This window comes from Thermobia domestica, chromosome 16, assembly GCF_964235325.1.
Source record: "Thermobia domestica chromosome 16, izTheDome1.hap1.1, whole genome shotgun sequence".
NCBI lineage: Eukaryota > Metazoa > Arthropoda > Insecta > Zygentoma > Lepismatidae > Thermobia > Thermobia domestica.
Genome location: NC_137469.1, coordinates 2,741,977 through 2,814,065, shown reverse-complemented (window position 1 = coordinate 2,814,065; position 72,089 = coordinate 2,741,977). Strand labels below are relative to the sequence as shown.

Here is a 72,089-nt window from a genome sequence, read left to right as displayed (position 1 = left end):
TTTGATTCAAAATAAAGGAGTTTTGTATTTTGTTTTTATGATATCTGTAATGTTGATAATTTAGTGAATACAATAATATAATGCCCTCCGAGTCCTCAATTACATATTCCTGTGTTTTGCCAATTTATCTGACTATTAACAAGCTACTGTTTTGAGCGAACAGAAAAGGCCTTTTATTTAGCCGAGCTGGAAGAAGTAACGCTTTAGATGAGTGGTTAGCGTTGTAGTTTGCTCATCCTACAACCCGTGTTCGATTCCCGTCTTTAGCGTTTACACTTTTTAAAATGTTTCATTTACAAGGCTGAGCTCCAGTTGGATGCTGCTAAATGAAAGATAATCTCCAGAGAAATTCAGTGATGATGTAATCCTGAAAATAAAGGAAAGAAAATGAATGGAGAAAACGAGTTACAGAGTTAATTCTATCAATGGTTCTATATTTGATATTAACCGTTAATTTCGTGCATTTTTAAATTGTTATTTATTGACACTATATTCTCCTCTTTTCTCCTTGTGTCTCAATGTGTAAATTTGCACAAATATTAAACAAATCACGAACCCTCAGTTATATTTGCAACCTAAGTGGAAATACGCTTCGTACGCGTAAGTTCTCCAACTCGTTTAAGTGTTATCGAATTTTGCGTTTTTAATATTTACAAACAAATGATTGCATAACAATATTTAGCGTTTGAAAAGTCATTTAACGAATAATGGAATCAAACAAGTTCTTCTTTCGAAGTAGTATTACGTATCAATCAGTAGTGCCGGTACATAGGAGCTCACGCCCTGTTAGACATCCAAAATTTTCATTGGGTTCTTCCCCCCAAATGATCCATCCATACTTTTAATTGATTTGCATATAGGACTACTGTTAATAGTTTCAAAACTCAGCGCAAAGCTTTGAGTTAGAAAAAAATAACCTGCCATATATACTGCATAATCTATCCGTATATTATTTGATACGCGGATATGTATAGTTATTTGAACTAAGTCAACTTGTTTATATAATCCTCATTTGAGTTAATTATATGATTAACTAAGTCCCCCGACTGTTATCTTCTCATCAGCGCCTCTGAGATCCGCATATTTTTCAAGTGGCTGTGTATAGTTTAACGTGTGTATCATACAAACAAGAAGTACTGTGAGTACAAGTATCGAAAGACTCCCTTTTGTCATTTCGTCAGCCAGCGTTTTGCTCCACTTCTGCACGAAAAAACTCTTTACGATATGTGCTTTTAACAGTTGAGGGCAACTTCTTGCTGTTGTACTTGCTACTACCAGGGGTAATTAATCTTGGAGCTGGAGTTAGTTTGATTGCCTAACTCACGGATTTTGTACATCAAGAATTTCTGTGGCCCGCTGTACACTGTATATGGATCATTAGAAAGGTATTCGGAAAGTAGTAAAAATATGTTTGAGAGATGGCAGCACAATCGAAGTTCCAAATATGAAGGAAAAGTTTGCATCTTATACGTCAGAAGATTAGCTATTACACCATAAGAGTACTTCTCTTAAAGTTTTACGTGCAATTATTAGAAGCTTTTCTGTAAATTATTTCATATTTTACACACAAAATATTTAGAATGTCAAGAAACGATCTTGTACAGTACGTATACACAAATATAAGTGACACCATTACCCAAGTAAAGAGAGTTTATATTTTAATAATAATAAAAGTAATTTTTAGAGAAGCATTAATGGATAATTTATGTCCTTGCTTCAAAGTATGAATTCAATTTAAGTAAGGAATTATTTTCAATAACAATAATAGTGAGGTGAAGTACATTTTTACTCGATACAAAATTCGGTTTACTTTTTGGGAAGAAAATGAAATCTTTAAGTTTAACGTCCCACGGTTATGCCGGTTAGGCTAAAGGAGACTGTGATTATGAGAAATAAATTAAATGAAGAAAGTGGGAGGAAACGGGAGAACCCCGAGAAAACCCACGAGCACGGTGTTTGTACACCACAAAGTCCACACGGCGCGAGCTGGGATCGAACCAGGAACCCCAAGCACCGGCGGTGAACGCTCTACCACTGAGCCACCGCGCCCCCCTTTTTTGCGAAGAGGATTAGTTGTACCTGTTATGGTAACTCCTAATGTTTCTTCATAAAATAAGTAATAAAATAAATTACTGTTTTATTGAAATTCGTGTATCACACGATATAGGCCTATATACTTTTACTAGTGAAATGTCAATTTCCTAACTATGCTAAATCAGTTACCATATTTCAATGCTTCGATCTACGTCACACTATACAATTCTTTAATTACTATTGCACAGCGCTCTGAATCTTGTATAAATCGAATTGTATTAAGTGATAAAACAAATACTTATTCAACAAACAATTTGAACACTTCACTTTCTGATCATAATGCAGTTCAAATAAATATAGCTCTTTCATCAGAAACAAACAAATATAATAATAATTAGAGAGAGGATTTTAAGGTGCAGCACCTTTTCTAAAAATCTAATTGTTATAACAACCAAAGTTCAAAATATGTATTTCCGGGCATAAAATGAACTGAAATGAACGCACTTTGTTGCATCTTTTTAGTGAATGATGCACCTTTTTGCTAGATTCATAAAATTTCCTTTTTTTTTTTTTTTTTTTACTTCTTTTAGCTTTCAGCACCTTTGTTGTCCTTTCTCTCTCTCTCTTTTTTTTTTTTAATTTGGACAGAACAATATGTTTTTATTTTCAATCTAGTTTGCACATAACATTCCATAAATTTAGAAGTAATCTAGGATTTGCTAGGGATAAATTTGAACTGAATTTGCGAAACAATTCTGACATAGAAACCTTTGCAATGTCAACTGAACTTCCTGTCCATGTGCTTACAAGATACGTGCCACTGGTTTCCATTGATGTCGAGCGAAGTTTCTCCACATACAAGTATCTCCTGAGCCCAAAGCGACAGAAACTAACATTCGAAAACATAGGAATATTGTGTATAATTAAATAAACCAGTTTCCGAAGACCCAGTAGTATGTTAATGAACTTTAGCTCCAATATTATGGGACCTACCGTAGTCGGGTCAAGACTTCACTTAGAAACTAATATGTGCGCTATCCAAAAATACGTGTTGCAGAATTCTAAGATGCTCACGAAGCAATCTTTATAGAGGGAGTTTGCCCACAGGCATATAATTTGAAGTACTCTCTAACTAGGCCTACCTCTATAAAAATTGTAGCAGAAGTACCACAGGATTCTGAAACATGGATATTTGGATAGGGTACATACTAGTTTCTAAGTGAAGTGTTGACCTGACTACGGTAGGTCCCATAGTTTTGGAGCTATGGACATTTCAAGTTCATTCTTTCATGTTTTCGGAAGCCTATACCGTATCTGGAAAATCGGCAGCAAGTAGTAGAAATTACATACAGTAACAAAGATACAAACCAAACTACATATTACACATCGGGAAAACAAGAAATATCATGTGGAGTGCCACAGGGATCCGTATTAGGGCCATTATTATTTTTGATATACATTAACGATCTACCATGTAATATTGCTCCAGCAGAACTATCCCTTTATGCAGATGATGGTAATATCATAGTAAAAGGGAACATAAATGAGGATGTTGAAGGTAATGCAAATGAAATCCTTCATAAACTATCTCAGTGGATTAGAGAAAATAAGCTTAAATTAAACATTGAAAAGACACAAGCAATCAATTTTCATCATATGCGCAACAAACATACAAACATACAGCCTGTTAATATTTTAATTGAAAATAACGGAATAGACTATGTGAACTCAACTAAGTTCTTAGGAATCTGGATAGATAAAAATCTCTCCTGGGATGTACAAATAACTAAGCTTGGTAAAAAATTAAATCAAATTTATTTCGCAATTAAAGTACTTAAAAATGTTTTAAAAGAGTCTACTTTAAAAACGATTTACTTTGGATTATTCCAGTCAAATTTAACATACGGCATTATATTTTGGGGAAATACACACAAAGCGAAGGTAATTTTTACAATACAGAAAAGAATAATAAGAATGATGGCGGCCGCTAAACCAAAAGATCACTGCAATCCAATATTTAAAAAATTTCGTATACTCCCAGTACCTTGTTTGTACATTTTAAATCTCATGATATTTGTAAAGAGACACCTACAAGGTGTCCTTACGCGAGTAGGACAGCAACATGATCATGATACAAGAAACAAACAAAACTTTTCCATTGTAGAACACAGAACCGTATTATATGAAAAAGGGTGTAAATACGCGGGTATCATGCTATATAATAAACTTCCCAAAGATATAAAGACTCAGGAATCTGTTGCTAAATTTAAAAAAGAACTACAGAAATATTTATTAAAACACTGCTTTTACTCGATAGAGGAATACATGAATTGCTAACAGAAACAACAACAACAACAAAAAGAAAAAAAACGACATTATCTACAGTAACCAGTATCGTTGCTTGTTTTTAACATTTGATACAGTATATGTTCAAGGATTTCTACATACACTGCAAGTAATAATTACTCTTACTTTATTTTTAATAATATCATGCAAAATGTAATGGATAAGATGTAAGGCGTAATGTTTAATTATTAACCTAGTGTGTGTAATTTTCATTATTATTGTTCTTTTTACTTTTGTGTTTATATATATAAATGACGTGTCCACTTCATATGCATTGCAATACAGTGCTAAATGTATGAAAAAAGGACGAAATACAATACAATACAATACAATATAACTTCGAGAGGAGGCATTTGTGCACCCAGGATGGTATATATATATATATATATATATATATATATATTTTGGCTTATTTTGGTGTCAGGAATCACTTCACAAACGTTGTCGGTGTTGTTTTGAAACACCCTGCATATATGAGCAAAGCAACATAGTATGTAACATTAGATAGATGGGAAAGATATCGTATGTGCGCAATCCGCTGAAGAAAGTTCAGGATCTCTCACTGGTTCTAGGTTGCTTATTCTTTCTAAATGTCAAGCTCCTTCGTGGTTAAACGGTTAGTGTACTCGCCTTGCGCGTGGGAGACCAGGGTTCGGAGTATGTTTAGTACAAGGGGTCCAGAAGCACGTACAAAACACAAAACTTACAGGAGAAATGAATGATGCAAGTACTGAGACGTAACGTAACGTAACCAAATCTAACTTAACCTAACATAAACTAACCTAAGGTAACCTGAACTAACCTAAACTAACGTAATAGTAGAAATAAGCGAAATTCTATCATTTTTTGGAAAATTATGCGGGACCCCTACACTAATATAACATAAACTAAACTAAACTAACTTAACTTAACCTAAACTAACCTAACCCACCCTAAACTAACCGAATGTGAACAGAAATTACCAAAATTGTAACCATTTTTAGAGGAAAGAGCTGGACCCTTTCTGCTAAACATAGGCCCAGGGTTCGATTCCCGGCGGGAGCTCATGTGGTTCGGATTCCACGTTAATCAGTAGGTATCGTCTCATATAGCCTCGTTGCTGAAAAGGACGTTAAACCCAAAATCAACCCAACTCTTTCTGAATGTCCTTTTATGATATCTTCATTTTCACCTTTGTGTACTGAACAAAGTATATGTATAGTGTATACATTACAGTCTGTCCGTAAACCTCTATCACCTGTCGATGAATATCAACTGCGGTTACATTTTTCATCCACTGAAATCGAATGACTCGCGAGCCAAGACCACTTTTCCAAACGAGTCGCTTTTTTGTGTTTATTTACAACTAGCGCCATAAGTGGCAGATGACTGAAATTTTGCACAGTTGCCAATTCCATGTAATAAAATTACCGTACTCTCTTCATTCATCTATAACAGACGAAACTCCAGAAATATCAGCCTTGTAAGCTTAGTTTCTGATCTTCCTTCGTAGTTGGATTTCCCATTACTAAATTAAAATAATAATAATAATAATAATAATAATAATAATAATAATAATAATAATAATAATAATAATAATAATAATAATCCATCACTATTCGTAAGGATGGAAGAAACACATTGTTTAAAATATCTTTTGACTGTCATCCCTATTTAAAATCACAATGAGATTTAAAATTTACGCAAGTATAGTTAGGAGACTAATAACAAAATAACCAATAGTTAAATATTACCAATATATTTTATTGCAGCAGAGATTGAAAATCTGATAGCTGGTAGCAATTTTAAAAAGTGAAATATCGTGTTTTGAATAACAGTACAACGATAATAAATATATGTTACTATGCACAATGGTCCGTAGTGTATGATATTACTTTCTTTTATGGCCAGATCTGCCTATTTATGTTATTTAGTTTCGACCAGACATAAATATCTAGGCTTTATATAGCTAGAACAGAACATAAAAGGTACGCCATTGTGAATGAGTGAATATTCGTTTAAGAAGAATGTGGCCCGACTAAAATTTTTGGAACCCCTTAAACCACAACGCATCATTATGTGTTCCTTAAACACAAAAAGCAAAATTTAAATATTTCTATGAGATCCTTTATAATAAATTCAGTTTAATTCTCATTCATTTCGCTAGCCCTATTGCGTTGACGCAACGCGAGATTTGTGTATTTATTTGCGGTTATCAGCATAGGAATTGTAATTGTAATTGAGTATTGCTTTCTTTTGCGTTGCGTTGCGTTCCTGTACGCAGAGTTTGAGGAGACTAATAAATATATGGATCGAAGAAGTTAGAACGATATTGGGCATCTGTAGAATGAAGGTGTAGGATGAGAATTACGGATATCAGATATGGGTAATTATTGATAGGCTATAGAGAGGTTTACAATTATTAGGGGCACCATAGACGCATACATTTGCATGACCAACTTACATGAAAGATTTGTTTCATCATGCATTTTTTAAAGAATTTTTTGCTCACATAGTAACACCTTGCTGTCCAACTTACCAGAAGAATGACCTTGCAATTACGGAGGAAAGAGTCACGTCATTTCTTAAGCTGTAGTAATTAGCAGACCTAAATATAAAACAACCAACTTGTATGAACGACCACATACACGGTAAACATGCATGAACAACGGTAAATCCATAATGCATGTTTACAAAAGATTTTGATATCTTTCAACATGCATGAACGAGGCCATATATGATCAACTTGCCTGTGGTTTTATCATTTTCCATGCAGGTTGAAATGTCTCATCATGCATGTCTCTGTGTGTATGGGTATGGGGGCCCTTTACGACTTTGGCCCCCCTAGCATATTTATGTCCCCTTCCAAACCTTTGTAACTGGTTGCAGCTTGACGGTGGCTATAAGTAGCCCATATGCAGTGCATGCAAGTAAATGTTTGAATTTTTTTTTTTTTTTTTTTGTAATTGAGAGGGATGATCTTAACCGAGTTCATTAGTGGAGTCAATCCATTAATATCTTAACGGCTAATACTTACAAATGGTGGCTATTTATATGCCATACATGGAAATATTTCTCATGATTTTCTCTCCTCTCTTTACTGGAGTTTATTATTGTTATTTAATTTATTGATAATAGTAGCCCCCTAATAGTAACTAGGATTGAAGCGTATAGCATCTCTATAATCGACATTTTGATATTGATTGTCAAAAATAATACAAAAGAACAGGGACATTATTTAGGGGCGCAGAAAGGGGCAATTGCGCCCTCTGAGTTTGAGATTTATATAGATGTTATCAATAGAATAGTAGTAAACCAGAGATAAACGCGAAATTTTACTTTATTAACGCGTCTTGCCCCTCGAAGCAAAATCTGAAATGACGCTCCTGCCAGAGAATTAATGATTTTTTCCCCCTAAGTACTGTATCTAGAGATGAAAAGGCAATTTTGACAACCAATTTGGCCGAAACACCTGAATGACACTCTGAATATATTTCATCTTTCGAGTTTTGTTTTTTTGTTTAACGTTAGTAATTTTGTAAAATTCAATATATTCATGCTGGGTAAAAAAAAAAAAAATAGGACGAGGAGTTAAAGAAGGTTGTAGAAATATTAAGCAGGCGACAAGACAGTAGCAGTATGAAAAACTCGGTTGATTTAAGAAGGTTGGAGGAAGTAGGACAGAGCAAAGCTAAAACAATCATGTTCAGTGTTGATGTGAAGGGTATGTTTCCAAGTCTAAGAAGGAACAGTATTGTTAAAGTCATTACTGAATTGATGAATGATAGGAAGATCAATGGTTGGAGTGGAGAAGGACTGAAGGAAGCCCTGAAGACTATCTGGGATAACAGTTACTGTGTTATAGTTGATAAGTTAGTGAAGATCAAGGAAGGACTAAGCATAGGTTCCAGGTTGAGTCCGATGCTAGCAGAAATTGTTATGAACGACTGCGAGAAGAAAGTAAGGATGAAAGAAAAGGAAGTGACAAATAAGTGTTTTTTCTAGATATGTTGACGATTGCTTGGGGAGTTGGAAAGGAGCTGTAAGGCAATTGGAAAAGTTTGTAAAAGAAATTGAGGATATAGAGAAGGGTATACAACTGGAGCTAGAGGTAGAAAAGGAAGAGGTTATAGTTTTCCTGGATATGAGAATAAGGAGAAAACAGGGAGTGATACACGCAGAATGGTATCAAAAAAGTTGCGCGTAGGGAAACTATTGCCACGCCAGAAGTGATGTAGATTACTCGACCAAGAGGAATTTCATCATTAACAGAGAGAATAGAAATACGCAAATAAGCAATGAAAGAGACAAGGCGGAACAGAGTATACAGTCATTCCATAAGCAGCTGGAGAATAATGGATACGATAGAAAGAGGCTGAAAAAAAGAAGAAGATGGGAGAACAAAAACGAAGAAAGAGAAAAAAGAAGCCGAGAAGTAGAGCAAAGTGAAGGAGGAATAGAAGAAAGAAGAAAAATGTGGTGAGGGATAGAAAGCTTGGGAGAAGAAACAGAAATCATTAAAAGAATGCTTAAGAAGATAGGGGGCGTCTCAGCTTACAGAAAAGGGAGCAAGAGGCTTCTGGAAGTAATAAGGGAAAAAAGAAGGAAGAAGAGAGAAGAGCAAGGGGTAATGATAGAGAAAAAAAAGGAGTGATTTATAAAATTCAGTGCGGCGAGTGTGATATGTGTTATATTGGGGAAACTGGAAAGAGACTAAGAGAGCGTATAAAACAACATAAGGATGACGTTAGGCTAGAGAGGAACAAAAATGCGGTCTACAAACATGTAAGGGACACGGAAAATTCAGTTAATTGGAATGAAGTAAAAATTCTAGGCCAAGAAGAAAGAAGCATAGTTAGGAAATGGAAGGAGGCACGGTTTATAGAAATGGAGGGTAATAAAGCAATGAACTGGAACTCAGGACTGATCATCGACCAACAGTGGAATAGGTTGTTAGACAAGCTTAAAGTATAAGATTTGAAAACACATATCTATTATGGTTGTTGTACATATATCGATTATCTTGGACGTGTTTATGTATTTATTAGTCAATATTAATTCTCTCTCTCTCTCTCTCTCTCTCTCTCTCTCTCTATATATATATATATATATATATATATATATATATATATATATATATATATATATATATATATATATATATATATATATATATATATATATATATATGTGTGTGTGTGTGTGTGTGTGTGTGTGTGTGTGTGTGTGTGTGTGTGTGTATTTATATAATTATTTTATGTTAATTGTTAGTTTAGATTAGTTGTGCTAAGATCGTCACTCTTATTTTGTTTGTGTGTAATTTACAACAGATAGAAAGAATCAGTATAGGAATATACAAATCAGAATACTTGAAGGGGATTGACTGCTGACAGGAACCAATCAGAAGTAAGATGTCTCAGCTGTTGTTTGTATATAAGACTGTAAATTTCTCCTGTATCTCACAGTGTCTGATAAGGCCAAGGTGTTAGTTGGCGAAACTGTAACATGCAGGGATGTAATGGAGGGTATACGCGGGTATACGGCGTATACTCACCTCTAATTTTTTGAAACTATCGTATAGCCACCTAAAATTTAAGAAGTACGCGGATATATATGCTACATTCGATCAATAGTATACTCAATTCATTGGAACAGGCAACTGCTTTTCATGTACTTTATTTTAAAAAAATCTCACTAAACAGCTGGTCGTCAGGCTGTTACCGCGAATCATGTCTAAATTCTTTTTAAAATATTTGCGTTTCGGTGCGTGAGAATCAAATTTTCTGAAAATCTCTTCTATAATGAAAAAGAGTGCTCTGAACATGCAGTGCTTTTTCCTCAAGATGTCTCATGCGTTGTCCCTACCTTCCAAATTCCAATTCAACTCAAAGTCTGTTGATTGATAAAATTTGAGCAAGGCAATATGGATGGAACAAGTTCCTTTTTTAATCGCGGAAGGAGGTTCCGAAAAAATGTGGTCTTTACTTTAGAGTTAACAGGAAATTAAATTAATATATTTCCGCCAAGTAATCGTTGGCCTCCACAAAAATAACAAATGACCTATCGTTGGTCCAGTTTGAAGCATTATTATTATTATTATTATTATTATTATTATTATTATTATTATTATTATTATTATTATTATTATTATTATTATTATTATTATTATTATTATTATCCATAAATTATATTGAAGATAGTTTTTATTATGCTTAATCAAGAACTACTGCCCGGGACCAAACGCTATACTTTTGTGCATAACTATAAAGGTAACCAAGAAAGTTCTGTCCCTTTTCGTGGAGGTCTGTGTTCAATTGGACCTCACATCGTGAGTTGAATGCGAATGGAGATAAGGCGAACGTCAGTTGTTGGTGTGGGTATATCCAACATACTACCTGGTTGTGGCAATTCAGATACACCGTGAACTTGCGTAAAGACAGAGGGAACATAGGACATCCACAGAGCGTCATAAAAGCATGTATGCTGAACGACTTCATATGGAGGTCAAACGCCGCTGTAGCGGGACAGAAGATATGCCAGGACTTTGGTGAGGGTGTCGTGATGACGCGGACAGTGCAGCGATGGTTTAAGAAGTTTAAGGACGATGACGAAACACCCGAAAACACCACGTGCCGGAAGACCAACACATGTACAAAGAGGAACTGGGACTACAATTCAGTGTGTGGAGAAACCATTCGGCAGCACATCCATCAACTTGGGAAGCACTACAAGTTGGGTCGATGGGTCTCACATGTTTTTGACTCCGGGCCAGAAGGCAACGCGGCAGTCGCCTGTGTTTATTTACTGTTTCGGAGCCATTTCTGGACAGGGTGTTGACATGTGATAAAAAGTGGGTCCTATACGAAGCTCCACGGCGCCGTCATCATAAGTTAGCATCCCATGAACCGATTTCAAAACAGCCGAAACCAGCACTGTACCAGAAGGTCCTTCTGTGTGTTTGGTGCATCGTGCATCGGGAACTGCTACCAGCTGGTCAGAGTATCAATGCAACTGTGTAGTGTCAGCAGTTGAGCTGTGCTCAACAAAAACTCAAAACTCTGAAGCCATTACTTCTGAATTGCAAATGGGTCCTCATTTACGAGACAACGCTATATCCCACGTGGCTAGGATGACTCAGGCCACCATTCTCCGCCTTGGATGGGAAACAATATTGCAACCACTATATTTTCCGGGTATTGCATTGTCCGATTATCACCTGTCCCATTCTTTTTACAATCACCTTAGAGGACGCCAGTTCAAATCCTAGTAAAAGTCCAAAATGCACCTGATACCTTCTTCGTTTCACGGCCCACCAAGTTTTACCGCGATGGATTCCATGGCCTTCCAGAACGTTCGATGCCGATGGGGACTATTTTTGACCTTCTACGTTAGGTGACAGGTGGTGGGTGAAAAAGCAACAAAACTTTTGTTGGTTACCTTTATATTTAAATTTAAGACCTTGTATACAGAACCTATCTACACAAGATTGATTTTCTTTGAAATTTCACTTAATTTCTTTACGGCTTCCTGACAAAAATATTTATTTATTATTCATGACTAAAAAAAAAAACAAAATTATATTATTACACTGAGTAGGAATAAAAGAGAGAGCGAATGAAATCCAAATTGAATAAAAACATTGTTTCTCACCCAATTTTCCATCCTCTATGTCTTTTAAAACACTTGTTAAAGCATATAAAAATATACTGTACTTACAAATCAGTTTAATACATTTGTTTTATGGCTGTAATTGTAGTGCCTTGTTAAAACGTTTGTCTTCAAACTGTCAAATATAAGTCTCAGTAAATTGTGTAATCTGCTGTCACAAAAAAGTATCCTATTTTTCGATTGGTATAATACAAGGAAGAGATACTATACTATTTTTCGATCGGTATAGAAAAACAATATTTCTCCATACTATTTTATCGTAAATTATTAATTGTCAATAAACTTTGTTACTTTTAAATGAATAAAGCGAAATAATTTTACTATGATGTTCTAAAAGCTGGTTATTTGGGGGGGGGCAGCCCCGACGGGCCTCCCTTGGCTACACCCCTGCAGCTAGTACTAGTTTTTCCTCAACCTACTGAACAAAAGAAAGTTAGGGTAAAAATAAACATTTTTCTTCGTAATTTCCTTTTCTTTCAGATCATAAAGAAAATTGAAGAAAATTTGTTAACAGGAAGGAGTAGAAAACAAAAGTGAGGAAAGACTTGTAGCGTGTGAGCATGTCACAGCAACTTTAATTATATCGATACAGCCGTCACTTCGAAAATATTTGCTTAGTAGTATTTAACCCTTTGGGGATTTATGGTACGAATCGGTACCATGGAATAGTGTTGTGTTGAAACGCTTTTTAAGCTCATATAACTCGTATTAAACCGTTTTATTATTATTATTATTATTATTATTATTATTATTATTATTATTATTATTATTATTATTATTATTATTATTATTATTATTGGTCAAGTCAAGCATGCAAAAAAGAGCACCCCAAATGCGTTTTGGAATCGGATGGTAAACTTGGAGGTGCCAAGTGGGGGCGGAAGGGTGTGACTTTTTTCTTAAGAGTCTTCATCCCGGCGAAATTAAAATACCGCTAATTTTACAGTAATTATGTGATATCTTCAAATAGATAAAAGATAATCGAAATGTGGAACAAGAGTGCCCTAGACAATATTATTTTACATGAGAAACCGTTATCACGACTCACTTATCTGCTTTTGATTTCGAGCCATTTTGAAAATCGGCATTTATTTTCGCGTCTCTAAACGGCTGAAAACGGAAAACCACTAGGCGACTTGTGATAACGGTACATCACGCAAAAAAATATTGTCTGGGGCGCTCTTGTTCCATATTTCAATTATCTTTTATCTATTTGAAGACATCACATAATTACTGTAAAATTAGCGGTATTTTAATTTCGCCGGGATGAAGACTCTTAAGCGAAATTAAAAAAAAAAAACCGTTTTCAAGATATCAAGATTAAAATTTTGCATACGGATTGTGTGCATCTTTGAGTATTTCTCTCTCTCTCTCTTTCTTTTTCTTTTTCTTTTCTTTTTTTTTCTTTTTGGATACCTACCTGAACTCAGTTCTTTTAAGAAATACTTTTAGGAGGAGAGCATTTTTTGTCTTTATCTATTTTTCCTTTTTCTACAGAGTGCATATTTGTCTTGTTCTACTTTATTTACTTAACAATCACCAGATACAGCTCAGAGGCCATTTTATACTGCATATCTAACAACAACAACAATAATACAAAGGATTTGGGAAGGTATCAGCCAGGACCTGTTTAGTAGGTACTATCCCGACATTTGCCCGGTAGGACTGAGGAAAACCACAGTCAGGATGCTTGGCAGCGTGAATCGAATCCACGACCTACCGAATGCAAAGCCACGCTCTACCACTTGAGCTACTTCTCTCGGAGAGATTGTCATTTGTGATTTTTAAAAATTGCTCCTGATGGGACACCTAAACCTAGAATCGAAAGAAATTATTGCACTAAAGTTTTAGATGGGTATACCGCAACTACCCGACTCTAACTTCGGCGCTGGTATCAGCGCTTAATTCAACCATAAACTGGCCTCAAAAATGTTCTCAAAGGTGTCTATTTGCTGCTTCGCCGAAGCGGCTCTTTTGAATCGCTTCTGATTTAAAAAATAAACGTTTAATTGAAAAAAAACTTATTGGACCAAGTTGCAAACACGAAAAATATTCGATCATAACGCTGCCACAGGCGTCATATGCTTAATTCGGTTTAAATTTGTTTTGAAATTTTCATAGACCCGATGTGACTTACCTCAAGACCCGCCCCTTTATCCGAATTTGTTGAAGTTTTGCGTCAGTTGTCAACACCACCGTGACTGTATGAAATATTGTCGTACATTTTAAGGTGGAATCCCGGAACCATCGTAATGCATTAAAAACAGCAAAAGAAAGCTTCGTGTCTGAAGATCGCAGCAAAGATTAGATTTGAACTTATGACAGTGGTATAACCTGAGTTTATTTCTGCTTTTCCGAGACATCAAAAATTGTAAGTTCTAGGTGTGGTAGTTCATGAAAACAGCTTGTCTTAGTATTATTCTATTGTTTATTTGTCTATTCTTTATACTTAGCTATTAACGCTTCAAGTCGTTAATTATTTGCTCATTGGGACGTAGCTGTCATTGTTTTAATTGAATAGTTGAGTGACACGGTAACCTAAGTATCAACAGCAATAAGGCCGATATTAGTATTAATACGGATACTAATATCGACATTATTGCTGTTGGTACTTAGGCTACTGGGTCACCCAATCTATCAATTCTAAAAGCGTCATGCGCGAACGAAACCAAAATTAAACTTTTTTTTCTATTTTAATGCAATTATGATTCAACAGAAGAAAGCTAAATTCATTCTCTGAGTAAAAGAACAACAACTAAACACAATTTGGGAGAGAGAGAAAGAGAGAGATTGTAAGCTGCAGGACGGACAAACTACAGATTGAGGGCGATTAATCTCTTCTTGGTTATGGCCCTGTACAGCAGCCACTAGGCTGTGATTCGCGACGATTTACAATGTTAAAATTCAAAATGTTAATCTTAAATACTCCAAATGTACCCAACATTTTACCTCAAACGAGAAATGTGTATTTCTGTGTACATTAAATACGTCCTTTGAAAGTGTCATAGTAACAGATAGGATCAAAGGAATGAGCAAGTTGACAGAAACAACATTGGTCCAAGTCATTTTTTTCCTTCTTATAGTTATCAGTCATACAGGTACAACCACTTCTACAGCCTGACCTACTTAACGCAGAGAGCTATTAGTCTATAACATTATAGGTAATCTTTTTCTTAGTCTCTTGTTGATAGGTTAAGTGGTTCGGTAACTGTTCTTCAAAACATAGCTCTCCATGCAGACTTCCCTTGTTACTGCATATACATATCCTGCTTGTTATGCAACCTATACGCGCAGAGAGCCAGTGTGAGTTGCCTATAAGCAAGGATATTTAATAACTTTCTTATGAACTTTGAACTTTAAATCTTAATAGTTAAAAGATTAATAGTATTGAAACACCCGATAGATAGGCTATATATATAATGCGTGTGTGTGTGTGACAAGGGATGGAGCTATACCCACCTAAAGCGTTTTTCACAGTCCTTTGCACCCTTCAAAAACAAACCGCGTAACTTGATGTTGTACTGTGCACGACTATTTGCTGATTGGTGAAGAGGAAATTGTTTCGTCTGTTTCCCGCAATATTTCTGCTGCAGCACGTGCGTGTATTTCTGCCACTGCGATGTGCATTACTCGCCTTACTCTCACACTATTGCCGTGATATAGGGCAAAATACCCAATACTACATAATCCCCCCTCCTTTAAGAGCAACTGAACATTGTTATTTTTCTCCAAACTGTAATTATAGATGAAATTACAATGAGTTATGTCAAATTATCAACTGAACGATAAAGAGATGGTGCTGATATGTAACAGCAAGCATATTTATCATTATGGGAGATTATTTCTTTTTCATCTATTACCTAAATCATTACGCATATCCATGAAAAACAGATGGTACTTTCCCCCCCTTAAGTTCAATTTATTGATGTGCTTTCTTACATTGTATAGCATACGAATGTACAAATACTAACTTCAGTACTACAAAGTAAGTAAATAAATATTCTATGAGAACATGAAAATTAGCTATTATAGGTCTTAATTTTCTTCAAGTGAATTGAACAACGTTGATATCGTTTGATAAAATATTTGCTTTTCTTCTGCACGTGCGGGTTTGCCTTGTTTATGTTTAGCGGAATAACAAGGAGCAGCAGGTAACCTGCTGGCTTCCTTGGGTGACATCTTTAAATTGTTGCGCGCACTTTGTGTGTTTTGGTTTTGGGTACAAAACCGCGCGGCGACAACCTCGCGGACCAAAACCTCGCCTCCGAAAACCTCGCGGCCCAAAATCTCGCCGGGCCAAAACCTCGCCTGGCCAAAACCTCGCCGCCCAAAACCTCGCCTGGCCAAAACCTCGCCACCCAAAACCTCGCCTTGCCAAAACCTCGTCTTCCAAAACCTCGCGCCCCAAAATATAGCCATACCCAAAATCTCGCCTGACCAAAATGTAAATGTTCCAACAGATGATAAGGATGACGGTATAAAAGACGCTGTTTCAGAAGAAGTATCACGGGTATTTGACCAAGTCCCGCGATACCATATGAAAATTATATTTCTATATTAGAGGATTTCAATGTGAAGGTAGGGCCACAGGATGTTTTTAAACTGGTTATAGGGAATGAAAGTCTGCATAAGGAATGTAATGACAACTAACGGGGTTAGTTTCATGAACTTTGGAACATCCAAAAACTTAAAATTTTAACAAAAATCTAATAATAATTATGAAAGTATGAAATAATATATGAGTTTTTACGACGTCCCTTGATTATGTTCTGTAGGTTAAAGGTGACGTATATGACCAGGATGAAGGAAATGATCGAATAAAGAAAGTGGGAGGAAACGGGAATAACCCGAGAAAGCCCACGCACACAATGTTTTGTATCTTCTTTCTTCTTCTTCTTCTTCTTCTTCTTCTTCTTCTTATTATTATTATTATTATTATTATTATTATTATTATTATTATTATTATTATTATTATTATTATTTGTAATGTGGAATTGCATATTAAGAAACTCATTCGGTAAATTTTAGAGAAAAGTTTGATTCGCGGCGAGGTTTTGGCCACGCGATGTTTTGGGTGGCGAGATTTTGTCCCGCGAGGTTTTGGGCGGCGAAGTTTTGGCCCGGTGAGATTTTGTCCCGCGAGGTTTTGGGCGGCGAGGTTTTGGCCCGGCGAGATTTTGTCGCGCGAGGTTTTGGCCGGCGAGATTTTGGGCGGCGATGTTTCGGCCGCGAGATTTTGTCCGTATCCCGTGTTTTGTCATTTGTTGTAACAGTTTTCTCTTACAAATTCGATTTTGGTTCAAGATTCCGATCCCATATAGATACATGCTTTGAGTCGGATCCTAAAATGTTCTTACTGTGCCTTAAGAATACATTAATTACCATAATACATTGCATTTGTTGTGTACTATTTGCTCATGGAAGAATAAACTGTTATTAGTCTCATTTTCAATGTTGCTAACTCATGGTTATTTTTCAGTTTTTCATAAAGAATGGTTGTCAAACAGTTGTGTCATTTCATGAAAATGAGCTAAGAAAATGAAAAAGAGAAATCAAGTGAACTTGCTGTTCTTATTGAAGATAATAAGTTCCTTATAGTACTTCAGATCTTTGTTTGGCCTTTCATTAGAGATAAGTAAATAGTCAATAAAAAAAAAAGAAAAAGAAAAAAAGAAAGAGAGAGAGAGAGAGAGAGGGGATAGAGAGAAGTTAAAGAGGATAAAACCTGTTTTAGTGATTCATTACGAAGTAATATAATGCTAATTTTTTCAGTTATAATTTGCATATCGCTTTTTTAAAATACGATCAGAATAAATGATCATTTAAAAGATGCAGAAACCGAATATTCGGTGCCAGAAATGAAATAATGTACAAAGGAATCTTCAACATTTAAGAATTTTTATAATATTGGATAGGAATGTTCATAACTTTTGAGTCTTTATTTTCTTCTGGCTGCAGTGAAATTAAGAGGAGGTACTATGTGCATGTTAAACAATGTGTCTTTATTCCTATGTAGAATCTAAAAAGTTTCTTGGAATTTGTTGAATAAGATGTCGACAGAGTCTTCATACTCTCATGACTGATATTAGTTTATGGCGTCTTTTCTGTTAGATATCAAATGAAAGGATGTCACGAGGATTAGCATTACATCACTGGTAACATGTATGTAGTTTATTATGTGAATATATTGATTTGCTCAGCAAATTGTTTATGTTTGGGTAAAAAATTTAAAACGCTAACTTTGAAATTCGCAGCGTAAATATAAATTAAAAACATTCTTTCACTGTTACGCAGGACATGTATATAACATTCACTATACGCTGAATTCATTCACTAACATTCACTGTACACTCACTATGTATATAACATTGGAAAGATATTTAAAAAAGTACTGAAAATATGCTTAGGAGAGGGCAGCACCATCAATGTGCTAACTTACAACATGTACGTTAGGAAACCAGCTATTATAGCACAGAAATATTTCTCTTAAAATTCTCTTTACAATTCTTAAAATCTTTTTTGCTAATTAGTGCATATTATACATACTTAATATTTAGAATATCTAGAAACAATGTAGAAAATTTGTATTTATACAAATATAATGGAGACCCTCACCGCATTAAATGATGATTTGTAGATTAATCGGATTTTACTTTTTGGGAAGTGTGTTAGTAGTAGTTAGTTTGGTAACTCCTAATACTTTTTCATAATACAAATATGAAATTCTGGGTAAAATTGTAGTAGGCAGTGATGCTAGTTTGAGGGAAATTTCCCGCGGCGTAGGGAGATTTAGCAAAGAATTTCTTAAAGAAGGAAAAATGGACATTTCAGGAATATGAAAGAAAATGTAGGGAAACTTAGCTTTTCAACAAATGTTATGTTACTAAGTACTGTGGTAGTATGACGAAAGACGGTGCTATTCTTTCCAGAATCCCATACACAAAGTGATAAACTTTTTCTTCCCCCATAACCCTTCCGTGGCCTGGCTTCAGGATGCCATTATACAACATAATATTGCAGTAATAACAGATCAAAAACACAAACGCATGTTGTAGAGATATGGACACAGCATAATAATTCATAGATATGCAATAATGCTCTCTTTAAACAATGATTATATAGGCCTATATATATAAAGCGAACGAAAAGGGATTTTTTCTTTAAAAGGGAATTTTTGAGCATTCTTGAGGGAAATTTTAGCAGGAGGACCTAGCATCACTGGTACTGGTATGTTTTTATGTATTAATTTCCTAACTATACCAAATCAGAAAACACTTTACAACTCTTCGCTCTACACAGGGGCGGCCCAAGGACCTTGTGACTGCCCGGGGCGCAAAAATAAGCCTCAAAAGGTAAATTTTATAACGTGTAGAAAACTAATTTTCTTGGTTTATAATCTTGTAAAGGGGCGTCAATTATATAATCTTTTTCCATTCCACTACGGAAGAAGAGAGTTCCATAGTAGGGTAAGGGAACCTAACAAGGGACATCACCCAATTGTCCGGCTCCGATTTCAATGAAATTTTTCTAGCTGATAAAGAAGATATATGTATTATTTATGATGACAGAAATTTTTTGCCATGGTGCAAGTTTTCTATTTTTTGTATAATTTTTGAGAGTTGTGATGTGGTTATTAGAGATTACTGCAGAAGTCCCTTACTAACCTTTGTAAACGGAGCGTTAATGAAAGAATAACAATGTAGATACATATAAGGCCTAAGGAGAAGTTGTATGGTAGGTATGACCTTGACGGCAGCCATCTTGAAATCCGCCATTTTGAATTAAAATCAAGTTTTTTAAATGGGAATAGGGTAATATGATACATAATTTCCGGCTAGAATTTAATCAGGAAGACAATGGTGAAGCTAGTTTTGAGATACACACATTTGGGGAAAAGTTACAGGCATTTAATTGTTCACTTAATACGTGCGAAAGTCCCTTACCTCCGCTTCTAACCCGCGTATTAATGATAATACGTGGATGAAAGCTTCGGCAATGCATATTATGCCTAGATGGAAGTGATACGGTAAGGGTATCCTTGACGGCAGCCATCTTAAAATCCGCCATTTTGAATTAAAGTGAAGTTTTACAAATGAAAACCATAGCATATGGCACCTCATTTTAATAGCGAATTTTCCCAAAAAGCCAATGGTATGCTTATTTCTGTTCTATAGTTAACCACTATGAATTTAGGACAGCTTCTAATGTGTACCAAACGTCCATTATTCGACCTTTCAAATTGACAACACTCCTAATTTACACCGCATGTTTTAAGATTTCAACCGGCACTTTGCAATTGTTGCCATGGCTCATGTTTTCTAAATTTATTAGATTTTTTCAAGAGTTGCGATTTGTCAGTTCATGAATAGTGTTAGGATAAACATCCAGGAATCTTATGTATAAGCACGAGGTTGATAGCCTTTATTAAATTCGTTGATCCCCTTATGCATGTCCCGAATGTTTTTATTTTTACTATTATATTCGAGTTCCTTAATTTTAGCTTTCAAAAGCTCGCGTTTCTTTGTTCTAAAAGTTTTGGAAGTTTCCCGCCTGATGTCCACGAAATTTTGTGTAGTTATTTCATTCGGATTTTGTAGCCAATGTAATTTGGCCTGTTTTGTTTTCTCTGCTAGTTTAATGGATTCCTGGTCGAACCATGATTTGTTCCTACGTATTTCCGCGTGTCCCATTTTTCTTTTGCTGAAATTTTAATGCTATCTCTAATTTCAATCCAAGTATCTTGAACACTAGTGCACTCCGAATCTCTAAACTCGAGAATCTATTCGAAACTTCAATCTGGTATTCCTCTCTTACCTGACTCTCTTAATTTCTTTAAATTAAACCTCTCCGTTTTCGGACATTGAATATTATCTTTTCTCAACGATCATCTCTCTGTTATTATCGCTGCCACCAGGTAGTGATCAGTGTTACAGTCAGCCCCCTAAACGACCGGACATCAATTATGCTAGATTGTGTTCTTCTAACTACTAAAACGTGTTCAATTGTACTATGTAAGAAGGAGACGATAGAAAGAGGAGGAGAAAGACTGCTTCTTCTTTGCCGTTATGTGGACGACTGTTTAGGAATATGGAAGAGAACGAAAAGGCAGCTGGAGAAATTCATAAGGGACGTGGAAGATGAAAAGTAAGGGATTAGACTAGAAAATGAAATAGAAGTAGACAAGGAAATAACTTATTTAGATATGAAAATTAAGAAGTCGGAAGAAGGAGAATTTATTACATCCTGGTACCAAAAAGAGTGTGCAGCGAAAGTGTATTGCCACAAACGAAGTGATGTGGATGAGGGGACAAAGAAGAATTTCATAAAAAGCATGGAAGAAAGAATAGGAGACCTAAACACAAATGAAGAACAGAGGAAAACCGATTTAAAGAATTTCTGGGCACAGCTAAGGAGAAATGGATACAACGAAGAGGATAAGATCACAAGAGACATAGCGAGAGAGAGAAAGAAAGAGGAAGAAGACAAGAACAAAAAATGGTTTGGAATAGAAAGCCTAGGCAAAGAAACAGAGAAGATGAAGAGAATGCTTCGGAAAGCACATGAATTAGGACGTACAGGAAAGGAGGAAGCAGAATAATTGAATTAGTAAGAACAACCAAGAGAAAAGCAGTAGCGGACAAAGGTCAAATGGGAGTAGTATATAGAGTAGGATGCGCGGAGTGTAACAAAATTTACCTAGGAGAAACAAAAAAGAAAATGCAAGAAAGGATTAAACAGCACTAGGATGGTGTAAGATTGAAAAGAGACAACAATGCGATATACAAGCATCACAAAGAGACAAACCACAGGATAAGGTGGGAAGGAGCAGAGGTAATAGAAGTAGAGAACAGAACTTTGGTGAGAAAATGGAAGGAAGCTAGGGAGGTTATGAGGGCAGGAGACAAGGTGATGAATTGGAATGCAGGATTCTCGATAAATAAAGAGTGGGAGAAGATTCTGCTTAAAGAAGAAATGAAAAGAAAGAAAGAAATAGGAAAAATTAATAAGCATAATTAGAGGACAGAATGTATCCAACGAAAAAAGTAAACTTTTAATTGGATACGTGTGCAGCTAAAAAGTGAAAGCCACACAAGTGTTACTTTTTAACGAAGGGGCGGAGTCTAATTAAAAGTTGATCTCCGGAGACTATATAAGTGATGACCAACTCACAAGCGGCCAGAAGGAGTGGAAGTCTGATGAAGAGACAGTTATTGTATTGAAACTGTTACGTGATACTGTTTTTTTTTTTTTTTTTTTTTTTTTTTACATATTATCACATAGCCTTCCTCAGTGTGTTATTGTGTATTAGTACAAAATGGAAACAAGGCCTGATAGAATAGTTATAGGACATTTTCCAAAACAACTTGCTTTAATAGTTTTTGGTGATACTGAACACACACACAAGAATGTACCAAATTTACAACGAAATGACGGCCTCTCGAAAATTAAAATACCTCTCATTGTTTGTTTTAACCAAAATTAGAAATCACGTTATTTTTTTTATCTTATGACCCAAAATTATGGAAGTGATGAAGTTTGAAAATTTTCAAGCGGTCTCCATTTTGAAACAGTATGACGCATCTTACTAGATATTTGTTGTTGTTGAGTTGAATTTAATGTCTCGTTGAGCAGCGAGACTGTATGAGACGTGAACCTACTGATGGACGTGAAATCCGAACCACATGAGCTCCCTCCGGGAATCGAACCCGACAAGCTTATTACAAACCCGAAATTATAAAGAGTCGCTGGCAAGAGGATTTGATAAAATGGAGGTCGTGATAGAAATTAGGTTGAGAACCACTACCCTACGCTAATTGATACTTTGCAGCAGTTAACATCTTTTCTGTCCATAGAGTTTTAATATAAATATTTCGAAACGTTTAAAAACGTCGATTTCCCCCCCCCTTGCATTCAGGGCCGGATTTCCCAATAGGCCTGGTAGGCCCGGGCCTATGGGCGCAAGCTCCCAGGGGGCGCACGGCCGAAAGAAAAAAATTTAAAAATATCTAGAACTAAAAATAAATAGCCATAACTTAACATATTTTTTGAATTGATTTTTAAAAAATCAGGCTAATAAAGCATTCTGATTTTGAAGTTCATTGGAACAAATAATTGTTGGTAAAGTTAAACTATTTTTCAACATTATGCATCAACTTCGTTACAACATTGATCTCAAAAATGTCATTTTTTATACTAGTACAATTTACTATTTGTAACATACAAAATATCTAAAACACAGTTTTTACTTTAAAACACAGTTTTTGTGTCTCGTTATGAAAATACTTCATGTAAGCTGTTTTTCTGAGAATAAAACCATTTTTAATGTATTACAGAGTTTTTTTTTTATTTGTTTGCCCAAATGGCTAAATTGAACAAAACCAAAGTTATTCACCAATCTTTTGTTAATACATTAACGGTATTTTGTTAAGCCCAGAACCAAGTAAATTCCTCAAAAAACTTGCAATGATAAAATTGCATCGTGGAGTGGTGTTTAAGCAATTAACATATAGGCCTGATATAATTTTTTAATAAAGGTTTTTTAGGAAAGTAACTTTAACCAGACTAAGGGGCAGAAAAAATTATTGGGCCTAGGGCGCCAAAATGCTAAATCCGGCCCTGCTTGCATTTAATGCATTACAGTATTATGTGGAAATGAAAATTGATGTATAATCATACAAATTTCATACAAAAAGTTCGAAACAATGGTACTATTTGAACAGTTAATTCCTAGCAATATCATTAAAATCAATCTGCATGGAAATTCGAAATAATTTAAAGCTTTCTCTCCACTAACGCTGTATGCCAAATTTCAGTAAGGTACAAAAACGAAGAAAGCCGTAGTATGCTTGCGTATACAAGAATGCTCCACTGAGAATTGTTCCGTCTACTACTGTCATTACTACTTTACGGTTCACTTTACTTGTGAACTGTAAAGACAAAGTTTCAACTGTCACCGGAAGATAGAACATCTAGCTTTATTTGGCTATAATGTTGACAGTTAACATGAGTTCTAATTATCCAGAGGTTTTGTTGTTGTAGAGGTGTGGAAAGCAGTCACAGTAAAGGCCGAGAAAAGTTGCAAGACATTACCTACAAGAATTTCCGTCAAAGTTAAGTCAGTTTCGTAGAATACTAGCGTGTATAATGAGACTTCGAAGCATTAGTTAGAATTGAACTGTCAAAAGTTCTAAAGTCATAAAAAAAATAAAACTGGGGGAGTCGGTTTCAGCCTCTAATCGGGGTTACTTTGCACAGGTACAAAGTAACCCCTTAGATAGGAAATTATTATTATTGGTAGCTTCTGCCTTCTAATTTTAGGTAAATTTAATATTTAGGTAGATGGTGAAATAGATTTCTTGGAAAATAAATTACGAACAGTGGCGGACCCAGAAAAATAGTTTGAGAGGGCTTGAGAAGCTTATACGCATAGGAATGACTAACATTAGATTTTTTAAAAAATCATACAATTTGGGTGGGCTTCAGCCTGAGAGCCCCAAACCCGTAAATATTCCACTGATTACGTTTGGGATGATAGTCTTGGACATAAAGAGCAACCATGGCAAATCAGTTCACGGGGATTTTTTCTGTTCCTCAGTTAGAAATTTCGTGGGGCATACGGTAAACTATCAGAATGTGGTTCCTGTGCCGGTACCAGAAAATACATAATTTTCTTTACAAATATCGATAATTCATACTAAGTACTGATACCGGTATCATCATTCTAATATCAATATTTGTAGACTGCATGCAGTTTTGTATAGAAAGTGAAATATACAAATATTGAAGGAAAAATATTGCACAGAAACGTTATGTTCGTATGTTGAACATACGTTTTTGTATGTTGTGCAAAGTATCCCCACCTATGGGGTTACTTTGCACCAAAGTTTATATTTCAATAACTATGGCCATACTGCATGTTTACTAACGCACTTGCACGAATGTTTTCCTTATATACCTAGCTATTATATGTTTAAAATACAATGTTCTAAATCATTACGTTTGTAAGTTACAGGCGATTTAAAAATCCTTAAATATGGCGCAATGTAACCCCGTCTAACGATACGTCATTATTATGAGGGACTTGTATTTTGAGCTATAAAAGGTCCATCCCAGACACCTCCTTATAGGGGTATGTTTGGTTAACTTGAAAATTTCAAATTACAAATGGGGTCGAGTAGTTCGACTTAAGAACTTTTGCTGTATATTCTGAAAAACGTAGAAGGACCACACTCTCAAGCCATAGATATCTAAAAGTGATCAAAGAAAGGCCTTCAATCCAAAATTTGATTTTATCGCCAATTTAGATTTCGGCAACCTAGCAAATTCAGAACTTACAGCAAAAGTTCTTTTGGCAAGCCCGTTCAAACTACTCGACACCCTTTGCCATGTGAAATGTTCAAGTTTACCCCCTGTATCGCTATTTAGGGGGTGTGGAGTGGAACTTTTCGCAGTCGTTACGCAGATACACGGGGTGGCAACGGACATTATGGACACGAAATGTGAACCCCCGCCATTTTGGATGGGTCAACATGACCTGAAACTTTCTGCAAAATATTTCTCTTGTCGAGACCTTTCCAACGATATATTACTCGGCCCCATTTGCCATTTGAGATTTTCGAGTTAACCTCACGCACCCTTATAAAGAGGGTGTCTGGGATGGACCTTTTATAGCTCAAAATTCAATCCCCTCACAGTAATGACGTACGTGTTTAGTCATATTTTCAGTTATTTCGAAGATACACGATATGGCAACGTACTTTATGACTGCCCTGTACGTATATCAAAAAGCCACGTTCTGTGCAGAATGATTCCACTTATAAGTAAATAAATTCCAAAATGTGCCAAACATTGTTATTCGGGGAAGGTTTCAATTGACTGAACTGTTTGACCATGGCACAACATTAGATATAAACAACTTAAATAATAAAACAAATTATTTCATATCGATAGAATCTACTACTATCCTTCCTCATGAAAGTCAGCAAGGTATTAAATTTTATTCCAATTTATTGTAATAGCATTTTTTTTTTATTCTTAAAAGTTGAATCTTTAAATACAGTAACAATATTTTGCTATAAACACTATTAACATTTTCTATAAACCTTAACCTATAAAAGTACCGACTAGATATTTTGAGTCAATGATTATAATTACATGAGGTATGAGATTTATAAAAATCAATGAAATATGAAAAATATTACAAAATGTTTAAAAATCAAGCACAGACATTACTGTAAAATTGTTTAGATCCATTATATCAATATCCTTGTAACAAGTCACAAGTTTCAACATTTAGGTCCATTGTATCAATATCCTTGTAACAAGTCACAAATGTCTAGTTTCAACATTGTAAAAACAACGTCTGTAAGTATTTCCTTTAAAATAATATATAACAAGCTAATCATGTAGGACTATTTGATGTAGTACAGAGCACAAAGAATTTTAATGATGGAGTATCACGTCACCACCTGGCTCCAATTCGATATTAAACATGGAAGAACATTAACACCAATATTAAGTCTTTTTTTTTCTTTTCTTTAAATGTGTTTGCAAAATATTATATGAATGGTCTCACTTACAAGAATACCTTAAAATTATTTCATTCGTATTGCGGGATGTTATTTTTGGAGCTGTATAACATAATATGGCAACCGAGTATAATAAGCGTAGCTGCTACAACTCCCATCACTATAGATGGACATCTTTTAAACATCACAAGAAGGAACACTAGCGCCGCCAGTAGCAATGTGGCTCCCAATGACAACAGCAGCGCTGCTTCCCATTTGGGAACGCTATGTCTTATGTCCAAAGTCGTCGTATTATGGATGGTTAATCTTGCACCTAGTGCCACAGAACCTGCGAAAATAATAATAATAATAAAAAGCGTAAGTAAACTCTACAATTATTATTAGCATTTAACGAAAATAAAACAGATCCAAAGAAGATACATATACCAACAAAAAGATCTTAGGAGAACAAAACGACAGAGGTAAATTTTAAATTCATATGCATAATGACGTTTATTCCAAATTTGGTCGTTCACCTGGTTTTCGACCACAAGCGCATTAAAAGCTACGAAAATTCAAATATCATTATTTTTTGTCTTTAAGTTTACTTTCGGGGCCGTCATCTGTGGGAGTTGATCAGGGCTGACGTATGAAATAAAAAGTACAGTACATAGAACACGAACCAACTAGTGTTAGGTGGCCGCTAAAATCATGAATACTATCTAACCGAGTAAGGGCATGTGCGTTCGTGGGGAGCAGGGGCGTCAGTGATGTGGACATACCTATACACGAGAATAGTGGGAAAACACTTTATATGGCACAAAATATATGTCTTGTGTGTTGTACAGGTTTACGACACTTGTATGTTAACTTTATATACTGTCTTGTCATGGCACTCCACTTCACCGTGTCTTTCTTATGCAGTACTATGTAGTGAAGAGCACATGTTCAGAATACAATTGTTCGTTACTTTGCCACAATCTAACCACGTGGTAACCTTGCGCCAAGTGGTTCCTTTCGCTTGCCAAATAGTTCTATGTTTATAACCGCTTTTATATATATATATATATATATATATATATATATATATATATATATATATATATATATATATACATATATATATAACTTGCATTCTCCTTATATATTAGCCAGCACACACACGAACAAGGTAAATTTTCATAATTTTGCTAGAAACGGACGACCAACTTTGCAATTCAACCCTGCATACTTTTTGAGAAAATAGACAAAAATGAATATTTTTGTAAATCTAAGACTTAACGCTGTGCAATAATCACGCCATCTATTAAGATAAAACTGATCTTCAAATATACATTTATTAACCTTAACTTTACAACACTATCGAAGCTACAATCTATACTCATGGGTAATGAGATGTAGTCTAAGATTGGGATTCACTCTGCAACTTTGATTTTTATTTAATATAAACTATAAATTTTTGTACACAAGGATGCACACAGTGTTGGGAAGTAACGTAACGCAAGTAACGCGTTACTTTTTAAGTAACGTTTCTAGTAACGCGTTACTTTTTAAGTAACGTTTCTAGTAACGCGTTACATTTTTTCAAAAGTAACTGTAACGGTAACGCGTTACAAATTTTTAAGTAACGTACCTAGTTTGCGTTACTATTTTCGCGTTACATTTCGGATGAGTAACTACAATATATGTATATATTTTTTTCGGAAACAAATGTTTCTTTCCTGTAAGTGAATTTCTCAGAATGAAACAATCGAGCATGAACTACGTATGTCAGTGATCGACAGTCACAGACACACAGAGAAACAGATAAGTTCGTAGTGCCACTTGCTGTTTTTTTAAGATTAGGACAGCCTTAGGTAAATCACGTGTACTGATTGCAAACACCTGGAAGATTTTGTCGTAGATTTTGACAGCTCCAAATCAATACATTCAGTGAGTGAACTAGGATTGCAACTATTTTACTTTGATTGGTGTTGTTTTGATAAAGATGGAGAACAAAAATATTATACCGTTCGAACATTTGAAAGAATACTTTTTTCTTAAGAGCTGAGGATGATGGTAGACAGAATTTAAAAGTAAAGTGTCTGAAGTGCCCCGGCGGAAAATATTTATCAACAACTAGGGTGGCATAATTAACGATTTACAGTAAGGTGTTAATATGAATAAACTGTGTTCTGATGAGCAGGCCTAATTTATTACTAGAAAATAGTTTGCTGATGGTATGCAATATTCGAGTTCTTTCAGATCACTTTGCTTATCCTAGAGTCCCATTGATTATAGAGTAGTGTAATGTTTCTCTATATTCTTTATTTTTAATTTTACATAAGAACATTGTTATTATTATATAATTAGTTTAACAGAATAATAATAAGCAACTATTTCTTCCAACGCTAAGGGATGAGCACGAGTCAAGCTAAAACTCCACTCGACTCGAATTCAAGTCGAGTTTCGAGTCAAGTCAAGAGTAATATCCTCGAGTTGAGTTCCGAGCCGATTCAGTTTTTCGCGTCGAGTTTCGAGTCCAGTCGAGTTTGATAAATGGCTCGTTCGTTTTAAGTCGTCTTGAAATCATGGCCTGATTACACTGGAAAACGAAAGCCATGAAAAATGTAAGCTAAACAGTAATATGGAATACTTTTAGTGTTGCTCACGAGAGGGAACACGGCTCGCATCTCGTCTCATCTCGATAGCGAGACCACAAGAGATTTTTTATAACAAGCTCAGCTCGGCTCGGCTCAACTGAGAAGATGGCTCGAGCCGGCTCACTTGGGGTAAACCATCGGCTCGAGCTGGCTTGGTGGGGATGAGTCATTTGCTCGGTTCGGCTCAACTGAGCCGAGGGCTCTAGCCGAGTCGGTTAGGTGAGCTGTTGGCTCGGCTCACTTCTCGGTTCGGGTCGACAGTGAATGTGCTGTGAGCCGAGCTGCTCGAGTCCTTGACAATTCTAAACCCGGGCAGATCAGTTTTGAAGATATTTGGCCAGTGACCTATAACTTTTAACATTGTTTGGCTGGAGCCCGAATACTCAACCTAGACCCTCAACCCAAATTCAGAAGCTCGTGAACAATGTCCTTAACTCCTAGACTTCACGACTATTGAGGATGGCAATTAATTAGTTTTTTAGTATTCAAATACAAACCGCCTATCTTTCATTTTTATATACAGTGTTGTTATAATAATAATAATAATAATAATAATAATAATAATAATAATAATAATAATAATAATAATAATAATAATAATAATATAATTTGTAGTAGTAGTAGTGTCATTGATAACACTGGCTTACAGTGGTTTTGGTGCCGGGTGTTTCTTAGCTGATTTGAAGTAGAATTGGGACGCTGAATCCAAATATGGCGTTAGTTTTCCCCTAACAGCTTTAGTTTTTGAGATATAGGAATTGCAAGACTGACCTGCTACAACGTTGAAAATTGCATAGGTGCTGTTTTACTGTAAGTGAAAAGAAAACTATGACATTTAAATCTGTTATTTGGAACACTTTGAAAATAATGAAAACCATATAAACACAAACATCAAGTACATAATAACTCTGTAACTACATTTTATAATAGTTTTTATGAATAAAAAATCAAATAATTTGTTCAAAACGATCTATTCAACACTTCGGAAGCTTCGTTTTCGTGACATCCTTGAATGTTTCTTTGCACAGTCTCTTTTTAGGTTCCAGCAGTAATCTGCCATCATATGGGCATCCCATCTTCCTTGGTAGCGGTCCTCCATTGTTTTAATATCTTGGTGAAATCTTTCACCTTGTTCTTCACTCAGACTGCCTACGTTGTCTGGGAAACGGTCCAAATGGCTGTGCAGGTAATGAATTTTGATACTCATATTACATCCAAGTTTTTGGAATGCATTAAGCATCTGGTTCACTAGCTCAACATAGTTATCAGCTTTATTATTGCCAAGGAAATTCTTGATAACTTCTACAAATGAGGTCCAAGCTCTACGTTCAGTCTCATTCATGGACTCCACGAAAGCCGGATCTTTCATGAGTTGTCTTATTTGGGGACCATCAAATATTCCAGCTTTTAATTTTTCTGTGCTGATCTGAGGTAGCTTGTTTCCCATGTAAGCAAAGCACGGCCCGTCCTTATTTAGCGCCTTTACAAACTGCTTCATCAAACCGAGCTTGAGATGTAGAGGTGGCAAAATGATTTTGTCACACTCAACAATAGGCATGTTAATAATATTTTTCTTACCAACAACCATGTCGTCTCTCTGCGGCCACTCTTTTTTTGACCAATGGTTTGCTTTGTCTCTGCTATCCCACAGACATAGAAAACAAGGATATTTTGTGTAGCCACTTTGCTGTCCAAGAAGAAAGTTCATCTTTAAATCCACACAAATCACCCACTGATGGTCCTGATATTTAATTTTTTCCATAACCAAAGCAATTGCTTCATATTCTTCTTTCAGTCGTGTTGAATGAGCGATTGGAATTGAGCCATATTTATTGCCATTGTGTAGAAGGACGCATTTTAAACTTCGCTTGGAGCTATCAATAAACAGGCGCCAATCATCTGGATTGTATTCTGGAAGACCCATGTGTTCTAGGAGACCTCTAACATCGTGACAGAATACGAGATTTGTGTCTTCAGTGAAAAATGGTAAAAACTCCTTTTCCCTTGTTCGGTAGAATGTGATTTTAGTTCCTTGTTCTAGTACGTTTTTCTCCTTCAATCTGGAAGCAAGTAATTCAGACGATTCTTTTGAAAGATTAAGGTCCCTAACTAGATCATTTAGCTCATCTTGATTAAACTGTTGAGGAATTGTTGACATTCCCTCATAATCACTGTCACTTCCATCATCCATGTCACAAGAATGTTCACTACGTTCGTTTTCAGTCTCACAAAGCTCTGGCAAGTGGTGAAACGTTGGGATTGGTATTTCATCGGAATGAACAACTGGACGTCTTGCTGAAGGCAGATCAGGATATGTCCACTTGTTCCGGTTATTTCTATTCATACCCATAACATTTACCAGGCAGAAATAACAGTCATCAACATGGTTTGTGGGTTCCCTCCAAACCATTGGAACACCAAACTTAAGACTTTTTCTTTTTCCAGTTGTCCACTGTCGCAAGTGTTCAGTACACATTTTACACACAATATGTGGAGCCCACGTTTTATCTTGGTCCCCTAGGCGTACACCAAAATATGCATGATATGCTTTTTTTTTTACAAAGTCACTGATATGTTTTCTATTGTCTTTAAATGTGTACTCACCACATATGTAGCAAGACACATCAGGATGGTTAACACAACTTCTTCGACTTGAACTCATTTTATGTTCAGGCCACTAACACGGATGTTAAATATAAAGCCTTAGTATACGCGATACAAGTTATGATTTCAGAACAAAACTCACATGTTCCAACATGTCACTCCACCTGCAAGACAACAACTACGATCCACTAGCCAAGTAGAATACCAATGCAATCTAGTGGACGTTCCTGGAACTACTATATGACTAGTTTCCGTTTAGTACCGACAGATAGCAGCACTAATGAGAAAAGAGCGCCGTTCTTCCAAATAGAAATCTCTATAGAGCACAGTAGGATTTATTTGAGTTGCAGAGTTTATAAGATCATATTCAAACTTGTTATTACGAGAATTTTGTATTTCTTTTGCTTATTTTGTATACTATTGCAAGAAGCATGCAGAAATAGTGGTTACATCATTTATAATTTACATATTTATTTTGGATTGTAATATTTCTTCCACATACATTGTAACGTAAATAACACTACTGGTACAGTAGCCTGTATCTACCAAAGTAGAGCTGATAGAAAAAAAACTGCTTACATTATTGGATTCAGCGCCCCACACATAGTTAAAATCAGCTCTAAAATTTTAGGCACCAAGAAAAAAATTTTTTCTGTAGGTCTGTGTAATAATTATACTGTCTATGTAATATACTTGAAGAATGTACTCGAAACTACACTGCGGACTTGGCTCGAGTGGGCTCGAAATTCGACCCCAATTCGAGTCGAGTTGGAGGAAATTTTTCTAGTCAAGTTCTCGGGTCGAGCTCAAATATGTTTGTTACTAGTCGAATCGAGTGTCAAAGAAAACTCGCTCGTGTCCATCCCTACGAGTAACGTAGTATGGCATTTTATCAATGTTACATTATATTAAAATGTTCATATATCAAGTAAAAATTTGTCCTTGCATTTACATAAAGCGATCCAGAATGTGCAATAATAATAATAATAATAATAATAATAATAATAATAATAATAATAATAATAATAATAATAAAAGCGGTAGTAATAGTAGTACGGAAAATTGAAGTCATAATTTTTTCACATTTTTAAAATTTCGGACCTAAAAGTAACGCGTTACTTTCGAAGTAAAGTAACAGTTACTTTTTGGGGGCAAGTAACGCGTTACATTTTAGGAGAAAGTAAAGTAACTTGTAACGCGTTACATTTTTACAAGTAACTTACCCAACACTGGATGCACATGCACTGTTTCCTTTGTCTCCGTTAGAAAGTGCTAGTAGCAAAGATGGCCATTAGTAAGCAGAAAGCTTTTTGTGTTTTACATTTTACAAAGTCGGAGTTCGAGTCAACATGGCGTCGGTATAGGAAGAACATCTCGAACTCCAATTTAATACAATTTTATTTTCATACGAATGTTACTTTCTAGTTCTTTTTCAATGTGATACAAATTTTTAATAAGTTTGGACATCTCTGATGATACTAATATTCACATTTACAATAATTTTAGCTGTATAACAAATAGTTTAACACGAGCGAATTCGGGCAATATACCTGCGCCATTTTGGTTTACAACTTTGGTTATGACATAACAATTATAATGTATTATATCAATTTTGTTTAATACAATTTCATACTTTTTATCAATTTATAGAGCAATCATCGATATGACTAATGGCTGTGACATTTAATTTTTATACAACCACAAATTTGGTTCAAGAACAAGAACATTTTTAAAGTCTGAATCTGTAATTAGAGTGTAACCGTCTGCATGGAAAATTTTAAGGAGACGCTTACAACTATGTTCTTATCATTTGGAGTTGCTACAAGGTCTAAAGCCTACAGACTATGGATTACATGCCAGCTTTGCAAATGAAATGTTGCTGCATGACGATAGAAATTTCCTGGAACGTGTGGTGAATCGACATTTCACCTAAATAGAGATGTGAACACTCATAATGTTCGCATCTGGAGGCCAGTAAATCCTCACGAGATGGTACAGTTGCAACGAGACTCCCCTAAATTGAATGTGTTTTGTGCCATATCCCGGCGGAAAGTTTATGGGTCTTTCTCACCTATCGACTCAATGTGTGTCGTGTGACAAATGGTGCTCACATTGAACACTTGTAGCAAAAACTGTTTGAGTTGCTCTTTCGTTTGATGTATTATTTATAATTGTACCTTAATTGTAATAAATACTACAATGCCTTAAACCCCCCGAGATTCATTTTCAAACACCCTGTAGTATTATCCAAAGATACGAGCCATATCAAATGATAAATTCCGTTGAGCTAAACAAAATGGCATCCTTGCGGGTAATTTCTGATGACTCGTTTTCGAGAAAGTTAAGAAAAAATCGTTTTTGTTGCCAATCTATTACAATGCATAATTTTTATTCTGCAAAAATATGTGGGTCGTTCATTATATATGTTTCCCTAAGCTGTAAAATATTATTTTTTTAAAAAAGATATATTTGTAAATCTGTGTATACATGTGTAGGTAGGTCCTTCTCACTTCTGTACATAATCCCCATTGAGATGCAGGCATTTGTCTCACCGTTGCATCTATTTATTTCAAAACCTTTGCAAAGAAAAAAAAAATCAGGGCTCTGGCTATTTAGCATTCTCCTCACATTCTGCTTAACTTCGTCTGTTTCGAAACGTTCACCTTGCCATGCAGACTTTAACACCGGAAAAAGATGGAAGCAACCCAGCGCTAAATTAAGGCTATATGGAGAGTGGGGCAACCGTTCCTATCGTAATTCTTCAATTTTTTGTCTTGTTTGCTAGCTTAGTGGGAGTGGGCGTAATCGTCAAGAAGAGAGCAGATCGCTTCTGTCGAAATGCGTTTCCCTGAAGAAGAGTTCAGGTTCGACATAAGCGATCAGGTCTCCTGTGAACTGGTGATGAAGTAAAGCGGAATTTGTCCAAATATAGTTTCAAGCTATTGTTTCCTATAACGGGGTGGAGCTTATAAAATTATTTGTAATATGGCAGTTTCTCCGATATTAGTTCATATTGTGTTGTATAGTTTGGTGGACATTTTTTGCTACATTAATGTCTTTCTGTATAGTCACTTGGTTCTTGGGTTTTACATTCTATCGTTTTACTTTTGTCTCGGCATCTTCTACATTTATCTGTTTTTGCCGCTGGGTCTTTTCTTGCTTGCTTTATATACGTCCTTCTGTTTTGATGAACAAGTGGTTGTTGGCTAAGCATTTGTTTGTGTATTCTTGTCTATGTATGTTGTATTATGTCCATGTATTCTCAGTATATTGACTTTTATAACACACTTATTATTATTATCAGTAGTAGTAGTAGTATGAGGAAGGATCAGAAATTAAGACTGCAAGACCGATATTTCTGGAGTTTCGTCTAGTATAGAGAAATTAGGAGTGTGTGCTAATTACATGGAGTTGGCAACTGTGCAGTTTCAGCCACCCGGCACCTATGGCGCTAGTTGTATATAAACACAAATGGCGACTTGTGTGGAAAACTGGTCTCGCGAAGAAGTCTGCTCAGTTATTCGATTTCTGTGGGCGAAACATGTAACCGTAGCTGAAATTCACCGACAGCTGGTAGAGTTTCTCGGAGAGACTATAATGTCTCGTAGCACGTCGCAAAATGGTGTCGAAAGTTTGCAGATGATAGAGGAAACGTCACCGACGAGGAGCACAGTGGTTAACCAACACGCTGTTAAAGCAGTTCCGCTGGGACATCATCGACCACCCTCCCTACAGCCCGCATCTGGCTCCAAGCGACTTTCACCTGTTTCTACACTTGAAAGAGGCCGTCGCTTCGTTTCAGACGAGGAGATGAAATACTTCGTGACAACGTAGCCGAACACGTAAGAACAGGATTTTTACCGGGAGAAAATCTTCAAACTCATTCCACAATGTGACAAGTGCTTCAACCGATACGGGGTTATGTCGAAAAATAACCAATGTATGCACTATCTGTTGGTTGTATTGGTTGTATGAAATAATGCATACACGTTTCACTACAGGCTTTGTAACCTTACTTTTTGATCATTCCTCGTGTATTATTATTATTACGTAAAATTAATTAAACACGCGAAGTCGGAAAAGACATTTCTCAGTTTACTTCAAAATCGTGTTATTTAATATAACTCTAAAGCAAAATATCTATTGAGTACCTTGCAACTTATATCTAAGGATCGTTTTGCTTTATGAAGAATTCAAGAACTTGATGAAACGCATATTAATTTCCATATGACTACTTCTGATTTACATTTTCATGCTCAACCAATAAACACGTTAAAAAAGAACTACCTACTGTATATTTGTTTGATAAGTTAAATGAGATATATTTATTCCACTTCGTACCTCTTCTGCAGGTCAGAGGTCAGAAAAGGAATGACTTGCATTTTCCTTCTTTCCAAGTTTCCTTATCAAGGTCTACTACTTTTTACTCAATTTCATAGATTAAAGGAGAATTCAGATAATATTTGTGAAAGCACGGTAATCACATATAGTTGATCATATAGTTGTACAGTTATAGTGTCAAACGAAACAGCTGGTGATCAGTTGAAACAGATATGTTTCATGAAAGTCGTACAATGTTTACGAAATTTATCGTAAAACATATGGAGCAATCCAGGTTGTAAGGGCAGACACAACAAAGACCTGTTCTCCTATATATATATATATATATATATATATATATATATAACTCTGAATGATCAAAGTAATTGTCAATTTATTTTGAAACTTTACAGAGAGACCGAGTACAACCAGCGCCGTAACTTAGATTATTTTCTGGGGGGGGGGGCAGGCATTAATATTTGGGCCTCCTAGATCGCGTGGGCCCTCCCGCAAAATTCTAAATTAGGCTCCTTCTTTCCATCTTACTCTTACTCCTTGTGGGGCCCCTAATAGTAGGTTGACAAATATCAAAGCCATACGAATAAATATTATCTCTAGGACCCCTAATAGGCATTTTTTTTTTTTTTTTTTTACTGAAATGGGCCCATGACTCCTTTTAGTTTTATTTACCTTTTGAGTGCTGTTTTATTTATGTAATGTAGTGGACCTGTGTGATGCTTCATTTATGATTTCATGTTCGTATCGTATATGGAGTAAGTAAAGTTTGTCTTAAAATGGGTCTCCCTCGAACGGCGGGAGCTTCCCTGGGGCAATTTCCTCCTGCCCCCCACAAGTTACGGTCCTGGGTAAAACCTCACATTTTAAAGGTTAATAAAACTAAAGGTGTTGCGAATAGAAAGTTATTTTATATTTTTGAACAAACAACTTAGTATTGCAAACAATTTACAATTTGTTTACATTTGAAATGACACAATAGACAATGCATTCCTTTGTTTCTCTAAGGGGGGGGGCTATACCTGGCTTGCATGCGATAAGTTGGACTGTTTCAACTTATCTCACCGTATCATATGCAAGAGAGATATGATGAGATAAACTAATATAAACTCAGGCCCGTAGCCAGGGAGGGGCTAGAGGGGCCACTACCCCTAAATTTTTTTTTGCTCCCCCTACAAAATAATGCTGAAGAGAATTTTCAAACTGACTGAAAACCAGTTAAATTCTTGGAATTATGTTTACCAAATTAAATTCAACTTTGCGAATTCTACTGTTTAGTGTTTTCTGTGTAAAATTATGTGTTTCTTCCTAGATGTACCAAACATCTTTCACTGCCTTTACCCATTTCAAGAATTTGAAACCGTACTCTATTATTGCAATTATGACAAGCACCCACGGATACCAGGTGCACTTTCAAACAACAGTATCATAGTCCAGAATGTTAGTTGTGAATATTAATAAACTGTAGTGTCTCGCTTATTTTGGAAGATAGAAAATTCAGTGCAAACATAGAATATTTTGTATTGATATAATCTAAAATTGCTGTAATATAATTTTGTTCTAATGTTTAAAAACTAAATACTTCAATTTTAATTATTATGAAACAAAGTACCTCGCACAGAACTTATATTAAGCACGCAAAAATTAAACAAAAATTTACAGTTTCGATAATTCAAAAATAAATACAGATTCTGTACATAATAAGTAAATGTACCAACTTTATGGTGTTCTTCAATGTCTTTGTAATTGCCCCCTCAGTCTTCATTTCTGACTCCCCCCCCTCTCCAATAACTCAGGCTCGCTACGGGTCTGTTTAGTCTTGATAATTTCTGAACATTATCTCTGACCTTGATGATATATTATCAAGTGTAAACTCCGCTTTATTCTTCACAGATTTCAAGCGCAGACAATAAGGGAAAGTATTCTGTATATGCCTTATTTCACTAAAATCAGATGAATTTTAGAAAAGATATCTTGGAATTTATACAGGCAGAAATGTATGTTGAGTTGGATTGTTAAACCTCATTTACACTTCCTTCAATTAAAAAAAGCAGTTCTTAGTTAAAAATATCAACTAATATGAACATAATAACTAAAGACTGGTAGTTCAGGACCCCCCAAAGCTCATGTAGGCCCCATGTATTTTTATGAATATGTATTTTTTTATTGTTATATGTATTGTTGTATGAATTTTTTTATGAATGCCCCCCCCCAAAGTTACAGATAAATCGATGCCGTTGATTGTACTGTATGAAGCAGAAACATGGATATTACGGAAAAATTATGAAAAACGAGTGGAAGCTTTCGAAATGTTGGTGTGGAGAAGAATGGATACAATTAGCTGGGTCAAACGGAAAACAAATGAGGTGGTCTTAGAAACGGTGGAGGAGAAAAGAACAACATTAGATAATATTAAGAAGAGGGACAGAAACTGGTTGGGACATTGGCTAAGAAGGAACTGTATCATGAGGGGCGTGCTAGAGGGTATGGTGGCAGGAAAAAGAGAGAGGAGCGAAGGAGACTACAAATAATGGACGATATCCAAATAGTAAAATTGTACGTGAAGACAAGTGGGTTAACTGAAGATCGTGGAGCATGGATGCTTCTCAGTTACAGCAAGTCACCTGCCAATAATTATATCTATTATGATAATGATGATAGTTAAAGTTACATACATATTCAGTTGTGCTCTGTAACTTATTGGTAAATTAACGACATAAAAATACAACGACGAAGGAACATATTAATTTTTACAATATAACTGCCATTTAAAAATAACATTTTGCCATTTTGTCTGCCATTGTTTGCCTGCAACAACTACCAATTTTGAATAACAACAACATATTCTAATTATTAATTACAAAACACAACAAAAAAAGGTAAGAATTTTTGCAATTATCAGATGAAGCACGTACCTAGTTGAATTAACATATTTGACGCTTGTCCTTCACGCTTATGACGTCACTGACCGACCTCATGAAATCTTTTTTTTCCTTTCTGATAAGTGCGTGTCCAGGGGTCACCGTGTTATCTGCAACAAAAACAGAAATGCATGTCATGCTCGTGGGTTTACTAGCATCATATCACATTTACTTTCATCAAGAACGGAAGTATAGCCGTTTCTGGCTTCTCAACATAATTATATTCAGTGTCGGATTTCGATTTGATGGGCAGTTGCATATTTAGAGGGGACTTCCGGGCTTAGGCCCCCTCGAAATTTTATTTACTATATTAAAGTAAATGAAATATCTTGAATTTTCACATTTCCAGGACTAAAGCTAGCAAAGCCCCCCGAAACAAAATCGTAAATAAGCTAATCTTGATGGAGCCCTATGCTATTGAAAGGGGCCCTTTATACATTAAGCTTCCTTTGTCAGCGACAAAATGTCTCCTTTTTTTTTTAAGTTTGAATATATACTATATGCTAATTTATGAACCTAATGAATATCTAAATGCAAACAAGGGCCCATTACAAGCAGGGCTGGGAAATGGGGGCCCCATTAAAAGCTAGGCTGGATAACAGAGCCCTCATTACAAGTGGGACTGAGAAACAGCGCCCTACTACTTGCTTCATAAAAGCCTAGAACACAACAATACAAAACACCATTCTTGTATGTGTGTTTTATCTTATTTGCTTTTTCTTGTTATTTGGAAATTACATTACAGTCAGTTTTTTCTTTAAATTTTTTGGGCCTCCAAGCGAGTGGGCCCCTAAGCTATAGCTTGTTTGACTGATACGTAAGTCCGACACTGATTATATTATTATTAGTTTCTAATTATCACATTAAGTATGAAAACGTTCGATATAAGTAGTACTGTACATACCTCAGCGTCAAAAGTTATTTCGTTTTGCAACAGGAATAACGGTGGGATGCTCAGAACGTACAGAAAATTCTATTCTTTTTAATTTACTGAAAACTGTACTCAAATTGTCCTTCCATTCTGAAGTTATTTACGAAACTAATTTCATCAAACGGAAATAACTTTTGTCGCTGACTGTACTTCAACTTACAAAGCTAATTCAGTTTAGAAAAAATACTCAAATTCACATAATGTCAAACTCTATCATGAATCGAATTTTCGCATACAAAATAATTTCATTAATTTGATCCACATCCTTAAAATCGTGACGGGAGCAAATAGCTTTGTTACTGATGTCCCCATGAGACTTTAACCAATCAGCAGATTCGTTTCCCCAATATATATAAATATACTAAATGAAATACTCATTCTTCACATGGTCGCCCCTGGCCCCCCAACCGATGGGAGCTGTATTTGGAAGTCAATGCCTGTGCGAAAATCACCATTCAACTTAAAGACCGCGAAAACTATGGATTTGACACTAATATCGGTCATTTTGGAATATTTTTACATCCCTCGGTAACTCTTCCCCCCGCAGGTGACCCCCGGCCCGCATACAATGGTAGCTGAAGTTGAGTCGTTGTTAGTGGAAGTGTCACAATTGATCTCATCGACCGCGAAAACTATGGAATTGACCCTAATATTAGTAAATTTGGATTATATTTACATGTCTCGGTATCCCCCCTCCGGTGACCCCAGGCGCGCAGCCGAATGGGATGAATTTGGAAGTTAATGCGATCGGAGTTTCACCATTGATCTCACCGACCGCGAAAACTATGAATTTGATACTAATATCGGTCATTTTCTACTACTTTGACCCTCCCGGTAAACGCCCTCCCTGAGACCCCTTAGTTCGTATTAAAAAAAAACGCTTCGTCTTGGTCTGAGGCCTGAACCAAAATACCCGTTACCAAAATTTGGTAATTCTCGGTCCACTCGTTTGGTCCCCAGGCCGCACACAGACATACACACACACAAACTCTTTATTTTCTTTATATTAGGTCTAAATTAAATCGATATTGTGAGAAACGGCTGGACCGTTTGAAATGATTTTTAAACATAGTGCCTAACTTGAGCTGGCTTTCCATTATATCATTTTGATTCACTAAAGCATATCCTTAGGGAGAGCGGGAGTTGAATATTTATACCAAAAATAGAAATTGCAGTATACCAAATTTTAAAATCCCGAAATTATTGTAAATATTTAAGCTTGAGGGGTTTTGGGAAAGTCATATATAATTACCTCTATTTTCTTTTCTAGATGAATGAAAGCAACCTGGCCATAAAGGACAAGCATATTTAAGAAGATTGACAAGATTTCAAGGGAAAATGTCAAGTGACCGGATCATCACAGCCTCCACAAGTGCACAAGTTGAGCAAAACCCAGAAAAAAAAAAAACTAATTTAGAACAGAGACATGTGATTCCTTTTTTCTTTCGTAAGGGTGTCAGTGTTAATGAAATTCATCAAAGCTTGGTAAAAGTGTATGGTGATGATGCACTGTCGCATCGACAGGTAACACTGTGGATAAACTCATTTAAATGTGGTAAAACAAATGTCGAAGATGAGCCTAGGAGTGGTCGACCAAAAACAACAACTTCACCTGAAGTCGTGGAAATTGTACAAAAATTGGTAATGCCCGATCGACAAAAAAAAGCGGAGGAAGTAAGGATTGATATTCATAGGGTCTAGGATATTCTACACCAACACCTTCGGCTCACAAAGGTCTGTTCCAGATGGGTTCCTCACAATTTGAATGTTTTTCAGAAGCAAACTCGGGTGCAAATGTGTCAGGAAAACTTATGGAAGGAGATAACTACTTCTTCCAGCATGTAGTGACAGGGAATGAAACATGAGCTCACTGGTATGACCCAGAATCTAAACAAGAGTCCATGCAGTGGAAGCATCAGGGGTCACTAACTCAAAAAAAGAGAAAAAAAAATCAGTTGGCAAGGTTATGGTAACTGTTTCCTAGAACACGGAAGGAATTCTTTTGCTTGAAGCTATACCAAAGGAAACTGGCGCAAATCCCGGGTGATGAGGGGGACATGTGCCCTCCAATCTTGGAACTGGAGGGACTGTCCCTCTCCCCCAATAATTCGATTTGAAATATGTTTTTTGTGAAGAAATGTGATGATTTGTGTCAGATTGCCACAAAGGAAAGTGAGATAAAATTGATGTTCTCCCAGAAGAAGCCACAAATCTGCCCGGCTGCCAATGTTGAAGACAACTCTGCTGCTTCTCTCTCTCTCTCTCTCTCTCTCTCTCTCTCTCTCTCTCTCTCTCTCTCGATATATATATATATATATATATATATATATATATATATATATATATATATATATATATATATATATATATATACGGGAACGGGCTTACCCGTCCCCCCAATGTTGAAGACAGATTTGCGCATCTGTCAAAGGGACATACCATCACAGGGAGTACTTACTTGAAAATTTACGCCAAGCAGTTCAGAATAAACGACGCGAAAGTGCAAATCGTCGAATTTTCCTTCTTCATGACAATGCGTCTGCACACACATCCCATTTTAAGCAGGCTGCTATAACAGAACAGGGAATGACTCAACTTTTCCTCCACACTCCCTACAGTCCTGACTTAGCCCCAAGTGATTATTTCCTGTTTCGTCATTTGAAAAAATACATCAGGGGCCAGCGATTTTCAAGTGACAAGCTGGCTGGTATTGGATCCTGAAATTCAGTTCTTTGACTCCAAGGAAAAATCTTTTTACGTTGAAGGCATTGAGTCACTTGGAAAAAAATGGGGATGATGTGTAAACTGGAAAGTGATTATATTGAAATATAGTAACTATTTTTTTTTCTCAGCTCATTGGTTTACTTGTTAGCTCGCCATAGACATGACTTTCCCAACACTCCTCGTATGTAATTCAAGACTGGCTTGAGTACAAAGCATTAACCATCTGAGTTAAGTGAATTAAGCCAGGGTAGTTTCCAAAATCTAATCCGGTTTATTGAAATAAGCCCAAAATTTATTTTATTCAATCAGACACACACGTGGAACTTCCAGACAAAGAAATATGAAAGACATGCGGATTGCATTCCACAGTTTTCTATAAAAGAATTGCCTACGTTCACGCAACACACTCCAAATCTACACTTTAGCTCCAGATTTTCCATTCACCTGTAAGCTACGTAAGTCAAGAAGAGTCGGAGCCTTCTTTGTTTTCTTCATGTAAGTGCCTTTTCATATTGACCTTTCCTGATTGTTCCAGATTCCTTGTTTCGTATCTCAAGCACAGCCTTGTAACCCCCTTTCTCTTATGCCATTTCTATTGCAACTACCAAAACTGTAACTATCTAGTAGTGAAATCAAAATAAATATATTAACCGTGTTTTGGATAAGGTTGTCTCGAGGTTAAAGATGACATGAGGTGGATGGTTACACTGAGGAAAGAAAGAAATAACAAGAAAAGAAAAGAGAAAAGTACAAGAAAAAAGGTATTAAACCTATCTGCATAAAAGAATAACCCAGAAAGAAAACATTCACAAATCAATTCTGTAAAGAAAATTATTTCACTATTTTTGACTAGTAACTGTTTCAACTGTATATTTAGACTGAATATATACTGTATATTTAGAAATAAACTATTCCATTAAGTTGTCAATGCACGTTCTAGAGCAACTTCTCTGTTTGTGAAGAAATCGGTAAAAATAGAGTTTTATAAATCACAGTTCTGGTAAATTAACAATTCCTTTCAGTCAATTGTTTCACTATACTTTGAACATATTCGAAATAATGATAATTTATAACCTAGGTATCTTCTAGGTAAATTATTCCTGTTCAAATATATTATGTGGTAATCGATTTAAAATTTTTTATTTGATTCAGACATATCTGAACATCTGCGCTAACCTGTCATTATTTGGACTTCTGGAAGAATGTGAAACGGATGTAATTTCGCACTATTGCAGCTCCAAGTAATTAATTATGGCAACACTGTTTAATAAGGATATACGCACTGAATTAATATGTTAAATTTTCATTTCGGCTATTGAATGTGTTTTCGGGTAGAATGATTGCTACTTATTCTTCACTAATTTACGAAAAAATTGTATACTTCGCAGATATACTCTCGCCTGTACAGAGAAATACGAGGGTCACTACGAAAGTTTTGAGAGACGCATTGTTGTGGCACAGTATTTGAATTCCAACTATTGCGTTCGGTAGTGGTATCCAGAGCGAAGAAAGTTTCAACTCGCCTCGCTTATCGGTGTGGCCGTATCGCCTTCACTTGTTCGTTGATGTGAGCAGTATTCGACTGTCTAGAATGGAGCTCGAAAGGCATTTTCGGGCAATGATCCTTTACGATTTCAAAAATGGTTTGAACGCGACACAAAGACTTGACTGTTTGCAGAGGACATTTGGTGACCTTGCTCGTTCCCGTGCTACAATTTTTCGGTGGTTTGGCGAATTCAGAAGAGGTCGGACATCACTTAAAGATGAAGAGAGAGCTGGACGTCCGGCAACAGCTGTGTCAGATGAAAACGTTGCCGCTGTGGAACAAATGATTCGAGAAAATACTCGAACAACTTTCAAGGACATTGAATCTAGAGTGAACATTGGATCGCCAGCAGTAACAAAAGTTCTTCATGATCATCCTCGGTTCAGGAAGGTTTTATCTCGTTGGGTGCCTCACACTTTGACTGAACAGCAGAAGCGCATGCGTGTGGAATGGTGTAAAGAAATGCTTGCAAGATTTGATGGAGGCAATTCCCGACGCGTTTCTGACATTGTTACTGGTGATGAGACTTGGATCTTTCCAGACGAAAATCCACAAACGAAAGTGAAGCGACCGCGAAGTGTGGGGAAGATGATGGTCGCAACTTTCTTCTCCAAATCTGGCCATGTTGCAACTGTTCCACTTGAAGAACAAAGGACTGTTACTGCTCAATGGTACACCACTGTTTGTCTAACAAAAGTGTTCTAGAAGCTTCGGGGATGGCGTTCAAGAACTGGATTGCGTGGGACTCTGCTTCATCGTGACAACGCCTCCGCACACACGGCCAACATCACAATTCAGTTTTTAGAATCTACGGAGGTCAAACTTATGACTCATCCGCCATATAGCCCTGACCTGGCCCCGTGTGATTTTTTTCTGTTCCCAGGATCAAAGATCGCATGCGTGGGAAGAGAGTTGAGTTGATTTTGAGTTTAACGTCCCTTTCAGCAGCGAGGCTATATGAGACGTGGACCTACTGATTAACGTGGAATCCGAACCACATGAGCTCCCACCGGGTGCGTGGGAAGAGAGTTTGCAGCCCTGAAGAAGCTGTAGTGGCTTACGAGAATGAACTTTCAACACTTGAAGAAAAAGACTTGCAACACTGCCTAAAAAGTGGTTTTCAAGGATGCAAAAGTGTGTACAGTGTAATGGTGAATACTTTGAGAAAATGTAAGTGTTAAATTGATTTTAAGTATGTAAGTTATTTCACATCTCAAAACTTTCGTAGTGACCCTCGTAGTACACAAAATTAGTGAATTTACATTGAAATATAAAACATAAACGTTACTATTTTATCTTTCACATCAATTGATTTCGAATAATGGTTAATAATTTGGAACAAAGCTGATTTTTTTTTTTTTTTTCAAGAAAATATCGTCAGTGTACTCATTGCAGACTAAAGGGGACGGCGCAGAAATTTGAAATTCATGTGCAAAAACAAGAAATTTACAAAAGATTTTATTTAATACCCAGGAGTCTTAAACATCGGTATTACGGTATGAAACATAATTTCGGATAACTACATTCGCTTACAGATATTGCCGTACAGTCCCGGTCTAGCAGAAGAATATACGAAATTAGTTACAAAGATATTATACTAAATATTTAAATTCGTAATAAGGGAAGTTTGTACAGTACATACGGACAATAGTATTCTCGTGAAAACATCAATCATTAAAATCAAAATAATATATTTTAAAAAAATAACTTCGGGAAATCTCCAACCAAAATTTTAATCAATTAACCAGTTCTTTTTAACTCATCGAGATATTTTACAAAATAAAATATACTGTTAATTGCATACGCATGTGCTTAATATTCCTGTTTATTTGTAAATAGCTAGGCCTAGCTGACGTTAATGATACTATTTTGCAATGACTGGCAAAGATACAGTCTGTCAAACTATTGTGAATATCGGATCTCACGTATTCTAGTGGAAAATAATTCCTGAGCAAGATGAAGAACAACTCTAAGATCACGAAACCATTACGGAACTAAAATCCCTAGAACACCAGAATCCCTAGAAGAATATTTATATATAAAAAATATTTAAAATAAAATGCAAACTGATGCATATCAATAACTAGGATATTATATATATATATATATATATATATATATATATATATATATATATATATATATATAATGTCATGTTAATAACGCAGTTATAATAATTACCAAAAAAAAAAAATACTTATATCAAGGAGTATATGAACTGGCATAAAAGAATGACGCAAAAATGTAGTTCGAGGGAAGAAAAAAAGTTGAAAACAGCGACCATCGAATGTCTCCAAGCCGATAACATTTTAAAAAAATCATATAGCTTAAAATCTAACCCTTCCCCATTCCTAATAACGTTAGCTTGCTAAATTTTGAATAATCGATATCTTGGAGCCATCGTTGATTAGAGATGCAAGGAAAAGGAAAAGAAAGAGACCGAACGAACTGGGGTCGTCGAAGATTATATATATATATATATATATATATATATATATATATATATATATATATATATATATATATATATATATATGCAGCCATTCGTTGTCTTAAGCCGACAAGATTATACATAAGCCAAAACGTAGGTCATCGCAATACAGACCGATTATATTATCCTGAAACCCGCTAGAAGTCTGTGACCAAGCAGAGATACGAAGGAGGACCATTGTTAAGGAGTTACCCTTAATACCTGTGCCATAGTTATTCCGTCTCCACTTGGCGACCTTCAGGACTAGGAAATATGTCTCAAGGCTTGTTCATCTTTGAATTTAGAGATTTCTAAATATATATATATATATATATATATATATATATATATATATATAAAACTAAACTCACTACCGCCAGAGTCGGTTGAAAACGAAAGAAAAAAGTTTCAAAACTGCAGTTCAAGGAAACTGATAAAAGAAAAAATGTAAACTATAAGCAAAAAGGGGTTAAATAAAAATATATATTAATCATTGTGACTATCAATTATTCAGCCTTAGGTTGGCAATCTGTTAACGTTATTATCGGAGCAATCAGAATGTCAGCGAACTTCACTAAGAGATAAATAACATCCGGAGGGAAAGCTTGAAATCAAATCAGATATTTAATTTAAGAATCCATCGGTAATGGGAAATATTGCTGAATTTCCTTACAGTGAGTTCACATACATATCCCCCCCCCCCCCATCACAGCGCTGTCCTGTCCCGAAGGAACTATGACAAACATCATGAAGTATACGAAGAGCTGAAAACTTCCCCTCTCATGAAAACAAAGTGGAAAGTACTTAACTCGAATATAGAAAACAGTAAAATTAAAAAAAGAAGAATAATGAATTGAAAAAAATAACCGCTATTACTTATTTCCTACTAAATCTTCCACGTTATTAGAAACATTGTAAATATATGGTATAATAACATTGCTAATTAATACAAAAACGTGTTTACTGAGTTTTGCGAAATATTCATATTTATTGACGTCATCAAACTCTTTGCCTACACTTACATACAAAACTACAACTAAACGGCGTGACAAAAATCTTGGCATTTGAAGGCGGCGCTCCAAGTTCCCTTTAAATGCTGCTAGCAAATGAGAGGCCAGCGGCATTGCCACATTTATTTTGTACACATCCACGTCTATCGTCTGCCATCTGATCGCGCTATAGTTTGTTTGCTTAGCCATAGGTATGCTCCTTAGCACTTGGCAACGTCGCGTCAGAGCTTGCGTTTTATTCGTTTAGCTGAAATGCCAAGATGTTTGTCACAGGCTTTAATTTCCACTCAAACCAACTGTGCGAATTAACTTTTCAGAAATTATAGTCTTCGACGAAATGTCTGGGAGACTCCGATCACAATCACACACACACTTACTCATTTCCATCTAGTGGCCTCTTATATGTATACACATCATTGGGCTTATATAAACGTTGGGCCCCTATTATCTTCATGGGGGCCGCGGTGGCTCAGTGGTAGAGCGTTCACCTCGGGTGCTTGGGGTCCCGGGTTCGATCCCAGCCCCCGCCAAGTGAACCTTATGGTGGACAAACACCGTGTGCATGGGTTTTCTCGGGGTTCTCCCGTTTCCTCCCACTTTCTTCATTGCACTCATTTCTCATTATCACCGTCTCCTTTAGCCTAACCGGCATAATCGTGGGACGTAAAACTCAAAGATTTCATTTCATTTTTTTCCTATTATATTCATAAGATTCATAATCACACCTGGTATCAAAATTTTCGAAAGCCTGGATCCCCTCACTGAATTACAGTAATTCGTATCCCAAAAGAATCACTTAACTATCCATGATGCAGTATATCGTCATTCCCACGAGACAAAGAAACATCATATAGCGGAAAAACACGCATGGGAACTCACAGTAAGAACCAGACAAAAATATATACACAGAAATTCGAATTCAAAGTTGTTAATAACACGAGAATAACCCGGCACTAAAGTATCAATACTGAATGTGTGACTATGTCAACGGGGTAGTCATATACAAACAAAATAAATGTAAGTCAAATATAACCACTAGTGTGCATCCTAACAAAACAGTAACTACATACACACTACATGCTTATACCCTAAACATCCGAAAATCATCAACTAAAATATTAATAACTTCCCGTTAGGTGGTGGGATTACGTATCCGCAATAAAATTCTCACTAGTGTTAAAACTGTTTGAAGCCATGTTTGTACTGCTGATTATCACAAAAGAAAAGAATAAAAAAGGAGAGAGAGTGTGTAGACTAAGATCTTATTATTTTATCCCATAATCTATATATATAAAAGAGAACGTACAATTCTTTGTCCGCTCATCACGCTAATACGGCTGAACCAATTTCTTTCATTTTTGGGGGGTTATTAGGATTTGGACCCTAGATGGTTTTTATCATATCACTTTAATTTTTAATTACCAGTGTCTTGAGATAATTGACCATTCAGGTGTCCACAAATCCTTTGTTAGTTCATCATAGGTAAAAATAAACGTATTTATATGCAACCCGCATGACCGTGTCACTCGGCGGGTTAACATAAATGACAGGCGATATACAGCGGAAAATAGCTTGAATCTTCTGTTTAAAATTTTTTAAAAGATTTGCTTATTTTTACAGACACTTTTACAATATGCCAGCACCGGGATGACCGCAGCGAAGCGGGGCGGGTTAACATAAATGACAGGCGATATAATGTTAAGATTTACTGCAATCTTCTATGGTTTTTATCATATCACTTGAAAGCGAAAAAGTAAAAATTATCTAAGTAACAAAGTTTATTGCGTTCCGGGGTGACCGCAGCGAAGCGGGGTGAACGCTGCTAGTGTTCTAATATTGGAAAACAAAACTCACTTAGGAACTGAGGGTCCCTAGTGAGGAAAGAAATATAGCAAAACTCCATTACGCCCCTTAGCACTTACAACCTATTTAGCCCCGCATGGCTACACGGACATGCATCACGTAAACACTATCTTTTTCCATTTCAAAATTCTGAATCAAATCAATAACTAACATTTAATTACATTTCCCCCTTTCTTTTACACAGAAATTAGTTATGAGCAAGAGAAAACGTACAAAAGAAAAATAATTTACTATTCAAGCAATCATTAATTGAAGTCACTGAATTTTCCAAATGGCTACTTAGTTATTCACCACCGAAGCATCCATTGTCAAAATGAAGATTCTTTAATTTCCGCTATCCAAAAAATTACGATTCTCACCGAGCAACTCACTTTACTTATGGTCTGAATATTCAAAGGATCATCTGTATTTTCAATACACCATTCATCCAAAACTTTAATATTTGAAAATTATCACAATCCCGTTGCAGATCTTCACTCAAAACCGGCAGCAGTAAAAAGGACGATTTCTTATCTTATCCTCCTGGCTCCAAGATATCTGGAAGCGGTAATTTTACCCAATCATATCTGTTCGATCCACCTGTTACAGGTGTGACGAGAAAGAAGACAAAGCAAAAAAAAAAAAAAAAAAAATCACTGCAAAAATTTTCTATTGGCTATTTCAGCTTGTTAATTATAAAGGCCTACCGCTCACTGGCAACATTTTGTCGGGCAACTATCTTGTCGCTCTGGCTAAATGCATTGAGTCTTATGGGAGTCCGCTCACTGAGGCGACAGCGACAGAAAAGTTGCCGAGGTGTCGCCAAGCAGGGCGACAGCAGGGCAACATCTCGGCGACGGAACAGTTGCGCAACATTTAAAAATGCATTGAGTCTTATGGGAGTCCGCTCACTGAGGCGACGGCGACAGAAAAGTTGCCGAGGTACCGCCAAGCAGAAAGATAAAAAATAAATGTTTTCTACAAGTTTTTTTCGCGTAACAGTTCGTTCCGTGTGTAGCGCGTGAAAAGAAGTGTTCGCAATGGAAACTAATACATTTTTTGATTAGTGACTAGCATGTCTTTAATTAGTGATAAAAAATATGCAAAATTAATTGAGGAAATAGAGAAACCTCCAGCGTTAAAGAAGAAATATATATAAAGAAGAAATATATATATATAAAGAAGAAATTATTGAAGGAAGTGTGTTTTGCTGTTGTAAGAAACTAGAATGAGCTTTCCATCCAAGAAAAAACAACACAGATAGGTACACTCATGTCCAAAATTATTGTCTATAAATATGTTTTTTTGTAGGAATATAATTTGATAACGAATTCGCCCGGTATTTCTTATAATGTTAGTATGTGTATAATCAGCAAAGACATGTATGTGGAAAATTTCATGTCAAAAGAGTAAGAACAATAAAACGAAAATAAATATTTATTGTCCATTTAGCAACATTTTGTTTTACTCATTCTAATTTTCGTATTTATAATTCTTTCATATGAAATTTACCACAAATATACATTTCCCGATTATACACATAGTATCAGTATTAAAAGTACCCTCCAAAATCATTATCAAATTATATTCTTACAAGAAGACAGTTATAGATATGCGACAATCATTTTGGACATGAGAGTACATTAATCGATAATGACATATCGCTGTCATACTACACACTATTACTTTCATTAATTTCCCACAACTAGAAAAATAGAGATAAAATTATCATTATCAATTTTCTTTCCATTTCAAATATAAAAAAGAAAAAATGGTACAGTATAAAAGTAGCCGATTTTAAAACGTGAAGAATACACAGGAAGAACGAAGAAAGCCAATTTTTATATTATGGCTATACGTAGAACATCTGAGAGTACAGTTACGGTACAGTGTTGTCGGATTGCCGCTTTTGTTAGTTTCGTTCTGTTAGTTATTTCCAGTCGTTTTATAGTTTCGTTATTCTTGTTATCTTTTGATTCGAATAATTGTTCCTGTTCGCATTAGCTTACATAATGCTGTTATTTTTGTCACTCATTGACGTTCAGGGACGTCATTTAGGGGGGGGGGCAGGAGGTGCAATTGCTCCCTAAGAGTTTGAGAAATACATATACTTTAATCAATTGTCTACTAATATATTAGTATAAAACGTGAAAGTCTTATGTCGGTGGTGCTCTTGCCCCCCTCAAGTGAAGTCTGAAATAACGCCCCTGTTGACGCTACCTTCAAAAGTTTATTTAAATTTATTTATTTAACCATTGAAATGAGCGGTAGTTTTTTTTTTATGTCCGAAACCAGCGATTATGTGAACTGTTCCGGTTGCCGATTATGTAAATTGTGATATCAAATGCTCGGCAACTTTTCTGTTGCCGTCGCCAGTGAGCGAGGGTATGGCAACAAAACTGTTTTGTCTCCTTGAAGTTGCTGAATGCAGGCGACAGCGACGAGATAGTTGCGCAACTGTTTTGTCGCCAGTGAGCGGTAGGCCAAAGAATACTGTAAACGACAAACTTTATTATAATCCCAAAGAAAGAAAATTTGATGCTATAGGCCTTTTAGGTTTATTTATTAACTGAAATTTCTGTTTCTCGGCAAAGCACTGATACTTAAGTGCAATAAAATTTAATAGAACGCCTAAAACATTTTATTTCCAGTTCATAACGTATTTAATCGTAATTAAATATATTATTTAGGATTAGGGACTTAAAATTACAATTTCATGTAAAATTGAAATCCTTAAGTACCCAAGTACTGAAAGAAAAAAAAATCTATATGAAAAAGAGAAAGGTATGAAGATTTTTTTTCAAATCAATGTAATGATAAGTTACATTCTTTATGCACGTTATAAGAACAAGCAATCAAAACAATTATCACTTTCCTACGCTCTTTGATTCATGTTTGTCCCTATCTCTCGTAATATTCTGTAAGAGATCAGCTTACGATTTAGACTGACTGAGAACCTACAATCAAGGGTTCGATTCTCAAAATTTACACTCCAGTATTTACTATCCTTCACAGATCGTGGCTAAGCGGTTTGCATACGCGCCTTTGGCATGAGAGACCCGAGTTCGTTTCGGGAGTTCATGTAGTTCGGATTCGACGTCAATCAGTAGGATCCGTCTCATATAGCCTCGCTACTGAAGGGGACGTTAAAATCAACTCAAGAATAACAATCTATTAAGAGCCCCTTAAGTTATTGAGATGGAACAGTATCTAAATAAATAAATAAATAAGTTGACGCGTGTTCCACCATTTTTGAAAATTCCGTTTCTAAGAGGGCAGTTTCTATTTTTTTTTTTTTTTTTTTTTATTTTTTCACATTCAAATTGTTGTCTATCATTTTCAAGGGAGAATGTCTCAACTATTTGAAACGAATTTTTCAATATAGACCTAGCTAATACTTGGCGCGAGCCGGGATTTCATCATGTCACTTTCATTAAAATGTTTACCCTAAGGGAGAGGAGAGGAATTTAAAATTTGTGCTAAACCTCAGAAGCTCCTCGAATTAGGTAGATGAAACACTCGGAATTTGAATTTCTTGTTAAAAAGTAAGTTGACACATGTCCCAGCGTTATCGAAAATTTTGCTTCCAAGGAAAGGAGGAAGGGTGGTTATTTCTGTGATATTTTAGTTTCCCATTTTGTATTCATAAAATGGCGGAAGTAAGGGAATGGTTGAACTGTTTAAAATGTATTTTTGAATGTAGTTAACACTTGGATTCACCTTTTTTTTTTTTTTTTTTAATCATTTCACTGCAAATGAAATGCGTGTGCTAAGGCGGAGAAGGTTTACTGTCGCATCGTTTAAAATGTCGCATAACTGTCGCATCGTTTAAAATAAATTTTTGAATATAGCATGATTTTGGCATCGGTTTTCTGCTATTGTTCTTTCACAATCATTTCATATCGTTCATTTTTTTTATACTCTTTTGTGCAAGTTTAAAGGGTAAAACTTATGGAAGCTAAAGGTTAAAAAAATGAAATGAAATCTCTGAGTGTTACGTCCCACGTTTATGCCGGTTAGGCTAAAGGAGACGGTGATGATGAGTAATGAATGAAATGGTGGAATGAATAAAGTGGGAGGAAACGGAAGAACCCCGAGAAAACCCACGCACACGGTGTTTGTCCACCACAAGGTTCACTTGGCGGGGGCTGGGATCGAACCCGGGACCCCAAGCACCAGAGGTGAACGCTCTACCACTGAGCCACCGTGGCCCCTAGCTAAAGGTTAAGAACACAATTATACGTAATATTAATTGATCGGCACCTAAGGATTGCCCATGAGACGAGACGAGACGAGATAGCCTCGTGTTTTGCTTCGTAAGGAGCCCTAGTAGAAGGCATAGAGTATAAAGTTATCATATTGCGAATCTTTGTGCCTATACGAGAGTTTTAACCTTTTAAATGTGTCGGAGCCAGGCCCTCTCCCAACAAAATTTGTCCCTTGCAGCAAAATCAAAATGTGAGGAACTTTATTGGGACAATATTTTGGTGTATTGACAATAGCAATTTTATTATTATTATTATTTTATCTCTGGGAGGCAGGCTTTTCCTTCTACCCCCGTGAAAATATGCCTGGAAGAAACTGGTCGGGATTGTTGAGAAAAACATTAGAATTTTACAGTGCTTGGTTTGAATTTTCGGGTCTAAATCTAAATTTCTTCTTTGTCTTCAAAATCTTGCAGTACACCTCATTGATTTTAGGTCATAGAGGTTTTACAGTCAACAATTTAGAATGATTAGTCTCCTATGATCAGGCAGACAGTTACCCTAAGTGATATATTAAGCTTTCCGACAAGATAAGATTGTAAAGTGGATCAAAATGATTAAAAGAAAATTAAATTCGATCCGATTTTATATTCTATTCCAGATCCAATTCTCATTTTTTTTAAAAAAAAAAATCGAAATTGAAATAATTTATTCAAGTTTTATAAAAAAATACCTCATTGATATAAGTCTCTAACAAGAGAAGAAATCTTATTCTTTTTTTTTAAAAAAAAAAAAAAAAAAAACTACCGCTCGTGTTAGTAGTAAAAAGTATCCACGCTTGGATAAATTTCTAATTACGTTTTTAATGCTAATTTGAAGACGTTGAATGAAATGGAACGAGTTGACTTGTACGAATGTCATATCAAAACTCAACTTTCATGTCCTGATACTTAAGACTCGTGTTGACATCTCTGGCCGTTCTATTGAGAGAGAGAGAGAGAGAAAGCAAGAACCAACGTAGTATACAAACCACCAATCTGGATAATATGTTGTTCTTGTAACGAAATATATATCGAACATAAAGAAATTGACATGTAATATGAACTCTATGTTTAAGAAAATTATTGTAGTTTTATTTTGTAATACACCAACACTGTAATTGGGCTTATACCTGTTGTGTTGATAACAAATAAATAAATAAACATATTTGTCCATGGGATTATTACCATATTTTTAAATGTACCACAATACTATACTGAGACTATGGAAAATCACGATAATGACATGGATAAAAATGGCACACAATAAACAAAGTGGGAGGAAACAGGAGAACTCGAAAAAAAGCCATGCTTTCGTATTTGTTTACAAAAAGAGCCCAATTGACGCAGGCTGGGATGGAATCAGGGACCCCACATGCTGGAGGTGAATGCTATACCAGAAAGCGACAGCGGTTCCCACGAAAAAAACAACAAAAAAATGGCCTCAAAGTTGGAATATGCATAAATACAAACAACCCCATTTTGAGATTATTTTTCTCGTGATTCCACGAACGAATACGAATTAAGCGTCCTCAAATTAGTATAAAAATCGGAATTAGAAATGGTATCCAGGTTTGGGTATTTTTCTACTGCCATTAAGCGGTAGTTAATTTTTGTGTTTAAAATATCCACTACTTCACACACTCACAGTACATAAAATATTCCATCCCCATGACAACAAGAAACAAGACAAACACCTGACCACGCTTGTTCGTTGGCATTATACACAAGCAGACTGTGTGACGCCGTCTTGGTCAATCCAGTTGACACCAGTGATGATAAGATTACGTGAGTCAGATTCACGTCCCAATCGCTAACACAGATAAATTTTACCTTTAAAAATATTATATCAATATTAACTGTAACAGTAGAACAAACTCGTAAATGAACTACATATGTAACGGTTGTTTCCAGGTTGTAGTTTTTGAATTTTTAGCATTAGAGCCGATTCTTTCTTAGAACTCTCATTCTATCACCTACTTCATATTCAGACACGAGCCTAAAAAGCATAAATTAAAGGTTTTATTTTTACGAATTTCATTTTCATGCTGGCTTCAATCTAATATAAATAAAATAGTTTGTCTCTGTGTTTGTCTGTCTGTGTGCGGCCTGAGGGCCAGACGAGTGGACCGAGAGTTTCCAAATTTTGGTCACGGATACCTTAGTCCAAGGCCCCAGACCGACGAAGCATTTATTCAAAATTCAAACCACGGGGTTCTCAGGGAGGGCGTTTACCGAGACATGTAAAAGTAGTAGAAAATGACCGATATTTGTGTCGAATTCATAGTTTTCGCGGTCGCTGAGATCAATGGTGGCACTTCCATTAGCGATTAATTTCAAATTCAGCTACCATTGTATGTGGGCCAGGGGGTCACGTACGAAAGGGGATTTACCGAGACACGTAAAAATAATCCAAAATGACCGATGTTAATGTCAAATCCATAGTTCTCGCGGTTGCTGCGATGAATGATGATACTCCCACAGGCGTTGACTTCCAAATACAGCCCTCATTATCTGGGAACAAGGGGATCTTAGGGTGCGTTTACCGGGATATGTGTAGTAGAAAATTACAGATATTTTTCTCCTCTCGTTGTTCAGCTTGTTTATATAGATATTTTATCTGACGCATGCGAAGAATAGGTATTTTAGCTAGTCTACAATAAAAAATGAAATGAAATCTTTGAATTTTACGTCCCACGGTTATGCCGGTTAGGCTAAAGGAGACGGTGATGAATAAAATGGTGAAATGAAGAAAGTGGGAGGAAACGGGAAAACCCCGAGAAAACCCACGCACACGGTGTTTGTCCACCACAAAGTTCACTTGGCGGGGGCTGGGATCGAACCTGGGACCCCAAGCACCAGAGGTGAACGCTCTACCACTGAGCCACCGCGCCCCCTAGTCTACAATAAAACGAAAGATTATTTAGACATACATATTGTAATCATTGTTGAAGATGTATATTTTAAATCATAGAAATTTTATATCGAAATTTATATTGCTTAAGAATTAAAGATAGTCACACCATAACATTCCATAATAGGAAATATTATGGTGTGAGGATCTTTCATTTTTAAATAAAACTCCGGGGTAGGGGGGCACGATGGCTTAGTGGTAGAGCGTAACCTTTGGTCTGTGGGATCTCTGCCTTCGAAGTAAGTTTGGGGTGGGCAACGTCGGGGCTTTTTTTTAATTTTTGGAGGGAGTACTCCCGTTTCTCCCAGTTTCTCATTCCACCAGTTCTTCCATCATCATTCACTTGCCTTAATCATTGTCTCCCTTAGCCTTAAGGGCATAATCGTGGACGTTAAACTGAACGATTTAAAGAAAACTCGTCAGAAAGGCTTAAAGAAAACTTATAGATAAGAAAACTCGTCAGAAAGGCTTAAAGAAAACTTATAGATAAGAAAACTCGTCAGAAAGGCTTAAAGAAAACTTATAGATAAGAAAACTCGTCAGAAAGGCTTAAAGAAAGCTTATAGATAAGAAAACTCGTCAGAAAGGCTTAAAGAAAACTTATAGATAAGAAAACTCGTCAGAAAGGCTTAAAGAAAACTTATAGATAAGAAAACTCGTCAGAAAGGCTTAAAGAAAACTTATAGATAAGAAAACTCGTCAGAAAGGCTTAAAGAAAGCTTATAGATAAGAAAACTCGTCAGAAAGGTTTAAAGAAAGCTTATAGATAAGAAAACTCGTCGAGATCTATCACAACGGCAAATTTTGTCAAGCTCGGATGAGATTCGTCAACAGAATGCAATACATATCACTCTTTTACTACGTACGTACCCAACGTTGGTGGCCAGTAACTCGAGAACTAAAGTTTTGCATAATAATATTTCACAAACGTTCTAATCTTGTGAATCTCTCCTACCATAGCAACTTTAATTTAAAAATCGGATGAGTTCCAACGATTTTGCTTTAGTTGATTTTACTGAGTCCAAACACAACTTTATGGCCAATAATTTGAAAGCCAAAGATCTGCGCACCATACTAAAATATTTCACACTATCAAAGCGTCAAATCTTTAAAATCATTGAGTTTTACGTCCTACGGTTATGCTGGGTAGGCTAAAGGAAATGGTGATGATGAGAAATGAATGAAATGGTGGAACGAAGAAAGTGGGAGGAAAAGGGAGGAGGACCCCCAGAAAACCTACGCACATGGTGTTTGTCCACAACAAAGATCACTTGGTACGAGCTGGGATCGAACCAAGGACCCCATGCACCAGAGATGAACGTTCTACCACACCAAGGCGTCAAGGTTACTACTATGCCAAGATTGGTCAATATCGAATGAGTTTGATCGATCGCGAATCCTATCCTTCTAATTATTTTTTAGAAGAAAACTTTATAAAAAGGTGCCAGTACTGCGTACCGTTACTTCCCACCAAAAGAGCACTGGATAGCTAAGAATAAGAAAAAAACTTGTTATTAATCATTATGTTACTCCCTCAGCTCAATCCCTGCCCCTCCCCTCACCTTTGGTGCGAGCTATCTCGGGTTCGATTCCCGGTGGAGGCACTTGGTCGAAACAGTGTAAAAAGGTTTTTCAGGCCAGGCATCCTGAATGAGGTTTTCATGGATTTACCCGGATCACACCAGGCAAATGCCGGGTGGTACCTAACATAAGTCCCAGGCCGCTTCCTTCTTAACCAAATCCTTTCTTCCTTCCCTTTTCTCGATTAGTATGCTTGCCGAGGGACCTTATCCCTCAAACGTGACGGGCTAACATGTCCATTGATGCCGAAAGCCCAAAATCTAAAATCCTAATCAATCCCTACCCTATACCGCCTCTATTTAACTGGATTAAGTTGCGAAAATCCTCACAGAAATAACATACTGCATTTAGCAGTAGGTCCTATTTGCTCTTTAGTACACTAGAAATTAGAGTCCCACATCTGATGAAGGATTTTCTTTTGTAACTATTTCGTCAATTACATCATACAGCTTACTTTCGCATCTTATCGCGAGAAGCAATACGGCGTATTTTCCCATGTCTGGGCAATGCAAGGACATCGACGTATTATCCGAGTGTGTTTACCTCTCTATCTTCTACGAAGAGGAAAACTTATAGCATGGCTTTTTTTTTTTCTTTCTTCAGGAAACAGATAAATGTAGTAAACATTATGGAGGTAAAGTATTAGTCAGAAATAATTCGATTTCAGTAACGCTGAAGATGTTTCGGATATTATTTCTTTTTAAAGACACTGTAGATTTTGGTATAGTAATATGGCACTTTTTAGACGATTTGGTTTCTTGCTAAAATAGCAAGTCAGAGTGCTTTATATTGTAGGAACGGTAATTGGCTCATTTAAATAAAATAGCTTCGAGGTTTGGACCAACTTCCTTTCTTCCACCTATTTACCCTTGGAAAATTATTTTTTCTAGTTTAATATCCCACCGTTATGTTCTAAGACAGGTGATTAATCAAAGTTAATAATTGTGAAAATAAATTTCTTGTGTTCTCTCCCCAGGAATCGAACCTGAAATCAAGTGCACTAAAGACACATGAGGTAGCCACTAGACTAGTTGGAGCGCTATTTATACTTTAATTTCAGCTGGGATAAATGGGTATGATCGCGACACTTTATGTATTATACACTACATTTTGTATGGATGTCCGCTGGAAGGACAAAGTCTATTATTTATTATTATTATTATTATTATTATTATTATTATTATTATTATTATTATTATTATTATTATTATTATTAAATATCTATGGCCTTTTGGTATAAAGACTCACCGTCAGCTCATGATAGGGGAAGAGAATGAACGTGGAGAGGGTTTGTTTGAGACAAAAAAGAAAATGTATTGTGCGAGATTACTCTTCGCACACTAACACAAATGACGCACACGATCCTTAAAATCTCTATCTACGAGTTTACCCCCATTGATCTCTAAGACCCTGCAAAATTTAATGAAGATAATATAAAGTGTTGCAGCGAAAACATGTCAAATGATTTTTTTTAAAAAAAGTTTCAGATCAACAAGCCGTGGCAAAGAGCGCGAAACACACAGAAATGAAATCTTTGAGTTTTACGTTCCACGATTATGCCTGTGAGGCTAAAGGAGACGGTGAAGATGAGAAATCAATGAAATGATGGAGTGAAGAAAGTGGGAGGAAACAGGAGAACCCCGAGAAAACCCACGAGTACGGTGTATGTCCACCACAAAGTCCACACAGAGCGAGCTGGGATCGAACCAGGGACCCTAAGTACCGGAGGCGAACGCTCTACCACTGAGTCACCGGGCCCCTACGAAACACAAAGAGTAGCCATTTATAAAACTTTTATCTAATTCAGTTCAAAACTTCCTAACTTTCACCAATTAACACCCCACTGAACTCAAAAGGTGTATTTTGTCTCCATGCTTATGCTTTATAAGTTAGCATTTCGGCTTTGTCTAATTTAAAAATCGCATTCTCTGTTTTACGTGAGCAGATGTATCTTGGAATCCAAACGTAGTCCGTTTGAGAGCCTGATTCAAGTTCCAGAACAATTTTTTCTTCTTTCAAAATAATATAAACTGAATTAAACTGTTTTTAGATCCTACGAACTCGAATTTTCGAAATGATTTTAACAGTAAATACACTGCACTTTAAGGTAACGTCTTAACTAATTTATAATATTTAAATGAAAGTGTAAATTAATAAAATTACAAATGTAAAAACTTTAAAAGGGATTGATGATGGGGCATGTGGGAGCTGGAAGAGGAGAAAGATTGTGCTTGAAATGCAATAGCGTTTCTACTCCAACCGTAACCGTGAAGTTCTTCTCCTTAACTATAACCGTATTAGAATTCGACTTTGTTCGATCTCCAATGAGGTAGATATTTCTAAGTTTATATGTGACTGTACGCCTATGAGTACCTAGGTACCAGCGACGCAACCAAGTTAGTTGTCACCCGGGGTAAGAACTCGCCTTAGCGCCCCTCCTGACCAACCAAACCAAAACGCCCCCGACTACATCTGATATTGGCATTACGCAGTGATTCTCCTATTCTATTTTTTCTTCAAGTGGTAAAGCTTGATTTCAAAACTGCAGAACAGAATTTAATTTTTAGTACAAGATAAAACACCAAACTAATTAGTATTTGATTGCCTGAGAGTAGCATGCTTGACATTCTTATGATTTTATCATAATAACTGCAAATCACAGTTTTTTTTTTTTTTTTTTAATTATAACGGGATGTGCATATGTGTAGAATGAATCAACAGTCTGTTGCTTTAGAATAGAATATTTAATTATCACAAACCGTCAAGCTGTTGTCTGGAATATTATACTCGAACATTTTGCAAATCTCTTAAATCGATGTAAGTTAAATGAAAAAAACACAAAAAGGTGGAACTAAAACTTAACTTTGCACGCTCTTTTGGCTCCAAAGGTTTTGACAATGTCACCAAAAGATAGCTTCGAGGCTAATCTATGCTCTATGGATATGACCCTAAGGTTGGTGAGTCGTTGTTGTCCTGTTAAGTTTCTGAGGTAATTTTTTAGGATCCTTAGTTTGCTAAAACTCCTTTCCTTGCCTTATAGTGAAAATAAATATTTGTCGTTTCTCCTCCATCTGGCGCCCGAGCACAAGCCCCGTTTGACTTCCCTCTTAGTTACTTCACTGCTACGTACATGAGTAACGTTTCCAACTTCGGTGCGAAAAACCCATATTCGATACACGGTAAGAGCACTTGTAATTCACGTTGGGTGTAGCCTTGGTGCTGAAGAGAGACGTCACATTCCATTCAATCACCCAATCAAAACACAAACTAATATGATAATTTAAAAGTTGAACTCACCTTACAGTTAACTTCAATCCATGATGCATATGAAATCAGTAATTCACAAACTACGAAATGCCAAGCAACACAATTTTCCAGACAAGATTATTTCCACGTTGCTATAAGTTTAATTACAAGAACATGAAGTTTCTGAAGGAAAATAAGCCAGTGGATTTATCTATGTTTCTAGCTGTTTCTGGATTTACCCTATGGGTGAAGATTTCAAAAACATGCCTGTTCAAAGTCGATAAATCAACTAAGATTAGAACTTCACTTAACGTATCAACACAACAAATCATACTTCATGCTTCTCTACACCAATTGTTTCTGCGCTCAACACCACATGAACAAGATACTGCAACATTGCCTCAGGACTGAAAACATCAAAACGTTTCTGTGACGAAAAACCTTTTTCTGTGTACATACTGATAAGAGAAAGGAAAAGAAAAAACTCACTGGCAATGTTTATTGATACAGTCCACTGATTCCGATGTAGATAGTGTCATGTTTTTATTTATTTATGTTAAAACATTTCCAACTTTTGGAAATAACTATGAATAAAGACTTGCATAAGTCGATTGGTTTTAATATTGTTATCTACAGTTTAAGACAAGCAAATTATGAAGATTTTGCAAACAAATTACATACCGAAAAATTTAAAATAAATCAACTGTACTCGTGATTTTAAATGCATGAAGATGAACTAGTGCATTGATAAAATAAAATTAATAGATTAGTTTATTAATGTTGAACGTCCCTTTTTAACACCAAGGCTACAGGGTGAGACAGTGGCGAAGACAGGAACATATCAAGAAGAGAGCACACGAGTATAAATGTAAGGCATCCTTAACCTCTTGGGTCAAATATATACAGATGGTAAAGGGGTCCGCTATAATTATTTTGAAATAGATAACCTAAAGTCGGAAACGTCTATTGCAGGCATCAGCGCCAGCTGGAACAAGTAAAAAAGAGTAATTATTTAATTTATCCTGTCAATGTTATCTGCTTTGTTTTACATAAAATTACGGGTTACATGCGTAGGATCGAAACTGCGTAGCATCGAAACTGCGTAGCGTCGAAACTGCGTACGATCGAAACTGCGTATGATCGAAACTGCGTACGATCGAAACTAAAACCGGCGTAGGATCGAAAACAGATAAGGTCATATGATCGAACTATAAAAAAGCAATTATTTTATAATCACAGAATATTAAGTAATAGTATTTTTTTGAAGTTATATAGGGAAAAACCGGAGTAGGATCAAAACTGTATACGACCGAAACTGCGTAGCGTCGAAACTGCGTAGGATCGAAACTGCGTAGCGTCGAAACTGCGTAGGATCGAAACTGCGTACGATCGAAACTGCGTAGCGTCGAAACTGCGTACGATCGAAACTGCGTACGGTCGAAACTGCGTACGATCGAAACTGCATAGAAATTAAACTGACAAATAAAATAGTGACAAATGTAATTAAATAATCATACAGGGGTGTACCCAGGAAGTTTTTCTTGGGGGACTATGACTTATTCAGGAGGACCAAAAAAGCTAAGTCTTGTCTCAGCAGGGAGAAAGGAGAAGCCTCCCCCCAAAAGCCACTACTTCTGATCAAGTTGGCAAATTCCTTGTTCAGAAGATTGCCGTTAAGTTCAATTGACTTAGCTTAACATTTTCTTAGTTACCTAGTTGCTGTGAATTGTCACTTTTTTTATAGACTTTGCAGGTGGCACAATCGAAGGTTCATGTAATTAGTTCAAGTTTTTGCTAGTTTGGGCTTTGTCCCAAATTTACTAACTTCCAGGGTTGTTTTGTTTAAAACAAAATATTTAAAACAAATGATTAAAACTTTTTTAAAAAACAATTGATTTTGTTTAAAACAAATTTTGTTTATGTTTTAAACATTTTGTTTTAAACACGTGTATTTTGAAGACTTGTCTTAAACATGTGTTTATTTGCATTTTATTTTATGTTCGTAAAAAAAAAAAAAAAAAAAAAAATCTTCCAGACCAAGAGAACTGTCCAAAAGTGCTCCCCAATCAGAAGACAATTTTCTTCCCATGTGAATGGTTTGATTTCTCGTGGCTACAGCAGGTCAATGTGGTGATCTACAATTTATTTTGTCTCTTTTCCCCCTTATTTTTAACGTATATTGTATTGTTTAAATGCTTCTCAGTTAACTTGCGAGAAAGTGTCGTAGTCGAAGGTTGGACTACTTATAGAACTGATATTAAAAATAAATAAAATAATTATCACGGAAACAAACTGTTGTGTTGTATTCATTGCGACGTTGAGGTTCTGAAATTAAAATATCGCAAGCATTCGTTTGTACAGTACATGTTAGTTCTGTCTCCGTACAACATGGAATCGTTTAACATGGGTTATACGTGAAGAAAAGAAGGACATGATTTGGTACAAATTTATTAGAGTAACTCAAACTCAATCAGGTAAGTAAACGATCAAACGAGTTTGTTGCAAAACGTGTAAGAAAGAAATGGGTGGTTTAGTTCCAAGAACGAAAATCATTATGAAAAATGCAATGCTTGGTAAAAATGGAAACCCAAACAAATGGTAAAAATGTTGATCCGAAAATTGCTTCTGATGAATCTAACGTCAGTGGTGTGGCTGAGATGCAACTGGAAACTTCAGGTAACAATTAATGTTGTATCAACAATATCTTTTTCATTATATTATGAAAATTTTATTTCGTACCTCTTCCCCACCACAGTTCTAAATTTTCTTTGAAACTTTACAACTTGGCATAGCTTGTATGAAGAGACCAAGTGAGAAACGCAAGGTATGGCAGTCGATCGTGTAACTAACCAAGTGCGATACTTATTATAACGTTAGTGCTGAACGTCAAGGTCTGGGACAATTTGATCTCAATTTATTTGTTTGTATGTATGTACCACGCTACAGGGTGCAATATTCAGTCTTTTAACATTAATTTTTGAGGATAGAGACACGAGGCGTCGGAATTTGATGTATAGATTTTGACTGCGATCCCACGTAAAATTTCAAAATTAGTGGGTCAGATCCCACTTTAAACAAAAAGCCCTGTCTCATATAGCCTTGTTACTGATGCAAGTTGTAATCAATCAAACTAAACAAACTAATTTTATATGTTTCGAACAAACTTGGGTTGCAGGATAAATTTGGCTTCAATTCAACATTTAGAGCACAAGGGACCCAAGTTCATTTTCAGAAAGGTTCACTTTTGCTCAGCAAACGTAATATCTTCGTAGCATAGGGTATGAAATAAATGAAACAAAAACCACGGGAAAGCGTGTGGACTAGAGTTTCATAGGACAACCGCTAGACAAGGGCGTTGACGGAATGGGGAGGAGAGCTAATTTTCCCTTCCCCCTCCTTGCTCATACATTTAAGATATTAACATTATACTTGTATTGTGTATGTTGCAGCGTTGGAATGATTAACAAGTCAGGCTCCGAATGTCATAGTCAATGATGCATAATTACGTTACATAAATGCAGAATGTGTCCAAAAGAATACATCGACGTAAAATGTCATATTTTCACAACCACGAATCCGAGATGAAAGAAAGAAAAACTACCTGAAAAAAAGGAATCTAGAATTTTGTATGATTGCCGCTAGATAGGGGCGTTCGTTTAGAAGTCATCCGTCTTCTACCCTGAATTTCAGATTTTTGGGGCAGTAATGCAGATTTAGAAACATTTTGCTTAGCAAAGTCCAACATTTAAAAATTGAAGTCCTTGCACCGAATAAATACGGATTTTGATCATTGGCCGTAAGGAGCTATAGGCCTATATTGCTTTCTTGTATATTTTTTTTTTTACCCAAGGATTTCAAAGGTGGCTCTACTTTCGAGTTTCGGGCCTGCTTAAAATTCAGGAAATTGGACCTAAGCAACTTCCCAGTTTTAATCATCTGTATGTTCTTCGTATTTATTCGGTGTAATTACCTCAGGCTTATTCTGTTGGAATTTGCTTATCAAAAGATTTCTAAAACTGTCTTACCGTCCCCAAAATCTGAAATGCAGCGTGCGGATAGGGTGGTTGCCCTCCTGTTCCACTGACACCCCTACTAGCGGCTGTCATATGAAACTATCCCACGCCTTTTCGCATGGTTTTAGTTACATTTGTTTTGGATTCTTGACTGCGAAGTATTATTTTTTGAAATAGAATTCATTTGCTGAGGAAAACTGAAGTTGATTGAAAATGGATTTGGATCTATTGTGCTCTGAACGCCCCAAATATTACCTTTCGTCAATAAATTTTTGACTCAAAAAACAACCAATTACATAGACTTGCAGAAAATATAAAGTTAGCACAATATGAAGTGTGCTTCAAACATTACTTTTCGAAAACGTAGCCCTATTATTATAAAATAATTTTATTAGCACCAGTGTTATGAAATAGTAATCAAATTTTGCAACAAAAATCTCACCCGCCTCCACGAAACGCTAGCTTAGCCCCTAAAGGCATAACTACAAAACTTTTAGAAGCGGTAACTAGAAATGATTTTCTTTATGGTTAAAATAACCGCACGACAGCATTTCTGGTAAAATTCTAGCCCTCATGTAACATGACACCATTTGCATTTGAAATTTCGAATACTAAGCACAGATGTTCGCCATGATGCTTGATAGCACCATCTGATGTGTCAGACCACTTCCAAGTTTCATCATTCTCTCTCAACCCGTTCTCAACGCACAAGGATGGTGAGGACTTTTGTTTTGCCATGTATATTGATAGATTGTGTGAAACCTCTATAGTTGGTAAATTTTAAAATCTACCTTAAAAGCTTACTATATCCAAGAAAATACTTACTGTATGAGAGTCACTGGCAAGAGGGTGTAATAAAAGGGGTCGTTATATGAAATAAGTTGAGAATTACTAATCTATACGGAAATGTTCTGTACCCAACACTGTGTAGTCTTAAAGAGAATAAAATAAATGAAAAGATCGGTTGAAAGAGCAAAAAGTCTTAATAAATACGTGATTACACGATTTTGAAATATGTTTAAAATCATATTTTAAACTGTTCAAAATGTTTAAAACATGTACTTTTTCGTGTGTGTTTTAAAACATCTTTAAAACATTTTAAACACTTTTTTCATGTTTTAAACACGCGTTTTGTTCTTTTTTTTAAACTGTATTTTTTCCAACCCTGCTAACTTTTGACCAAGTTGGAAAATTAGAATGCGTTGTTGCCAATATTTACTTAAAAGACTTCCGTTTCTTTCAATTGACATTTGGATTAGCATTTTTTTACTTACCCAGTTGCTGGATTTTCAATTTCTTTATGAACTTGGCAATTGGCACAATTGAATGTTTATATAATCAGTTTAGTTTCAAGTAGGTGGGAATTTGTCGCCAGATACAAAATTTCTCATCCTACCGCCTCGCGCCTCATAAACCTACTAACATACCAAAATTCCTAGTTTTTATTCCGATTTCAATTACGGTACCTAAAATATGAGATTTTGTACATCCAAAAAGTCTATTTAAATTACACAGTTTTTTGTCTCTTTAAAACTGCTAAAAATGGAAAATATTCACTTTTGGAAATTTTCTATATAGTCCCAGGAGGCTAAAAACTTTACCAAATTTAATCGTTGTAGTTCTACTGGAAATGCCTATACTGTAAAAAATCGTTGTATTATTTCAATGACATGCCTATGTGTTAGCACGATTGTGTTAAAATATAAAACAAACAAGTGGTTAGAATAACTCACTCTCCGTTTGGAGTTGTGTGTCAAATGCCGCTAGTTGAAATGACACACAGCCTGTGTGTTAAATTAACACAAGTGTAGAATCTTCGGTGTTGTTTTCTGCGTGATTGCCAAATATGTTGGGTATCTAATTATAAAGGCTTATGAACTGAAGCTACAGGCAAACACAGTAGAAAGAAATACTTAAACAAATCCAAGTATACGCAAAATTTCAAAATACAAACCGCGCGATGTCTTTTCAATTGTTTTACAAAATGTTTCTGAAGAAACCATAACAGCACAAGATGTGCTAGGCATGTACCATTTAGGTGTTCTAAATTCATCTCCCACATTTGATGCATTTATTGCTTCTTTTTCAAAGCGGTTGTGTACTAGAAGCAACAAACGCATCAACTTTATTAGATGGCAACTGGCGCCGATCATTTGAAAGTGAATATGGAAGAACTATAAAATGAAGTAAATAGACAGTCGTCATTTTGTTATAAAATTAGGTCTACAAGGCGAGCAGATTTTATCCCGAACGGTTATCGTCGAATATACGCGGGTTAAAGGAGCACTCTGATTAGCCAAATTCAAAAGACCTTAAGAATTTATCCCTCTACAAGCGACGGTTTCTTCATCGCATCCGTGGCCAAGTCGGAAGAGCACGCGGCTAGTAATTGAAAGGTTGGTGGTTCCTGCCCCTCTCTTCTACAATTTTTCCGTGGCTTGGTGAATTCAGAAGAGGCCGGACATAGCTTAAAGATGAAGAGAGAGCTGGACGTCCGGCAACAGCTGTGTCAGATGAAAACATTGCCAATGTGAAACAAATGATTCGAGAAAATACTCGAACAACTTTCAAGGATATTGAATCTACAGTGAACGTTGGATCGCCAGCCAGAACAAAAATTCTTCATGATCATCTTCGGCTCAGGAAGGTTTCATCTCGTTGGGTGCCTCACACTTTGACTGAACAGCAGAAACGCATGCATGTGGAATGGTGTGAAGAAATGCTTGCAAGATTTGATGGAGGCAATTCTCGACACGTCTCTGACATTGTTACTGGTGATGAGACTTGGATCTATCAATTTCACCCTGAAAATATACGCCAGTCTACAGTTTGGATATTTCCAGACGAAAATCCACAAACGAAAGTGAAGCGACCGCGATGTGGGGGAAGAAGATGGTCGCAACTTTCTTCTCCAAATCTGGCCATGTTGCAACTGTTCCACTTGAAGAAAAAAGGACTGTTACTGTTCAGTGGCACACCACTGTTTGCCTAACAAAAGTGTCTAAGAACTTCCATCCAGAAGCTTCCAGAAGCTTCGGGACCGGCGTCCAAGAACTGGATTGCGTGGGATCCTGCTTCATCATGACAACGCGTCCGCACACACGGCCAACATCACAATTCAGTTTTTAGAATCTACGGAGGTCAAACTTATGACTCATCCGCCGTATAGCTTTGACCTCGCCCCGTGTGATTTTTTTATGTTCCCCAGGATCAAAGATCGCATGCGTGGGAAGAGATTTTGCAGCCCTGAAGAAGCTGTAGTGGCTTACGAGAATGAACTTTCAAAACTTGAAGAAAAATACTGTCAACACTGCTCCCAAGAGTGGTTTTCAAGGATGCAAAAGTGTATACAGTGTAATGGTGAATACTTTGAGAAAATGTGAGTGTTAAATTGATTTTAAGTATGTAAGTTATTTCACATCTCAAAACTTTCGTAGTGACCCTCATATATTAGGGTGGGCCGAAATAATATTTTTTTCTTTGTTTGAAACGCTATACTGCGGAAAACTTGCCCCTGTGGTAGATAAATAAAATGCAAAAGAAATATGTCTTTTTTTTACGTCTGGCGGTAGCGTAACGACCCTAAACCTTGAAAAAAATATACGATTTTCGTAACTTTTCCAATACATGGAGAAAATTCAGATAACTTCTATAACAAGTTCCTATAGTCATATTTCAATAGAGAAAATAATAGAAAAGATAAATAAATGTATAAGGAATACATTTTACAATTTATTAGCAGCGTATTACACTTATAAAAACACTTAAAAAAACAAATTTCCATTGAAATAGACATTTTCCTGATTGTGTAATACTTAAGTTTGTAATGAAATACAGTCTTTTACTTGTCTTTAGTTTCTTTTGTTAGTTTGAAAAATGAAACTTGGCATTAAATATCTTATAAAACCATCCCTGGAATTGAAACCGACAACTTTTTGTGACGCCTCAGTTACCAGCTACACGCATCATTCTAATGCTTTGGTGTGACACGGGAATTTATCAAAGTTCCACTCAGCCGCTGTTTCACCTGATTGGACCTTAGACCAAATCTCGTGATCGATAAAATTCCGCAGCAAAGGCTGAGGTGAAAGTGTAACAGTGTTCCAGTGAATCATTTCGGTGTAGTCTCTAGCTAGGAAATTGATCTTAGGTAGTTGGAAACTCCTTATTGACTTCCTCTTAGAAGTTAAGTTTCTAGCCTTTGTAATTCTTCTGAACCCTAAGTCTGTTATCCCTTACGTGATCCGGGGTTTTTGGGGTATTTTTTAGACTTTCAGTCAAGCAGCTACTGCATCGTCTCTATTTATCCTAGGATCATGGTTCATACCCAATTCTCTTCAGAATGAAGCTGGCTTTCAAATGGTACCACTTGCATGCCCATATCATATACCAGAAGAGGGAAAATTGATGCGAAAGGGAAAATTTCGGAGGGAGAATTTTTTCACACTTTGGGCCCCTCTGGAGCGGCCCTGTGTGAACGTAGAGATCTCAAAAAATCTGATAAATAGTACTTGGTAGACTGAATGTGTGTGCCAAATTTCAAGTTTCTATCTTGAATACTAAGGGTGGGAGAAATTTTATCAAGAATCCCCACAATGCCCCAAATTACCGCAAAAGACCATGATCTCAGGTAAAAAATTTCCTGAGACATTCCTAATTACCCTAGGGTCATGTTTCGCCCATCATTCTCTTTAGAATAGAACTGCCTTTTAGACGGTATGACTCACATGTCTCCATCGTGTATCTAAGGCGGGAAAATCCCGAAGAAAGGGATTTTTTGGTCTAATTATCCCTTTTTTCAACTTTTAGCCCCTCTTAACCCCCGTGTTTTAACGCAGAAATCTGAAAAAATCTGGTAAATACTACTCGGTGGGCTGAATGTTTGTGTACAATTTCAATCTTCTACGTGCAAAAATAACCACGCCAAAAAAAAAAAAAAAAACCGAAAATGTCCAATATTCCTTTATACAGAAGTATATTTTTACAAAAATTCCCTGAGACATCCCTAATTACCCTAGAGTCATATTTCGCTCATCATTCTCTTCAGAATAAGAACTGCCTTTCAGACGGTATGACGCACGTGTCTTCACCATGTATCTAAGGCGGGAAAATCCCGAAGAAAGAGTTTTTCTGGTAAAAATATCCCTTTTTTCAACTCTTTGCCCCTCTGGATCCCCCCTGTTTTAACGCAGAAATCTGAAAAAAATCTGGTAAATACTACTTGGTAGACTGAATGTTTGTGCAAAATTTCAATCTTCTACGTGCAAAAATAAGCCCGCCAAAAAATAATGAACATAGGCTTAATAAGAGAAAATATATATTTTAAAATTATGACATCATCTCCTCCTATGTCTGGACGCAGGAAGGTGTGAAACCATACGTAAGGTCTTCTACAATGCCCCAGGACTTGAAAAGCAAAACAAAAATTGGCAACGTCTTGAGCGGTCATTCACCTACCTCCTCCTCAATAAGGAAAAATGTGACAATAAGCCTATACCAGATTCAGTTGGTAAGTGCTACTCTGCAACAGGCTCACAAACAGAGGGGGGTAAAGAGGGACTGGCCCCCCTAAATTTTTCATGTCCCCTCCAGACCTCAATACAAAATGCACAATTTAGATATTTGTAGGAGAATTTTTAATGACTTAGCCCCTCCTAACATATTCATGGACCCCAAAGCTCTGTGGCTGGTCTCGAGCCTGCTCTGCAAGTGGTGTATTAACGGGCGGATGTTAGAAGGGTGTAGTCAAAACGTTTTTAGAAATGAAGAGATCGATCGAAGTAAGAATTATATATTTTTTAGACTGAGTCTAGTGTTATGCAGGAACCCATTTGGCGCTAGCTTAATTTTTGTAAAGTAATGTTTTTTATTTACGTAAATTCATTGAGCGGAACAGGGCTCATAGCGAGTCACTTTTTTAAACTAAAATTTACTTTTTTCAAGTTCCTCACTAAAAGTTACTTTTTTTTTTTTTTTTTTCAAATTTGTCACTAAAAGTTACTTTTTTTGAGAGGTAAAGTGACTTTTTCGTGTGATTTATGTTTCGCATTGGTAGTTTTCTAAGAAAAAAATATATAAACAAATGGAAAAAGGCAGAAACTTGTTACTCATTACTCTCCTGAAAGCTTCAGTACTTGCTGGCACAAGTGAAACAGTCAGCTTTATTCTCACTTCAGCTTTTATTCTTTCTAAAGCACAGTGGACGGTTGGTGAATGCTTAAGCTCTCAAAGTGAGGTTGAGAGCTCTTCTGTGTCTACTCTTCCTTCTACGATAATAATCTTTTAGTTTTCTCTCGTAATAGTTAATGCCCCATTCAACGTTGTGCGTGTGTGTTTGTGTGGTTCATCATGTTCGTCTTGTGCTATGCTTCTTGCAGTGGCGGCCGGTGGTTTGTGGTTTCGGGTGTTGCAGTACGAACGATCGGAGACAGAAGATATAAAGTGGACTCATTGACTAATCAGCATAAATTTAGATGCAAATGCTATGCGACATGTTAAATTAAATAAAAATCTGTTTTAAAAAAATAAAAAGT

The 72,089-nt window shown here is 36.1% G+C and overlaps 1 protein-coding gene across 2 annotated transcripts; it reads right to left on the bottom strand.

Annotated features, from left to right (window-relative positions):
• Positions 1-26,016: 26,016 nt before the first annotated feature.
• LOC145672880 (uncharacterized) lies at positions 26,017-61,994 on the bottom strand. Of its 2 annotated transcripts, none has more exons than XM_081742068.1 (3): positions 61,595-61,994; positions 39,031-39,146; positions 26,017-26,883 (listed from the first exon to the last, which is right to left on the bottom strand). In XM_081742068.1, exons 2-3 carry the CDS (start codon positions 39,044-39,046, stop codon positions 26,627-26,629), a joined length of 273 nt encoding a protein of 90 aa, XP_081598194.1. In that variant the 5' UTR covers positions 39,047-39,146; positions 61,595-61,994; the 3' UTR covers positions 26,017-26,626. The 2 variants fall into 2 exon arrangements, with proteins under 2 accessions (XP_081598194.1, XP_081598195.1); XM_081742069.1 differs by lacking the exon at positions 61,595-61,994 and adding an exon at positions 61,331-61,469.
• Between the last annotated feature and the right edge of the window lie 10,095 nt (positions 61,995-72,089).